Raw genomic sequence first — 71458 nt, 5'->3', positions numbered from 1 at the left:
TGTGTTTCTTTGTTAGAACAGTGTCTTTAGTTACTTACCCTTGAGTAAGCTGATGCCCTAGAGAGAGGCACCAGGTTTATCCTCGGACTTTACCCAGCCCCCAACGCAGGCCCCACACCCTCCAGGAATAGGAAGTCCTCCTTAGCCTCAGCACCGCTTCCCCAGGCAAACCTGCCCTAAGTCTCCTCCCCCAAACTGAACTGGGGCCCATGCTCACTGAGCATTCAACACACACCTCTCGTTTCCAGAACCAACTGTCAATTCTCCCATCCTCTAAGATAGTGACTCAGTCCTTCCTTGAGTCATTAAGGCAGCTGCCATTAGGAGCTGTTAGTTCTAAAAGGCGCCAGACAGGGCAGGCAAGAGGCCAAGTGCAACCCTGAAAATTGACATGGCATCCCCAGGAAGGCGGAGGAGCGCCATGCCATGGAAGACACGTGCCCTTTCTCAGGGAAGAGCTGCTGAAGGTTTATCAACCAACTCCGGTTGTGGGGAGGGGAGCCCCAGTGGGTGATGTTTGCCAGTGTCAGTATTCCCACTGTGGCTGACTTGAAGCTACCAGTGTGATGGCACTGAAGGTGGAGGTGGATAGTGTTGGAACACAGTAGTCCACATATGGTATCCTACTGCCCGAAGTTCAGAGATGGAAATAACATCAAGAACATTGGTGATAGAGTAAAACCATTAGAAAGTACTGTGTTTTTAGTACTTATTAAATTTGTTTTTTAGTATGGTATATTTGCTCATGTTTATATAATTTACGATATCTGAATGGCAATGTTAAACAACCGGCTTGCAAAATTCCTAAAAATGTTATCAATCAGCGCTTGCGAGCCAGGGTGGACTACCTCCAGCACACCACTAAGCAATTGGATTTGTGTGGCACGGGTTAAGCAATGCTATCTCCCAAAATTAATGATTGTCTGGGGGAGAAATGCATATTGATAATTTAATAACTCTACTAGGTCATGGAACCCATGTGTTTGTGGCTTACGCTGACGGGGATGTGGAAAAGAAATCCAAAGGGAAGGATCCTTATCCACTGTTGCCTGTGGACTGCAGGGCTTGGAACTTCTCCTTCCTTGGTCCTGGCAGGTACCTGGGATTTGAGTGGCCCTAAGAGGGATTGGTGACGAGAGGCTGGCTGAATGGAACATACTCCAAAATGAAGGTCCCAGGGCAGGAGTATCAGAAGGATGGAAGTTAGGAACTTCAAATAGAGAGGGAAAGAGGACTCCCAAAGGAGTTGTGTAGAGATCTGAAGACCGGGACTTGCCAAAATATGGGAGAAACTCAGGGTTTGGTGAAGCAGGTCAGGTGTGAAGGGATGTCATCAGGGACCCCTGTTTGCAGTAGACTTAGTTTTAAGTATCTTCCTTTTAGAATTCAGAGGAAAGTTTAAATTAACAAGAAATAGGGGAAGAACACTTCAGAACCCATAATTGTTAGAACCCTTCAGTAGAGAATTCAGCTCATGCCTATTCAGCACGATGTGATTTTTTTTAGGAAGCCCAGTAAGACGGCGTAGCAAAAGAATCCTCATCTAGTCACTGGCCTCAGAGAAGAGGGACCAACCATTAGCTTCTAAAGTGTCCAGTGTGTGACTTGAGGTTTATGGAGGTAGACCCACGATACCAGGGGAGGCCCTGAAAGGACAGACAGATAACCCAACCTTCTGCTCATTCCTGTAGATGAGTGGACGCTGCCTTCAGAAGGAGGATGGGAGGGGCGTAGCTTTCCTGACTCTATCCAATGCACCGTCCACCACTGTTGCTTTCCTGGTCTGCTTCCCTCTTAGATCCTACAGTATTTGAAGGGAAGAGAGGATGTCATTCTGAGTACAGGCTTGGTATGTAGTAGGTCCCCAATACGTGTCTGAAGATATGAATGTGATGCCAGAGGAGGTGCCTTCAGCCTCCTTTTATGAGAAGAAAACCCAGAACAGCTGGACTGGAACCAGCTGTGAGGCAGGCAGCAGTGAGCAAGTGAGAGACGCTGGCCTGGGAGCTCAGAACCAAACTGGTCAATGAACAAATGTCACAGTAAGCCCCGAAGGAGCTCAAGGTCCTGAACTTGGTATTGGGAGAAGACAGAGGAGAGAGTCAATCCTGGCCTTCAGAGAGTTCCTTGAGGAAGTCCCGTGTACACCTGAGGGGATCACACCAGTCCAAGGTGAGTTCATGAGCATCTCTGGGAGGTTGGGTGACACCTAACGTCTCTGGAGCAGGACAAGGACTCTGCCCAGGTTTCTTGCTCTTTCACCAGTACTAGCTGCCCCCTTCTCTCTGGGCCAGGCTCCAGTGCTGAAGAGGGCTGGCAGGGTCCTCTCCAACTGAGGAGGCTTTTCAGACATGTGGGATTGTCACGGGACTCTCCAGGGGTGGCAGAGGTAGCTGGAGGGGAGAAAGGAGGAAAGGGGGAATGAAGCAGCTCAGGGGAAACTGGGGGTGGGAAAAGATAAGTCATACATGGGGCAAGGCACTGAGGGTCTGGGTGGTGCAGGGGGTTGGGTCGGGGGGCAAGGTGGCCAACGCTAGAGACAGCTTGGGGCTGGGTAGCCCAGAGCCTTGAGTGCCCCACTAATAATCTGGCACCTCCTAAACCAGTTTCTTCATACAGTTGGGGGGAGGAGGAAATGAACATTTATTTGTGTCATTTAATTAACGTCTGTCTCTCGCAGCATAGTGTGAGCCCTGTGGGGGTGGAGAGGGGGGCTGTGCCTGGAGGAGTGCCAGGTATGGAGCAGGCACTTAGTAAGTGTTCATCTAATAAATGATGGGAATTTCCATTTGTATTTCGTGTTCAATTTCGTGTTCAATTTCCAGCCCCTCAGGGGCTGGGCAGCCGCAACCAGGAAGCACCAAGTCTTACAGCAATTCTTTCTCTAGGCCTCAGTAGCTCTTCTGAAGCAAGATGACTAAAAATAAAATTTAAAAAAAAAAAAACAAACAAAAAAATAGAGTAAGTTTGACCCCCCAGTGGAGCAGTATCTCCTAAGACCCTCATGGCCCTGTCACTGTGGGCATCGCTAACGATCAGTATCCAGAGATCTGCTTGGGAAGGGGCCAGGCCATGCTTCTCTAGGTCCATCTGTCTCTCCTGCTGGTTGGACCAGGGCATTTGCCCACTTTGGCACCTTTCTCCAAGTTCAGCACCCAGTCCCCAAACAGGGTCTCCCCTCTCCTGCTGCTTGAGGCCCCTGCTCTGCCCCTCCAGACCCAATGGGCTCACCCACTCAGGCCAGCGGATGCCCTGCCACTGCTGGAAGGTCAGCCCCTGCCATGCCAGCTCCCTCCAGCTCCCTGCATTTTCTAGATCTAGACTCCAAGTGGCCAAGTGAGTTGAAAATAAAAAAGCATATATCCTCCCTCCATGCCCAGACTCTTCACACTTGAGCTGGGGAAGTGCCAACAAAAATAGCATGATGTCATCCCCCCCCACCCCCTCCCACACCACTGATCCTGTTAATCCCTCTTCTGCCAAATACCATTGGTTTTTATTTAAAACTGACTTTACTGTCAGAAGCTGGTTAGAAGCCTCTGAGGGCTGTGCTGGGAAACTTGGTAGTGTCTTTGATGTGTAGAGTGCTGCAGAGACCTCGGCCCCCTGAGTCCCAACAAGGAAAGAAATGGGATTTGCAGAAGGCTGGGGAGCCAGAGAAATGCTCTGTCACACAGGATGCTTCACCAAAGGCACCTGGTTTTGCATTTTGTGAGGGGCCTGTAAGGAACACCACAGCCCCTCTCTGGACCACCCCTTTTCCTGCCCCCTGCATCACGAAGGAGCAGTCTCCCCTGTGCTGGGGTGCCCTGCCCCCACTCACACTCCCATCACCAGGTATCCAAATCCCAACCTGTTGTACAAGAGCTGCCTTCAAGAGGCGAGGTAGACTTGGGCCAGGAGGCACAGGTTTGAGGCTCAGCTTTGGGCAACTCTGGAAAAGCCATTTTGCCTCTTTGGGCTTAGTACCTCATCTGTATGACAAAAATATGAATCCCTGCCCTACACCGTACAGGACCACCTAGATGTCCAAATGAAATCATGTAGCTTCCAGAGCTCTACAGACTGTGAGGAGCCTTGTAGTAAGGCCAGGCATCATGGCAAGTTGGGGAAAGTGCCAAACAGGGCTGGAGCAGCAAGGGAGCTGGGGGTGTGTGAAAGGGCGTGATTCCAGTGAAGGACCATGGAATTTGGGGCAGAGGGAAAGGGAAATGAGGCCAGGAGGACCCGGATGGGTAGTGAGAAAGGGCCCGGTAGGTCTGGGTTCATGATGAGGACAAAGAGTTGTAGGAAAGCTTGAGGAAGCCCGAAGGACAGGAAATGATAGTCAGAGAGTGAGAAGCTGGGTTTGGGATCTGGGAGGTTATGCCCTTTCAGTGTTGGGAAGGGAGTGGGCAGCTGAGCTATGAAAGTGTTCTTGGCAACGAGATCCAGATTGGGATCCTAGCAAAATCATCCTCAGGGATGACGAAGGTCCAGGAATGATGAGGGAGTTGGGGTGCAAAGGGCATCTAGGAACCCAGGAGCCAAGGTAGTTGGTGACTGGGTGGGTTGACCAGGAGACCTGGAGACCATCAGGGGAGGGGAAGGAGCTGAATTATGTGCATCTAAGGGAGCAGGGGCGTTCACAAGATGAAGGGGAGTATAGGAGTGGCTTGGCGAGTCAGGAAGATTTCAGACTGACGCCCCTCCCTGACTCTGAGGGAGGTATAGGGTAATAGCAGCCCCCACCTAAGAGGACAACAGGCTTAGAAAAGAGAATTTTCCAGGAAAAGCAAAGGGTACAGAGGATTTGCTGTCATGGAACAGTGAAAAGATGAGGGGGAATAAGACAGGGGCCCAAGCCAGTGAGAAGATGAATGGATTAATATGGGGATGGAGTCTGGGAGCCAGTGGATACAGGATGACCCCTGGGCTCCTGGCTGAGGCTAAAGAGAATGGGGTTGGATAAGATGGATGTCATCCCCATGGTCACAGTGCTATGAGGACTTAAGCTGGGGGCATCCCACAGTGGCTTGGCCATAGCATGGGTCTGGGCAGACCAGTCTTGAGCTAGTGGTTATCCAAAGGGCCGCTTCCCCAGACTTTGCATGCTGGGTGGTGGCTCTTCAGACAACGGCTCCAGCGGGGCTCGTGAGAAGGGACGACGGCCCCACAGGCTGGAGGGGTGGCCCAACCAGGGACGAGATGAGTTCTGAGGTGCAGCCTGCCTCTGCCACTCTGTGACTCATGCTTCACAGTTGTCCCAGGGAGAGGCCCCAACTCTGAACTTGAAGCTGTTGTCGTTGCTCAGTTTCTAATTTGAGCTAGCTATAACAGGCATGCAAGTGCCTTGACCACAAAATACTGAGAGAGGAAATGGGTATCCCCGGCCTTCCCCAGAGGTCTGAGCACAGCTGCCCAAAGCCCACCCCAGAGGGAATCAGGAGGGGTCTGGACTGACGGAGAGAAGGGAATATACAGAAGTCCCAGGTTCTGCTCACAGCAGGCTATGGAATCAGAGATCTTTAAGCTAGAGGCAATACTGCTATTTCTGAGGCAAATAATGGCCACTACTATGTATTGGGTGCTTTCTGTGTGCTAGGCCTCTTACGTGGCCCAGCTCATTTATTCTTCATACCAGCCTAAGGAGGAGGTATTCTTATCTTTGCTATTACGGATGAGAAAATTGACATCCACAGAGATGAGGAACTAGCTAAGTGGCGGGGACTTAACTCCCACACCACATTGACCTGACTGCTAAAGACTTTCTTATCCGGGGATAAGAAAATTGCATCTCCATCATGGGACATGGCTCAGCCGAGGACACTGAGGTCAGGGGCAGAGCAGAACTGACACTCAGGCTTCCTGACCGCCATTCCACTGTTCTCTACAGCCCACCATGCAGAGACCTGTTAGGGAACCCATCTCTTTCCCTATCCAAAAGACATTCCACCACGCACGAGTACTCTTACTTGAGCGGAGATGAGTGGTATCCAGCCTCTAGGAGACTTCACAAAGAATCTCACATTTAGTTATTCACCCTGTGTGTGTAGTCTCTCCCTGCCTACTGGGCAGCTAATAGGATGCTATAGAAATGACAGTGTGCTTTCTCTAAGAGAAGCCAGCTGCCATGTTGGGGGGGCACCCTCAAGCAACCTATGGAAAGCTCCATACGGGGCAGAAGTGAAGCCACGTGTCAACAACCAGCTCTGACTTGGTAGCCATGTGAACAAGCCACCTGGAAACCACATCCTCCAGCCCCAGTCAAGCCCCAACATCTTGACCTTGTGGAAGACCCTAAGCCATGACCCATGTGTGATATTTTCACTGTAAGCATCTTCGCGCCAAGTGTGTTTGCCACGTAACTAATTCGCCATAAGGCAATTTTAACATCAAAGATAAAAGCACAAAAAAAAAAAAAAAAAGAGACGTTCATTAAAAAGGACATAATGAAACGTGAAAAGTGAGTAACAAGATTTTAAAACTTCAGTGTGAAATGCAAAATATTTGAAGTCATTTAAAGTGTGTATAGGGGCACCTGGGTGACTCAGTGGGTTAAAGCCTCTGCCTTCAGCTCAGGTCATGGTCTCAGGGTCCTGGGATCGAGCCCCGCATGGGGCTGTCTGCTCAGCAGGGAGCCTGCTTCCCATCCTCTCTCTGCCTGCCTCTCTGCCTACTTGTGATCTCTCTCTGTCAAAATAAATAAATGGAATTTTAAAAATAAATTAATTAATTAAATAAAATGTGTATAGATTCACAGCAATTCTGTACCCAAAAAAGGTTTTATATTGTAGATTTTATCTAAGCATTTGTCTTCTTTATTTTTCATTTATAATATCAAAAATACATTTTGTTTGCTTGTTGTTTCATCTCTTTGTTCAGGACACACTTTTTCTTTTTTTTTTTTTTTTTTTTTTGCTAAAATTTCTGTCTTCATTAAGAGAGGTATGGGTTTGCAAATACTAGGATGTATATTTGTTCCTGAACTTTGAACTGCTCGTGAAAGCCTTCTACTCTGGTGAACTTGTCTGTTCAGGCCTGTCCCATGTCCACAGAAAGACATCCTGGGGGCGCCTGGGTGGCTCAGTGGGTTAAAGCCTCTGCCTTCAGCTCAGGTCGTGATCCCAGGGTCTTGAGATTGAGCCCCACATCAGGCTCTCTATTCAGCAGGGAGCCTGCTTCCTCCTCTCTCTGCCTGCCTCTCTGCCTATTTGTAATCTCTGTCTGTCAAATAAATAAATAAAATCTTTGGGCGCCTGGGTGGCTCAGTGGGTTAAGCCGCTGCCTTCGGCTCAGGTCATGATCCCAGCGTCCTGGGATCGAGTCCCACATCGGGCTCTCTGCTCAGCGGGGAGCCTGCTTCCTCCTCTCTCTCTGCCTGCCTCTCTGTCTACTTGTGATTTCTGTCTGTCAAATAAATAAAATCTTTAAAAAAAAAAAAAAAAAAAAAGACATCCTGAAGTTCCATGGGAAATGTAGATTCAAAATTCTGGGTCACTGTATAAACCATGATGAGGTCTGAGATTTACATAATATAAAACAGAAGTACTGTCGTCACTGGGGAAATGAAACCAAACTGTCCACTGGTGATGAAACCAACCAACTGTCAAAACAAACTGTCAACCAGTTTTTGTTTTTTTTTCTTTTACAGCAAAGTTGCCTTACCACCAAGAAGTTTTAAAGCGAAAATGCTGTGGCTTACAGTGAAACAGCCTAGAACAGCCCACAGAACCAAACGAAGCCATTCCTACATTCCTGCCCTACAGAAACTGTGAGAGATAATAACTGTTTACTGCTTTGAGGCATCACATTTTGGGGTAATTGTTAAACAGCAACAGGTAGCTAACAGGGGAGGGCAGACCTGAATTGGCTCATGAGTCAGGATTTGGTGAGATTCTCCTTGACATTTCTACTCTCTGTGTTGGAAGGTCCTTTGCTTTGAGGGAGGTGGACAGCAGCCCTGGTGCCTCCCTCCCCTCTGTAGAGGTGGGAACAGGGACTAGACAACCACAGCTGCTTCTCTGGCCCTCAGCTCTGCTAACCAGCAACGCTTTGGCCATCTCTACTAGAATTCAGCAAAGCATTCTTTGGAAGGCCAGAGAGAAAGTATTTTAGACCTTGCAGGCCACAGAAGATGTTTGCTACAACTCCTCAACTCTGCCATTATAGCACAGAAGCAGCACTAGACAATACACAAAGAATCAGGCATTTACTAATAAAGCTTTATGTATAAAATAGTGATCCAAGGGCCATAGTGTGCCAATCGCTGATTTCCACAGAGGGAAAACACAATACATGGAGGTCTTTGGTCAGACAGACTTAAGGGGCCAGAAGGACACTACCCATAGAGGGAAGGCTATTCCTCAACTGCCTTACCCTGAGACCCACGAATGCCTCACCCTTGTCCCAGGAGGCCAAAATATTTGCCATCTCTTACAAACACAGCTACATATGAAAAACAGATAAGGGAGCTCTAGGTTTGCTGAGACTGTCATGGCTATTACTGAGAAAGTGTCCATACTTGCTGGAAGGTCCCTCTCAGCCCCAGTAAACACCATGTGCTATCATTGGTTATTGCTTTCATACATATTACCTCCTTTCTTTTTCACCTCTAATTATTATTGTGTAGCAAATTACTCCAAAACTCAATGGCTCACTCATGTGGCGAGCATGAGGCTGCTTGAGTGTCCTCACAACATGGCAGCTGTCTTACCCCACTGTCCCCTATCTCAGAGACCAAGGAAGAAGCCACAGTGCCTCTGTGACCAAGCTCTGGAAGTCACATGTTGTCCTATCTACTGTATTCTCTTGTTCCCACGGGTCAGCCCTGATTCAATGTGGGAGAGACTATAAACAAGTAAGGATACCAGGAAGCAAGGATCATTAGGGGCCATCTTGGAGGCCGGGTAGACCGAGTGGGTCCTGAGGTTACCACCACCCTGGGCCTGGTCACGACGAAAGCCACCCACTTACATTTGGTTGCTGTGTGAGTGGGGGGCAAACAGAAGGGACATGAATATGTGTAAGTATGTATAAATATGTGTAATATGTGTATGTGTATGTATACGTGCATGTATAAGTGACTTGTATTTTTAGGCCCTGTCTTGAGGCACCGAGGCTCAGGTACCAATGGTTGTGGGTTTTAGCTACATTGGACTGCACATTTTCCTTGGGGTTCCAAAACCACCATCCTGGATGTGCCATTTGTAGGGGTGTGCAGTAAATGTTTATCTTTCTGTTTTGGATTCTTGGCATCCAGTTACAGCAGTCTGAGCAAGAGTCTGACTCCTCTCCTCTGCCCCCTGCCCCAAGTCCTGGCAATTGGCTGGAACCACCTAGGCTGGCTATGTGGGCGCCAAAGATAAATGGGCAATTATAGGGCCAGGGAATCATCCTAACGTGGCTAGAACATCCCAGGCAACTCTATGGGACCCCTCCTCTGCCCTCCAAAGCATTAATTTGACACTTAGGACATACATTTACTACATTGACAGCTGACTAGCACCCCATTATCTTTCCCCAACTAGAGTACAAGTTGCTGGGAACAGAGAGCCTTCTTCCTTTCTTCCTGTCCCCTGCACACCTGGCATGGTGCCTGGGGATGAATCAGAGCTTAGAAATGTATCAGTGGCTGCTGCACTGAGGGCATAGAGTTCAGGCTGCAGACCTTGCCTCCCTTGGCCCAAAAGAATAAATATTGGGTGAGTGGGGCGATGGGAGGCCAAGGCCTCTCTCGGGACAAGTCAGCCAATAGATAGCAACTAGCCAGTCCAACGCAGCCTATGCGTTTTTCCAGGTGACAGAGAGAGGACATGTCCTGTGCCTGACCCGCAGGCCACGACCATCCCCAAAACAGAGCTGAGACACCAGCAAATCTGCTGCTCAGAAAGCTGGTGCTAGCCCCCCTGGGATTTCAGGCCTGCTGGAGTGAGGTCTCAGGTTACACCTCCCACTCCAGCTCCTCAGCTTTGGATGGGAGCTGCCTAAGGACGGGGCCATCACCACCACCCCATTAGTGCAGGAAATATTTGCCAGAGAACGTCACCATCCAGGAGGAGAATGACAACTGAAGATCTACATTTCATTTGTTCCAGGACTGTCTTAGCTTAGATAGATTCCTTAATCCTCCCTCCTTCCCACGCGGCTCAAAGACCTGCAGACTTTCCATACTCTCCATGTCCCTTTTGAGATGAGAAACTGACCTGACAGTAATGCCTCCTTGCAGTATCCTTACAAAGCACGGGCCCTTGGAGGCACTGCTGGGTGTGTCTGCGTGCCAGGACTGGGAGACAGGGCACAGAGATGGTTTAAGATTAAGAGTGGGAACAGCTACAACAGCTAAACATTTGACAAATACCATAAGTAAGTCTCAGAACAGCCATATGAAGTGGGAATGCCACTTATCCCCATTTTCGGATGAGTAAACTGAGGTTTAGGGGATTAAGAAACTTCTGAAGTCACCCAGCTGGGAAGTGGTGAGACCAGGATTCAAATTCAAGAGTGTCTGGCACCAAAGCATGAGCCCTTGACACTCACAGTGCACTTCCACCCCCACGCCTGTGATAAGTCGGGGGCTGTGCTACACGCAGGAGACATAGGGACAATTAAGATGTCAATGTGATCCCCAAGTTTTCAGCCTAGCCAGGGAAACAAATATTAGCATATTAGCATATTCTTAAATTCTTTATTACAATGTGATATTTGTAATTATACAGGAGTAGTTCAAAGGCTGGTAACTAATCCTGTCTATATGGAAAGAGGAGAGATCAGGGAAAGCTTCACCAAAGGACATTCCAAAAAATGGAACTTTCATTATGGGGGGTGGGCAAGCTTTGAGCAGTGGATGCCTAGATAAGAGTAAAGGCCAATGAATTTCCTATATTCCTCCTCTCTGATATGAACACATCAGATTCAAGTGGTAAAGTATCTTCTCCTGATAGTGTTGAGTGTCTATTTCTTCTGTGTTCTAATGTGTGGTTCTGAAGACACTCAAAAGTTAATGCAGTATTCACAAGAGTTACACATGATGGCTAGAGAGTATTTTGCAATAGTGAATAAATCGTACTTTAAATTTGTGTATTTGCAGGCCTACCCATAACATACAGAAAGCATGATACTAATTCCTTATGCTGAACACAGGCAGACACTGAAAGATAAAATTATAAAGAGTTTTATTTTTATAAAAATATGTTTAAAGATTTAACTACATTTTCAAAAGGTTACATAACAATTTTTATCTAAATGTTGAGTTTTTAAGTTGACTTGAATTTAGTATCAATTATACCCTGTCTTTTAATTTCAATAGATTATTTTGCATATTTATTTGCATAAATATTTAGTCACTTGAAAACATTAGATGGGTTCACTCCCCATTCCAGCCACACTCTCTTATCTCCCATGGGGCCCTTCCTGGACCAGCAAACAGTGAGTTGGCCAGTGGTCTCACCATCAGCCCTGGTTCAGCAGGAAGCATGTTAAAGGTTCCCTGACTAAGGCAGGAGAGGCTTCATTTGCAAGCTAGTTTGGTTGCTGCTGTATATACTACTCAGTCTCTCACTCTGTCTTGCTTTGACCTTGACCTTATAACTGTCTCCTGGTACCTAATTATTCACCTGGCTTCCTTGTCTACCTCTATCAATGGCTTCAGCCACTGTCCTCCTGAGCCAAGTCCTCATCTATCTGCTTTGGTCATCACAGTCCCAGCTCCCTGACATACACTGGCCTGACCTGATACAGTTCACTAATACAAATACGTGCTTTAAAGATAAGGCCTCTTCCTGCCCCCGAGAATTTAGGAGAATGGGCTTCTTCATCACTCACTTCATGTAAATCATTTTACAAACAATCCTGATTCTTGTCTCACTTTGCCCCTCTTTCAGGGTGAGTCATATAAATCACTGAACCTAAAAAGGAGAGCAGCCAGTTCATCATACTCTTTTTATAATTGGGGAAACTGAGGCACAAAGGAAAGAAATGCCTTGCCCCATGATCACACAGCAGGAAACTGAAACTAAAGGCCATTCTCCAGTCTCTGATCCTGACAAGCATTCTCTTGTTCCACACCACCTTTTTGGACAAGTCTGTGGCATTCCAACAGCACACCACCCTACCCCAATAAATCTCCCACATGACATCCCAAAGGACAATTATTGTGAATTGTGGGAGCCAGGAATTTGATGGTGAGTGCACAGAGGAAAACCAAGAGAGGTCATTTCGTAAATGACATAATGGCAGTCTCCAGAGTTGAGTTGCAGGGATTCTGACACCCTGAGAGTCAGCATGCCTGCCTGGAGACTAAACATTTTCACAGTTCCTTTGGCTCATGGGTTATTTTCTTGTTGGAAAAAATGGAAAATCCTCCTTACAGATGGCAAGAAAAATAACTTCAGCTGAACTAATCCAGAGACAAAGATTCTTCTGAAACTGGAGAAGGATAGGGGAGTGAGGGGAAGCAAATATTTACTTTAACTATATACAGAATGTTTCCTCTGGGTTTCTTTTTATTTGCTCATGCCCAAGAACCCCTAACTAGCTCATTAGAGACAGGCTGGGTCGTGTAGGTCACCGGAGGAGCTAGGCGGTCATAAGCCTGCAGGAGCCCAGGCTCACAGGGGTCCTTTGGCTGGCCGAGACTGTTTGGAGCTGTGCCACCTAGATTGTGGCTGAGAGGAAGTCTATCTTCCAAGGGAAACCTCCCTCCACCCAGATGAGCCCCTCCCTGAAGATGGGATTGTCACCAGTCTAAGACTCCATTTGTTACTTATCTTCAAAATGTACTTCTTCTTTATTAAAAAACTGCCTTTGACACTGAAATTTCAGTTGCTACAAGGTATTTCTTGATATCAGAATAATTTATGTCCATCTCATTGACTTCATGAACTATTAATTTTTTTGTCTGATTTTTTCTGTTATTTAGCTATAGAAAAACTAGTTTCTTTAAGGAAAAAAATCCTGGTCTTAGTATCTATATTTTAAATATCCCATCAATGAGACAAACCTGAAAAGAAAAAAATGTAGCTCTTGGGAAACACTGAAAATATCAATAACCTCAGGTATCATGGAAGAGAGATTTCTCCTGTGAGACAGAGGAAATCAGCTAGACCTGGCACCTATTCTGGGAGCCCTTAATGCTCTTACAGCCTGTATGTAGCTGTACTCTCATGGTGATTGCGAACATAGTTGGGAGGGGGTGACCATCTTCTAGAATTTGTGTCACAGAGATGGTTTTCACTTGCCAAAATGTTTAGAATTGACCTGGAAGTGCCCGTGCAAGTCAGCCTAAGTGTTACTTGCTTCACAGTAAATCCTCCCTGTCAGCCAGAAAAGGGGGTTGGCCCAGCCTCTAAAGGGTCATTTCACCTCTGCTTCAAAATACCTACCTCACAGCCCATGTGTATGTGCAGAGTCTGGTAAAGGATGTCACATCCTGATGGTGTATGTGACCGGGGAAGAGCAACAGATTCAGGACCGCATCCCATCTGATTGAATGATACTTTATAAATCTAAAATAAAAGTGTATTAATAATACTATCAATACTTCTACAAAATAGTATTAATAATACTAGCCTTACCTACCTCTCAGTGGTAAGGATCAAATTGTATAAGATCTGGAAAAGTACTTTATAAACTACAAAGCACTTCCTGAAAGCAATGTATATTGTTCATGCAATCATGTGCTCACTAAATGTTTATTGAGTACCGCCTATATGCTTTTTTTTTTTAAGATTATTTATTTATTTGACAGACAGAGATCACAAGTAGGCAGAGAGGAGGGCAGAGAGGGAGGGGGGGGAAGCAGGCTCCCCGCTGAGCAGAAAGCCTGATGTGGGGCTCGATCCCAGGACCCTGGGATCATGACCTGAGCTGAAGACAGAGGCTTTAACCCACTGAGCCACCCAGGTGCCCTGAGTACTTCCTGTATGCTTAGGCACTACTCCAGTACCAGAGATAAAGCATTAAACTACATACTATTATCTTTTTAATATAAAATTGATTCTTGTTCTGGTCTTTAAGCTGAATGGTTCTTTGATGTGATGATCATTCTCCAAGATGGCCCCCAAAGATGCTCACCTCTGTTATGGGATGTTGTCCCTACCACATTGAATCTGACCTATGCGACCAATGGAATATGGTAGAAGGGACAGTCTGTGACTTCCAAGGTGAGGTTATAAAATACATTACTGCTTCCTCCTTGCTCTCTTAGATGACTTGCTCTGGAGGAAGCCAGCCACCATGTTATGGGGACATTTGTGAAGCCATGGAGAGGCTTGTGGGAATAAATGTGGTGTTCTCTCAGAATCTAGCACCAAATTGCCAGGTGTGCCCTACTTTGGAAGTAAATCCTTTAGTACCAGAGAAACGTTCAGATAACTGCAGTCCCATTGACATCTTAACTATAAGTTGATGAGAATCTCCAAGCCATAGTTGCCCAGCTAGACCACTTCTTAATATCTGAGCCTTAGAAACTGTGACAGATAAGTATTTATTCTTGTTTTAAGCCATTATATTTTGAGGTAGTTTGTTATGAGCAATATCTAACTAATATTCATCAAATAATTCTTCCAAAAGGTTAAATGAAGCTGATTCCACATTTGACCTCGTATCACTACAAACTGATATCTTTTGCCTCTCAATTGTCACTCGTTTGAGAAACTTGTTCCCATAGCACTAACCATGTAGCCTGAGCCTGTGTCCCATAAAGAATTATTTGTTGGCTGCTGAATTATAAGCTGTGGTTTGTAGGGCAGGGATGGGTCACACAAGAGAGATGACTGGCCAAGGCAGACCCACCAAAGGAGGGAAGATGTTCAAGGATGGTCTCAGTGACAAGTAATCCTGGAAGTCCAGAGAGGTGGGCTGGCCTCAGGGTAGTCTGAGAGTAACCAATGGACATCCCAGTAACCCGTCAGATCAAAACATTCAGGCAGATCGAGGCTGGAGGGTCTGGATGAGAGGGAGGAAAGTATTGGACACGTATAATTTGAAGGAAGAGCAAAAAGACCTCGGACCAAGATTTTGAGGTGGAATATTGGGGGGGGGGCTAGATAGAGGAACTCAGTCTCAGAGACTTAGGGAATCAAGATAGAAAGAGTAAGAAAGTCAGAAGCCCAAACCTGGAGCTCAGGCCCAAGTAGAGCTAACGGGTACAGCAAGGTTATGAGAGGAACAGCTACGAAGCTGACGCAGTAGCTCTCCACAGAGCTGCAGCTCCAGATCTCTGCCATTCTCCCTAAGATCTGTCTTGATCCCCAAGCCCGGAACATAGTACAGTGTTCAGAGGAGACCGTTACAGATGCTCCTGTCAGGTGAAGTGAAGAGAGAAGCGTGGGCAGACATCAGATTCATCTGCTGTTTGAGAGAGGACTCTGGCTGGTGTGTATTTCTAGATCTCTTTCCTCAGAGTAGAGACAACCAAGGAGACATAAAGCAAGCCATGAGCTGAAATGCTTGTTTCAACCTCTGGTCCTCTGTCAAAACTGGTTGTTTTTGTTGTTATTGTTGTTACTGGTCGGTGGCCAAGTGGCCTTTGTGCTTTCTCTGTGCTTCCTTCTCCCTGGTCTCTTTGGGATGGAGGGTCAGGTAGACAGATGGATCCAAACACTTAAGCTGGCTCAGAAAAGCACATAGGCATGAAGCTGAGTTCCATAGATTCTCAAGGGACTAGAGGGGATGTTCAGCTTCTGGCCCCTGAGGATCAGCACTCTCCTCTGGGGAACGAACCAGCTACTGAGTGTCATGGGCGCACTAGCACACCATCTCCCTTCACAGATCTCGTCCCGACTTCAACCTAGCTTCCTCCCCTACATCCCCCTCACCTGTCTCATTTTGTATTTAACACCTGTTATGGTACTCTTGGTTTTGGCTTTGACTTCCTCCCACTGTAATTCTTCATCCTCAACCTGACAAAATATCCTTGAGCTGCTTCCTCTAAACAACACCCTTCCCCCATCACCTGCCACTTGGACCTTCTTAGCCAGACCATCTTGCCCTCTCGCTAGTAGAGCTCCCACCATATTCACTTTGCTTATTTTATCCTCTGATTCCCCCATCAAAACTGGCTCCTAAGTCTGAATTCACCTTGATTTGGGATGGGGGGTATAATACAGTCCTTCCATATCAAAATCAAAGGGGAAGCTGTCTCTCTTTAACTATACCTTCACGGTTTTTTCCCTTTCATAGGCCCTGGACTTCTGGAGCAATAGACAATGTCCCCCAAAACAATGAAAATCTAGTGGTGACACCAGATTGTGAGACTCTGGCGGGGAACCAAGGCAGGAAACTTCACTGATAAAAGAAGGACTTAGTCCAGGAGCTCTGGAGATAACAAATGGAAACAAAATACAGAGTAGACATAGTAAGGCCGTCACTTCCCAAAATATCCTTGCTTTCTCCTAAAGCTGGAAACTAACCACAGAAGTGTAACATAATGTGGGATGACAAACCCAAATCCAAAATCCCTCCTAACACCTTGGAGACTACCTGTGGTTTTGTAGCATACCCTTGTTTTTCAAATATGTCAAAGACACAAACTTTCCAGGCATTCATCCCAAGTAGTAAGGTTTTCAAAAAAAGCTTTGTCACCCAAAGATTATGCAGATTGATGTTGAGCTCTTCCATGTCAACCTCTGCCCTCCCCCATCCCCAACTCACAGTGTTCAGGCCCAGGAGAGTTTTCAATAGCAATTTCTCTACACAACGTTCACCACTTAGCTTAACTGACATGAATTTTGTTCCTTGCTTGAGCTGTAAGAATTGTTACTATTGAAGTGTTTCTGAATTCAATCAAATCAGGCTCCAATTCCTGAATAAACCCACCTCAGTGCAAAGTCCCATGTTGGTCATATTTTGTGGCTCCCTTGCCGCTTCCCCAGGGTTTTCTTGACCCATGAGAAAATAGAAGCAAGTTCTCTAGTTGTAGCCTATCATGGTCAGTTAGGATCCCTGGTCCAAGCCTGTAGGATCCATTCAAAGGAGGGCTGCTGCTCCATAAAAATATCCATGACCATCATACCCAACTCCACCATGGGACAGAAGCCAGAGCTCCATAGACATGGTGTTTGGGCCATGGTCCTTAAGCATCTACCAGCCCATTCCTGCCACGCTCCGGAATGGAGGTCTCCCATCCTCTTCCCCACCCAAGCCCCAAACCTGATCCCTTCTCCTCTAGGACGATCATGCCTTCATCCTAGCTGGGCCTAAACCTTCCAAAAAAGCCCTGATGCTTGATGCTTTTCCTCTTGATCTTTCAATCACACCCACAAAAGGCTGGCCATTACCAGCCCTCCACCCCATACCTCAGGGCAAGTTGTACATGACTTAAGAACAGAAAGGCTGGTGCCCTACACAGTGAGACTCAAGGGTTGGTGGCAGGCGGTGGTGTTGGGGGGGGGGAGTTAATTCTGTTCTTCTGCCAATGCACCTGTAGCAGCAGAAAGGACAAGACTCTAATTTTTCAGTAACTTGATGGTTAATTTATCATCACCTAAACACATTTTATGTTCGTGATTCTAAAATAATCTCTTTCTTTAGAGCAGAAGATTCAGTGTAATAGGACTCACTCATGGCCAGGCACACAACAGAGGGCTCAGTGCAGCTTTACCTATGAGGACTGAAAGATTGTGTGAAACCCACCTTGCCTTTTTCAGCTCACGGAGACCAGGCTTGTTCTGATTTCAGGAACTAAGGTAAGACTCCAAAACAAACCAACCAACCAACCTAGGGACTGGCTTGTGCTATATGTAAATATACCTCACTAAGAATTTGTCTATTTTGTTTGTTGAAACAACTTGTTGTGTGTTTGTCAGGCATTGTGGAAGATTAAAAGAAGATGACATGGTCCCGACCCCAAACACTGCCATTTTCTAACTGGGAAAGTAGGCACCCATGAGAAGGATGAAACTTAGTAACTGTATAAAGTAACAATGAAAGTAAGGTCACAAGACAAATGGACCAATCCCATTGGTTTCCTGCAGCAATCCTGAGTGTCATGACACCCCATTTTGTAGATGGGAAACGGAGACTCAGAAAAGGAATCCTGTCCTCTCATAAACCAGGCTTCTGGCGGTGGAAACTAACATGGGACCAGACAAGCTGTTACAGCCCCCACCAAGCCCACTACTCGCCACCTTGCTCCCCATCCGCCTGCCCTGACTTGCAAATTTCCCGGCACATACACACACACAACCTGCCTCTATTGTATGGTGCAATTGACTCTGCAGCAGTCTATAAAAGTTTTATTGTTCCTTCTTTTAGAAAGTGGCTGGATCTCCCCAGCCCCTGTAAATAATACAGCACTGCACCCCTGCTCCCACCCCGTCTCTAACTGCAGACACACCAGGGAAGCTGAAGAAACATGGTCAGGGGCTTGTGAGATCCCAGACCTCCCCCTGTAGGTTGACGACACACTCTCCCACCTGCTCCCTCCTGTCAAAGAGAATATTCCACTATTTCTCTCCCTCCCCAGGCTCGAGCTCATGCCCTTCCCTCCCGGAGTCCCCTTCCTTCAAATTATGCTTATCCAGGACTGCCCACTGGCAAGAACTCAGTCTAGATATTACCGTCTCCTTCAATCCTTCCTCAGTTTCCTCCATCTGTATATGAGCTCACCAGTTGCTAAAACACCAGAGTTTCACTGGGGTCATTTGCAGGCGTGCTTCAGCATCTGCTGCTTCTTATACTCTACTCATTTGTGGATCTGCCGTAGGGGATCAAAGTCAGAGCTCTGAATCTGCATCCTACCTATGCCACATATGACCTGTGCAAAATTGGGAAACTGAGCCAGAAGAAGTTCATCTGTAAAATTGGGTTTCTTGAGGAGGAACTGCAACGATCAGGAAGAAAGCATTTTGTAAACAATAATAGGCTTTACTGGTGTTATGCTTAACCACTCTCTGCCCCAGCTTGCACATTCATAAAAATGAGGAGTAGGAATTGTGTCTCCCTCTTGGATTTGCAGCAAGGATTAGATGGGCTCACATCTGCAAAGCACACTGAGCACAGTTCCCTGCCTCCCCGTCTGTTCCACACATGATATGAGCGGAGCTGGAACCCCAGACCCAGCTTTATGCTCTTCACTCTGACCACGAGGTTAGGCAGGATTCAGGATGCCTTTGCTAGCTCTCCTCCACATGGGTGACTTTTGGCATCTGGGCAGGAATTCCAATGCTCTGCAATCATCATCATCATCATAAACAGTTGGTGGTCTCTCCGTCTAGGATATTAGTTTTTAGGGGCCAGTTCTGGCTGTGATAGAACACGCCTCCCTTTACCCACCCCCACCCTGCCCCAAACCATGGAGAGACTGGGGAGCATGTGTGTCTGTAAAACCACAGCTGATCCTCAGAGCAAGATGAAAGGGCCACCATCCTGAGGGGCTGGCCGCTGTGTCAGAGCCAGAAAGTCTCCCTCAAATGGGAGTTTGGAGATCTGTATATGAGAAGGACAAGAGATCATAGACTGTCAGAGCTGGAAGGAGCCAGTTTGGACCAGGGTCCTTGCTGAGAACCTCAAAGTCAAGAACCTCCCCCTTCCTCAGCAGCACTCGCTCCTCTGGGGGGTGGGGGAGGGGCAGTTCACAGCTATTTAGCACCCCCCATCCCTAACCCTTTAGCCACAGTTGACATGACCAGGAGTGGGCCAGGTCAAGCCAGTCAGATACTCATCCTGGAATCCTGGAGTTGAAAATCAGACACACTGTAGGTTTCCGTTGAGACCTTTACCAAGGAAGACTCATTTCCACCGATAGAACACAGAGTGGAAACCAGACAAGAGAGCAGAGTAGGGAGAACTTGAAACTCATTCTAGAGAGAAACAGCTCAGAGAGGTGGCCCTTTGGGAGGAGGATTGCAAAAATCACTCGCCAAAGACACCAAGCTGCTTTTGCCTCATGGCTTTAGTTAATTAACACGGCATCTTGCATGTAGTTGCTGCTGTATAAAAGCTTGTTGACCCTTGAACTAATCATCAAAAACAGGTGGAAACCTAATCACAGTATAGACTGGGGGGAGAAACAGGCACTGAGCTGCTCAAAATCAGCAGCCAGATTTATATGAAGTTCAAAGCCAGGGTACAACTCATCAGGATAGTGGTTATCCTCAGAGACAGTGGTATAGGGAAGGAGCACAGGGGCTTCTGGAATATTCTGATTCCCAGTCTGGGTGCTGGTTACACAGGTCTGTTGGGTTTGTGAGAACTCAGGGAGCTGTATGTTTATGATATATGTACATCTCGATATGTATGTTACATTTCATTAAAAAATTTAAAAATAAAACAAATAAGGGTCAGGTCTTGACTTGCTCCCAGAAACTACCTGATACAGTTCTGCCAGGCCTTCAAGGATCCACCTCCCTAGCCTTTCATCCAAGTGGTATCTGGTTAAAGTGACTAACTTAAGTGGTCTGGAAGAGCATAGGAATCAGAAGGCCAAGTCATGGAAGGGCAGCCTTTCTCTGAGAAGAGTTTGGGGTGGAGAAGAGCTCGTTGCTAAGAAGTCAACCCCAGATGGTATAATAACTGTGTTTGGGGTAATGCTTTATACACAGACCAAGAAACACATAGGTGTGTGAGCATATATGTTCACAGTTTTGGACATGTTGATAAATTCAAAATAATTATAAAAGTAGTACTTATTGAATCTTTCTACATGGCAGGCATCTGTGGTTTACATTTGTTAATTAGCTCGATTATCACAACACTCCAATGAAGTGAGTATCATTATTTATTCTCATTTCTCAGATGAGGAGACTGAGGCACAGAGAGGTTTTAGTGACTTAATTAACGTCAAAAGCTAATAAATGGCATAATCAGGTTAGTCTTAATTCCAAAACCTGTATTTTTAAGAGAATAATTCCCAGCTCCTAAAAAGTATAAACAGAGGTTTGTGTGCTTGACTCCGCCATGTAAATATAAGAAATACTCAGTTTTGCAGGTGCCTGGGTGGCTCAGTAGGTTAAGCGTCTGCCCTGGGCCTGGGTTGTGGTCCTGGGGTCCTGGGATGGAGCCCGGCATCATGCTGGGAGCCTGCTTCTCCCTCTCCCTCTGCCTGCCCCTCCCCTTTGCCACTCCCCTTTGCTGCTCCCCATGCTTTCCCCCTTTCTCTCTCTATCACATAAATAAAATAAAATAATATACTCAGTTTCCTTCATCAATGGTTTATACTGAAGGCACATCTGATAGCAAGACCAGTGGGCTTTTCTCACATGGTAAATTTCAACGGGTAAATAAGACATCATTAATTGGCTGGTCATTCTTCCATACGTGAAAGTTGGAAGGCAAACAACAAAGACAGTAGTTCTGTTCTCACACTTACTCCTCCTGACAATTTATGAGATGGGTATTTTTGCCTCTGGTTTGCAGGAGAAACTGAGGCTGGAAGAGATTAAGGACCTTCATCCCTATTCAGACTCTTACCTGGGTGACTCCAAAGCCCAAGAAGGTGTTTTTTTCCCCAAACATGGCAGTCTACATCCTTGAGTGTTGACCTCTTAACTGGACTGTCCAGGCTGTTGGGTTGGACAGGACGCCTTGTGTCTGGCCTAGCCTTGCACTAAATCAGGTACGCTCAGTGACTGGGTTTTTCTCGGCTTCTATTTGTCTCCAGCAAAACCAGGGTTCCTAGACCCACTGGCTCAGCAAGCACCCAGAAGGAATGATCACTCCAAGGAACAAACCCACCATGGAATGGCTTCCCTGGAATGGAGGGACCCAGAGAGCTACCACCAGCACTCATGCCTTGGAAGAATTTGGTAGATGACTGAGAAGGGAAAGACACGGGTAACAGCTTCCCTCCTAACCACTCACCTGGGAGAAGCATATCGTTCCCAGCCATGAGCTCAACACCCTCACTCAGATGTCAAAGCGGACAGTGAGCGGAGGTGAAAACAAACTACGGTGAGCTTCACTTTCTCTCTTCTCTTAGCTGACAGGATACTGGCTCTGGGCTTTCCTGTTGCTTGCTCTTCATGATGTGTAACCCCAAGATCTTGGGACTGCACTTTTTTAACGCACACGTGGAACATTCGTTCACTTGATAAACATAAGAAAAATATGCGTTGTGGGCCTATTTCTGGTAAACATGAGGAGGCGTGACGCCGGCTAGCAGTCGAGGAAGGGAATTCTGGGGCCTGTCTGAAATGGGTTCGAGTCCTAGCCTTGTTCAGACCTGGTCTAGGGGGAGTCTGCTGCTAAAATTACTCATCTTATTACTCAGTGGAAGTCCTAAGCTGGGTGGCCGGTGGGGAGAGGGATAGTACTGAAGGCGTTCCTGCTAGGAGAGGCATTAAGACAAGTACACAAATAGCCCACGATTGTGAAATAGGAAACATGCAGACCATGAGGAGTAACCTAATAGGCTACTTAGCATCATAAGCACTCTCTTTGAAAACTGTTCCTTGGGGAGGCCATATATTTACATATAAAACACTGTTGCAGATGATTAAAGGAACTTTTTCACATTTATTGATTTATCATTATTATAAGAATAAAACACATTTTTTCCTTTTTTTTTTTTTTTTTTAAAGTAATCTCTACCTCAATGTGGGGTTTGACTTCACAACCCGGATTTCGAGTCCCATGCTCTACCGACTGAGCCAGGCTGGTGTCCCCAAATGCATTTTTTAAACTTTAGAAAGTATGTGAAGTATTTCAGAAATGACTCATAATCCCATCATCCAAGAAACTATAGTCAATAGTGTGCATATGTTCTTTTATTTGCATCATTTCCAGAAGTATTCCTGAGCTCCACGTTCGGCGCCTCTGTCCCCTTAGACTCTGTAGCACATTCTTCCGACTTTGCCTAGTGAGACCCTGATCCTTTGTAGGGAGGCTGCATTTCTCGAACATTCGTAAGTCATCAGAAACCAGGTGCGGCAAATTTGATGTGATCAAGCCAAGGGCACATTGCTTTGGATCCAAACACAAAATGATAGAGTCATGAAACTAATTTTATTACGGGCCTTGTAAAATAATACTAACAAGAGTTTCAGTAAAAAGCTTGAAATTTGAACTGGCCACAAGGAGCAACTTAAAAATAAGAGATCTCAAGAAAGGTCACAATGCTGGGTTGTTCATTTTTAATTTCCGGTGCCCAGTGTTACCCCTGACAAATAACAGGCACTTAAAACAGTTGGGTACCCTGATGGAGATGGGCCCCTTTATTTTTTAATTGATTTTTAATTGCTGTGTGGCTTTGGCTACCAGTCCTTCCTCTAAGAGTCTCAGGCAATTATAAACCCTCCAGAAGTTTCCATAATATAGTCACAAATATATATATTTTGAAAGAACGGTAAAGGGAAAATAAGAGATTGTTAACACATTAATTATGTAAGTCATAAAAATATTCCACTTATAAAAATGGAACATTAAATACATGGCTATATTTTTGACCACCATTTTCAATCCTATCCACCCCCCAGCTCCTCAGAGGAAATGAATTCAGCTAAGAGATTGATAGGTGACTTTCCAATTATTCTGTGTTTGTGTGTTTATATATGATCTTAAGTATACCTATCATTTTTTACTAAATTGTAGCACTCTCTGTATGATTCACTGCTTACATTTTTCAGCCAAGTAAATTAAAACTGACCACTTTACAAGGGACAAAACCCATTTAAATATTTAAGTTCTGGTTCACTTCCTTTGGAAATAAGCTCCTGACTTCATAACCAGGCCCTCCACAGCATTTGGGAGAATTTAGAGGAGGCCAAGACGTCAGCAGATGCACGTAAGAATTTCCTCATGGGCTAGCCCTAGAATTTATCAGCACAGCCCTGCACACGTGACAGGCCCTGAGGAATGTGGTAGATAACATGGGCTGACGTCAGACTCCAGGATTAGAGACCTCCTAAGACTCTCTCATTGTCCCTCATGACCCATGAAGCATCTGTCCTCCACAAATGTATCAGACTCCTTGAGAACATATTTCTATTTCCGGCTTGCACCCTTTTTAGGAGATAACGAATTCAACGAGTTCTATCTGCAGTGAGAAAGATGTTTGCATCCCCATGATCATTGTTGATCTAGAGCATTGACTGGACTTTGTCTCTCCTCTTCACACATTTTCATGGATATCAAATGAGGGTTTTACTTCAGGGAAATATGTGTTGAGAGCCTCTTCTTGTGTCTGTCTGGCATAAACGGTAGAGAGAAAAACTGAAGATGGGAGCCAAGAGTAGAATCATTATAACTAAACTAGCTGCCATCAAGGTTGACAGATCCAGTGGTTTTCTCCAACCCCTTCCCAAGGCAGAAGCCACACATCTCAGCCAGGATCTGCAACAGCCCCACAGTTTGGGGGAGGGACAAGAAGAGGAAGAGAGCTAGAAATGATCTGGCTCTTGTAAGAAAAGCCTCCCTTGGGTGGTATTTTAGGACATTAGCTCAGGCTGCCTTGTCCTCAGTCATCTCAACTAGCATTTAAGTAGCCCCTTGGGTTACAGATCACAGCAGGTGCTGGGAAGGAAAGAAGGCCATGTTAAAAATAACCAGCCTCTTCTGGAACCCTGCCTCCAGCTGGGAACTCCATCCTCAAGCAGCAGCACCTCAGAAAAAGAACAGAGTCTCCTCCACCTAGAGAAGTCAGAAAGGTCTGGCTCTTTCCTCCACTGAAGTTATTGAGGTGGAAATGGTCCTCCGGAGAACACACACTCAAGGAAGCATTTCTACTGAAGAATAGGGATTTCTGTTTAGTCAAGGAAACGGGCTCTCTTAAGGAGAAGCCAGAGTCCCAGCAGAAAGTGCTTGGGGAGAAGGGTTTTGCTAGTCAGCCAAGAAATGGTCTTTACAAAAACACCAAAGTCCACTGCTTCTTTTCAGGCATCTGGGCTTACCCATAGGCCTCTAAACCAAATAATCTCAACTGAAAATTAAGCTGTTGGCCGTGGCTATGGCAGAGTCGCAAGAACAAAAATTTTGGAAATCCCAAGTTGGAGCCCACCTAACGCAGCAGCCCTCCGAGAGCCTGGGCGAGCAGTAGCTAGATGTCAGCTAGAGCTAGGGGCTCCGGCGTCCCCACCTCCACGGTCCCTTTTGCATCCAATTTCATAGTCTACAGAGCGAGAGTGGAGTTCTGCCCGCCAGAAAAGGTCACTCTCACATATGTTCCTGTTAAGGACATCAGTGGAAATTTGAGAACCAAGTATAAAAATATAAAAATGAACAGGTGGCATCCAATACGAAAAGAATGCGGGCTTTGCTGGGAAGTGATGATTAAAACCATTCCAAAGCTGGAACATGGCCCCCTGAGGCTGGCTTGAGTCTCTGGACTGCAGAGTCTGTGGACGCTTTCATTTGGCACAGCTGGAGTCTTGAAGAGCCATTAGCTGCTATGCTGACCACATATTATGTCTTTGTTTCCCCCGCAAACGCACTACCTGGATTGACTGGTGGCTCTTCCATTCCCAACCCATAGGTTTTGAGAGAAGCAGGTGTAGATTTTTAGCAATTACTTTGAACTCTCCCTTGAAAGTACTAGGAACAAAATTAATGCACCTGCCTTTCTTCATGAAGATGTCCTTCCTGTCCCATCTTGAGCCATCTATGAGAGAGGAGGGAAAGGTCTCCTTGGCCCAGGTTCTCCCAACAGCTGAGGGCGGGATCTAGGAGCCCAGGGTTGCAGTACAGAACTGGGCCCATACAAGATAACACACACTTTCAGTCCCAGCCTCACTACTGTCAACCACATTCGTATGTAGAAATGACCTCTGGTGGCCCTCTGTTCTCTCTTCTTCACCTTGTCATGTGTTGCTTTTAAATATGAGATCAAATATTAATATAAACACAGTCTGGGGCAGGGTTAGTGGAAAGAGCACCATTGCTGGAAGCTGGGACACCCACGTTCATGTCCCTGCACTGCGACCTCCCAGCTTGGTGACCTCCACTGCCCTTGATATTCCAATCTATAGAGTGGGAATAATAGTTCTCATCCTGATGCTGTCATAACCAGCAAGGAGGAGATAATAAACAAGAATAAACTGCACATATATATGGAATATTGCCGTTCTTGAGACTGCTAAATCCTGCAAGTCAGTCTTGATCAATCCTTTACACAGTTGGTGCTGCTGTAAGAAGAGAAGATATAGGGCAGGAAAAGCCCTTTTTTTTGGTCTTCTTTGTACTGGGAGAACCACATTGCCTATGTGAACCATCTAGGTAGTGCCCGCACTCGGGGGCCTCTCCGCGGAGTCGGGGCCAGCCACGGGGCCTGAAGACTTTTCTCAGAGCTCTGAACTCTTCCTGGAAGCAGAGCCTATTATCCTTGGGTCCTTTGTGGTGGTGGCATCCTAAGCCCATGAGAAAGAAAACTCCCTGTGGATGAAGAGAACATGCCATATCTTGTTCCGTGAGACAATGAGCCATGAGCATAATAACACTCTGCATTCCAAAACCCAGTAGAAGAAGCAATTGTCTCTCGATTTAATTATAGATTCTTCACTTTCCCTCAATTGCTTGAGTCAGCACTGTTGACTCTGGGACAGTCCCCGTACACAAAGCCATTGCTGTGAAAGAAGGTGTAACTACCAGGTAATGAGGTTTTGTTTTTGTTTTATGTTTTTAGACAAACAACCCCTCATGGACATATTCAAGTAAGTGTTCCTATTAATGGTGTTCTGGTAACAAGCTTTGCTCATGTTAACTCTCTTTTCTAACCAAATATTGGGAAATGTTGTATGGCATGTATGGGTGCTCTTATGGGGGTAAAGGGACAGTATATTTAATATTAAAGCTTTCCAAGAAAACCTGAGATATGTGATCCTCATAGCTAGAGGGGGCCCAGACAGCATTTGGGACAATGGTCATAACACTGTGGGAAATGCACATTAAATGACCCCCAGAGAGAGGGTTTCATCAGCAACATACATATTTTCCTGGAGGAAAAGATTCATGTTTCTTATCCATCTGCTTTAGCCTCACAAACTCTAGTTAAACCCCTTGCACACCAAAGGTGTGCAAAATATTTGAGGGACGTTTGTGCTACCCTAGCACAATACTTACATTTATTCTTCAGAAAATAAACCATGGAGTCCTTATTTTCAATGGAGATGAAACTTTTGCATCTCACTTTGTTATCTTTCTTTCCAGGTATTGTTTCTCCTACTTACTCGTATGACTAATAGCCAATAAACCGTCATTCAACAAACATTTATTGAGAAATGACTGATACCAAGACCTGGAGTAATCTGGAAATTCCACAGACGCTTTTAGTGTCCACACAGAAGCTCGGGGCCAAGTGTGTTGTGCAGGCTTCTCCACCAGCATGATTTGGTTGGCTTTTTACTTTCAAAGAACACAGACTCTCTCATGTTACCCCAGGAAAGAAAGAGAGTTATTATAAGGACCTTTGGAACTGAAATATGATCAGATTCTCCCAATCTCTTTCTCTCCATGGTCTTTGTGTTTATCTTGGTAAGTCTGTTCCATTCTTTCTCCATAACCGAATTTCTCTACTTCCTCATAACTTGGAGGATACACGGCCTATTCTAGTGTATTAGTCAAGAGAAGTAACCCCTAATCTCAGTGGCCTAAAATAGCCAAAGTTTATATCTCACTCTGGCTACATGTCCACCAAGATTTAGTTGGGGGAGAAGGTTAATTCCTCTTATCATAGCTACTTGGGAACCCCAAATGACAGAGCAGCGACTGTCTAGTAAAAGAAACAGGAGGAGGCATGTGCTCTTAACGTGTCCACCATATGTCACTTCTGCTCACATTTCCTGAGCCAAAACAAGTCATTGACCACAACTAACTTAGCTGGGTGGGGATGAGCAATCCTACCAAGACCGTGATTGGAGAGAAAGCCCAAATATGCATGAATGGCCTTAATTACCCTCATTCAAGACATCTCAGCCCAAGACTGCAAACCCCTTTTGTTTCAGCAGCCACGGCTAATGATTCATGTTTTCCATGTTCCTTCATTCAAAGTGCAGTGAGAGAGAAGCTGAGTAGCCCAGTCCTTCTGTCTGAGAGGCTGCAACCTAGGTCCCTGCTTAGCCTATAGTCTGTCCCCGAGTCATGGCCAGTCTGCTGGGAACAGGGATAGACACTGTAGCATGATGCTGTCCAGCCCAGCCCTCTTGATCCTCTCCAACCACCAGAAGACTTGTCCCATATGGAAGAAATTGTTTGAGTTAAGTCATGATGTTTGCTTGTCCTGGCTCTGCATGACAAGTCACGGATGTGCAGTCCATCAAGCTGGGTGGGGTTTGGCTGTCAGGCTATTTATGGAGGAAACTCTCAACAGGGGTGAAATGGAAATTATGGAGTCCAGGGACCTGCTAAGTTAACCCATCAGTCTATCGGTCAATGACACGGTAGTATAGGATTTTTTTAAAATTGGCTCTATGCAGCTCTATTTCCATACTTGGACACCACGGTTTTCCTCTTCCGAACACAGACTTAGGTGGGAGGTGAAGGAAGGGGAACAGAAGTGGATGGCTTCAACCCACACAAGAAGAGCTGAACATGTGAACTTTGAGATTCAAGTCCCATATGCCCCCCCAATGATCTTTCCAGTCTCATGTCCCAGTTCACCCCCCAAATAAACCTACTGTCCAGCCACCATCAAACATTCCTTGTTTTTCTCTTGGCTCATACAATACTCTTCTCCCTAACTGCTACCCTTCCTCTAAAATCAGTTAAAAAAATTTTTATTTATTTGAGAGAGAGAGAGAGAGCAAGAAAGCACAAGCAGGGGGAGCAGCAAACGGAGAGGGAGAAGCTCCCTGTTGAGCAGGTCCTGGATCTCAGGACCCTGAGATCATGACCTGAAGCCAAAGGCAGATGCTTAACAAGCTGAGCCACCCATGTGCCCCTCTAAAATGGGTTTAAAAATCACCACTTTTCAGAAGTTTTTTTTCTGTCTGCTATGACCCCTGGTGATTTCTAGGTCTTCTTCCTCTGAATTCTTCTACCCCTGTTCATGCTGAACACCTGGAGAGCATGAACATGTCTTACTCACTTTGGATTCCCAGAGCTTAGTGCCTGCCTAGTACATAGAAGGCACTCACCAACAGTGTGTTCGATGAATTATCTGTAGCACCAGACATTTAAGGAAACTTTAACGAGTTTCTCTGCTCTATTAGGCACAATGGGGGAAAGTCAGTAATATATATGATCTCTCCAGGAGTTTCTCTAGTTCAGCTGTCTAGTTTCATAGATGAGAAAATTGAGTCCCAGAGAGGAGAAATGCTGTCTGCCACCCGAAGAGCCACTATCAATGGAGCACTTTGCTATGTGCTAGACAAATGCTTTTCACTCTTGGTCTCATTTTCATCCTTGTGACAACCCTAAGGAGGAAGACTTTTAAACACCTACTTTTACAGAAGAGAAAACAGGGGCTTAAAGAGCCCCTTTGCATTGCAAGGAGGTAGCCAGGCCAGCTTTGGAATCTGTAGTCTATCTCCTGAGTCCCTACTCTTGCCCTCTCTGCTGAGCTCCAAGCTAGGGAGTCAGCTCCCTGTGGTCCATTCATCTGTCTACTGCCCAGAGGCCTTGAACCTTTTCTGTGCTCCAGTCACTGGGCGGACATATGGTGATTAAAGGGTCCTGGTGAATTTCTGTGCCAGGCAGCTCCTATGCACACAGGTCTAATGTTCTGACCGTTAGGTCAGGGTATTTTTTTCCTGCCTGGGCAGTTGGGTTAGTGGAAGAAACCTGATAAAATCCTGGAGAGGAACTTGATCATTCTCTGAAGGACTTACAAGTTGTTTGGCCTGCCTAATCCACTCAGACACCGTCTGGGGAATATTCAGTATCCATGTAGTACAGGTTGTGAATTACTCTGTAGGGACTGTTAACAAGACCCTCACCAACTCTGTGTCAGCCAGTGTCAGACAGGGTCCTAGGGAAGCCTCCTATCTTCCCCTCCCGCCAAAGCTCTAAAAAGAATGGGCTTTTCCCCCTTGGGAAAGAGTGAGAGATGGAGGGGAACTCCTCCTGCCTCCAAGCAGAGCTCACTATACACAGCTGGACCTGATCCCTCCTCAGGGCTATGGCTGTGGATACAATGACTTAGCTGGGATAACGCTTGGCCAGCATTGCGGCAACCTAGTATCTGAGCATCTAAACATGGAAAAAGTCTGACTCCCTAAAATCAGTGCAGGAATAATGACAAAGTTAGATCTGGAAGCACCTCAGGGATCATCCACCCCCTGGATTTAAAAAGATACTGAACCTAAGTTACTTGTCAAGGTCACACAGCTGCTGGTGATAAGAGACTGAAGACCAGGGTGCCTAAGTCTAAACTCAAAGTTCTTTCCCCTTAAACTCCCACCCACCCACCTACACACAGACACACACAGCCTACCCTTTGCTCTACCACCCCACAGGCACATGAACATGCACCTAAGCCAACTGGGTCCCCTGTCCCTAAAGTCTTTGACTGTCCTTCCTCTGGGGAGAACAGCGCACAGAAGAGAGATTCCCAGACATCCTACCCTCACCAGCAGGAAAGTCTCAGGAGGCCTTCCCCCAGGTCTTCCTCTCCACTCTCCCTTCCCTCCACTAGAGAGGGATCTCACAGATGACACCTGGCAAGCTGAGAGCCACGTAGGGGGTAAGCTGGGGGCTGGTGCGGGGAAAACGCAGGCCGGGGGCCGGGCGCGGCGGCCGCTGGGAGGCCCCCTGGGCGGGATGCTGAGAGCGCCGGGGTCCGGCGACCCCCCCCCAGGGCGAAGCGCACCCACTACCTGCTCCACTCCCCCGGCCTCCCGGGGCGGAGGGGGGTGCTCGGGAAGGCCCGGCTGGGGACCCCGATGGCGGGGCGTGGGCCCCGGGAGGAAGGGGCGCGGAGGGCACATGGCAGAGGTCAGCGCCTCGGCCCCGCTCAGCCCCAGCGAGGCCTCGGCAACCTCTCCCTGGCGCGCAGGTTTGGAAACAAGGCGGCCTCGCCCGGCGGCCGCCTCGGCGGCTCCGGTCCCCATATATAGTCATATCCACCGTCAACTGGGAGGCCGGCAGGCGGCAGCGAATGGGCGCGCGGCCCCCGCGGGAAGGAGCGGGGAGGGGGCAGGGGGCGGAGGGAGGAGAGGGGGGAAGGGGGCAGGAGAAAAAAGCTTTTCCAAAAAAGTATTGGCTGTCTCGAGGAATGCGGTCGCCCCCTTGGGAAAGTACATATCTGGGAGCAGCAGGCGGCTCCGCGCTCGCACTCCGGCTCGGCCGCCCCACCGTGCACTCGCCTCGCCGCTCCCGCCGCAGCCCCAGGGCCCCTCGCCGCCGCCACCATGGACGCCATCAAGAAAAAGATGCAGATGCTCAAGCTCGACAAGGAGAACGCCTTGGATCGAGCCGAGCAAGCCGAAGCCGATAAGAAGGCAGCGGAGGACAGGAGCAAGCAGGTTTGCGCGTCCCCAGTCCTGCGCCCGCCCGGGTGCCCCCGAGCCCTGGGCGCCTGGCACCCCTTCCGGGCCGCTCACCTCGAGGACGGGGGGAGCCACCCCCCTACTCCTGGGCGGCCAGGGGCGCGCAGCTGAGAAGGGGGAGGGGAAGAGCAAGACTCGGGCTAATTCTAACTTTTTGGTCTCGTCTGGGGACATTTATTTCCCTCCTCTGCTTTCCAGAGCCCGCGAAGTCATCTTAAGTCCTAGAGGCACTTGATTCTCAGGGTTGGGGATCAATGTTGGATTGGGGGGGGGGGGTTGAGGGAAATCGAGTCCAGAAGGTGTTAGACATTATTCTGGACTTTTGACTGGAAAGAATGAAAGCTTCAACAGGGATAGAGACTGGGCGGGGGGCGGGGGTGGGGGGAGTCATGAAGTTTTTTCTTAGGAACAAAGATGGGACAGAATAGAGAGTACGGCCCGAAGGCCAGGGACGCAGGGGCGTTTTTCTGCACCCCACTTGTCGACTTGAGCCCGCTGAGACGTCGGCGGGAGACTCGTCCCGCGGGGAGGTGGGGGTGCAGGGTGGGCCACGGTGCGGTTCCAGCTTCAGGAGAGAAGAGATTACCTAGAGCCCCTTGAACTCCAAGTCGGCGGCGCCCCAAGCCAGGGGCCCCAGCCAACCAGGCGCCCGTGTGTTGTGTGTGTCTAACACCCGGTCCGTGCCGGCCACCCGCGCCCGCCCGCCGCTGCCCCCCAGCTCGAGGAGGACATCGCGGCGAAGGAGAAGCTGCTGCGGGCGTCGGAGGACGAGCGGGACCGGGTGCTGGAGGAGCTGCACAAGGCGGAGGACAGCCTCCTGGCCGCGGATGAGGCCGCCGCCAAGGTACCGAGGGCGCGCGGCGTGGCGCGGAGCACGAATGGCTAACTCTCTCTCTCTCTCTTTCTCTCTCCCTCCCTGTCCTTCCCTCTCTCTCCCGCTGTCCCTGTCCTTCTGGTTCTGTGCACCCACACCCCTCCCCTGCGGGATCACGCTGCCTGCTGCACCCCACCCCCACCCCTCCCCGTCCCCCACGGCCAACTCCCAGCTGGAAGATGAGCTGGTGTCGCTGCAAAAGAAACTCAAGGCCACTGAAGATGAACTGGACAAATACTCCGAGGCTCTTAAAGATGCCCAGGAGAAGTTGGAGCTGGCAGAAAAAAAGGCCACGGACGTAAGTGCATGCACACACTACCTCCCTCCCCTCCTGCCTAGTGGCTACCCTATGGTCACCACAGTAGCCAAAGAGCAATGGAAGAGGGTCACCTCCTCCTGCTGGACACCCGCAAACAGCCCTGACATGGCTCAGAGCACTGGATGCTGCCTCAGACTTCTGTTGCACACATTCATTTATATTTCATCCACTCCTCTTTTTCTCCTTCTTTCCCACTCCTGGGGGTGGAGGTGGGTGGGTGACAGGCTGGGCAGTGGAGTGGCTGAAATTGGATGCTGGAGGTGAACCTTGCCTCCCCCGTGGCAGAAAACCTCTGAGGTGTCATCACCAAGGTTGGTGCAAACAGAATGCCTGGTTTTCTTTGCCTTCTTTCCTTTGCTGTATCTGGTGGGTGGGAATGCCTGGTTTTCCATGGTGAGTCTAGTCAGGATACAGAGAGCCTGGCTCTAAAGGGAAGGAATGGCATGGTGCTACTTTGACTTAGAAGGCTGAGCTCGATGTTGGGGTGCAGTGGCCCTTGAGTCCTCCTTTCTTACTAGGGAAGCCTTAATCCAGCCCTTAAGATCTGCCTGGGAAGATGATACTTGCTTGGGTCTGCAGTCTGACAGCGCTCGATCCTGAAAGTACCCCGAGAGTTATATATAGCTCAGTGCTTTATATGGTATAGTGAGCTAACTGCCCCCTGCCCCTCCTGCTTGCCCCACCCCCACCTGTCAGCCTTCTGACAACCACCACATAGTTTCAGCGATGATACACACACTGCAAAAACTACCAGCTCTTTGCCCACTGCGCTTTGGAATCTTTTTTCGCTGAAGAGCCTCCCTCTTCTGCCCCATAAGTCAAGCCAAGCATTAGACTTCCAAAGGAAAGACTTCTTTTCACACTGTTGGATTCCATTGTAGAAGCTCATTAAGGCTGGAGGCCCAATTAGGAAAGAATTCCTTGGGAAGTTAGTAACAATTCCAAGAATGTATGAGCACCAGGGAAAGCTGTGCCCAGAAGCTGAACTACCAAGCACAATGGCAGAATTTCTTGTATGAGTGTGAAATGCAAATTGCTGGAGGGTCTTGGGTCTTGAAACCAGTAACAGCTTTTTGTGGCTTGAAAGGCTTAAAGTGTGATCTCCAAGCATGCTTTGTAAATGAGAAATCCAGACATAAAACCTTGAGAATCGACAAATCAATGACCATCAAGATTACTGAAAAGGGGGTTCACAGAAGCACCGACTTAGCTAAAACATTAAAGTTACAAACTACCTGGCTTCAGAAACCGAGCCAAAAAATACACATAACTCTGTGCCTGCTCTGTATAATATAGATCAGATGTCTGCTCCGTATAAGGTTAAATGGAGGATGTCTGTCTCCCCCAAATTCTCCAGCAGGACGTTTATTTAGCTTTTTTCAAAAGAGCCGCTGATAGATCAAGGAGAGATATTCCTTATAAGGAAAAGAATGCAGAGAATTTGAAAATAGCCCAGTAAGACTGAAGGCAAGAGAAAGAGAAAAAAGCTACAACTCTTAAAGGGAAAAAAAGATCATAATTATTTTAACTATGTGGTGCTATCATGTCTTTATGGAAAAGTCTTGTTTCAGGGAATGCTGGAATGAGGTGGGGCTGCAGTGAAAATGAGGGTATTTAAAGCCACCTGGGGAGGCGTGGTTAGCAGGGGAGGGACATTTCTGAAACAGTTTTGGTTCCTTTTTTTTTCCTACCGGAAAACTATCCCTAATATGGTACTTTTCTTTCTTTCTTTCTTTTGGTAATATATTGATTGTCTTCCCTTTTAAGACATTTTAGGTTGTCTGGAACCTGTAGGGATGTTGAAGGACATTTGCGAAGAAAAGCTATGTATTTTTTTCATAAAGATTTTATTTACTTGACAGGCAGAGATTACAAGTAGGCAGAGAGGCAGGCAGAGAGAGAGAGGAGGGAGCAGGCTCCCAGCTGAGCAGAGAGCCCGACGCGGGGCTCGATCCCAGGACCCTGGGATCATGACCTGAGCCTAAAGCAAAGGCTTTAACCCACTGAGCCACCCAGGCACCCGAGAAAAGCTATATTTAAAGTGATTCCTAACTAGTAAAAATAGGCAAGACTTCAGGAGGAAGAGACTGATAACACTGGAGAAAGAGGGAGGTAGCAGGTCAGCTTCCTGAGGTAGAATCATACTACATTTGGAATTGGGATACTTCACTGTCATTACTCACCAGTGTAAAAACATTTTCATTTTTTTCCTGCTATTAAAAATATTTTTCTGCTTATTTACCAACATACTTTTCAAATCTTATTCCACAAGGAGGGGGCTTCCTGGCATAAACAGTTGTAATTCACAAGGTAGCTTTTGGTGTGAAATTTTTGGTGTTCCGCCTAAATGAGCCTAAAGGGGATCCAGGACTCCATTTTCTCACCAGCCCCTCAACCCTTCCCCAATAATTGTGATGTATATAATATTTGCAGTATGTGAGTCTTTATTCCCTGTAGGTTTTTGCTTCCTAAATCAGTAATTCTCAACCTTATGTAAACAGAATTTTCCTAGGGTGGTTTTAAAACCCCGAATCCAGGTTGCATCCCAGGTCAATTAAATCAGAATCTCTGGGAGTGGAACCCACGCATTAGTATTTTTTAAATGTGCAGCCAAGGTTGAGAACTGTCCTAAACTCTTGTATAATGACATCAGCATGAAAATGAACTCACCTGAAACTGTCTTTCCCAGGTGTTTGAAAAGCAGGACATTAAGTCATTAGTTGGCTGCCAAGAGCACTTGCAAATGTCCAGCAGTTTCCCTGGCTTCTCCTGGAGGCCCCAGACACCCCCTTCCTCCACCTTCAAAGTTGGAGGCCCACTCACGGTCTGGTACTCCTCTAGGGGAGGAGTTGTAACTCCTGCCTGACCAGATGAACTGTATGGAAACAAAGCGAGAGGCTCCACCTACAGGACGTGAGGGCACATGCTGAGGTTTGTGAGAGTCTCCAGGGAGACTGTGACAGAGTCCGAAGAAAATAGGGGGGGGGGGGTGTGGAGCAAAAGAGGAGGGTCGTTGTTAGGGCTTTGAGGGGGGATTGTATTTTTTTTTTCTTCATTATTCCCACACTTAATCAGAAACTGACATGAAGGACCTCCTGTGAGAAAGGTGAGGAAGAAAGCCGTGAGATCTAAAAGGCATCTAAAAATGCACCCCAGAGGGAGGATTGGCAGAGGACCGTTCCCAGAGATTGGGTTTTCATCCAGCTGTAGTCAGAGGCTCTCATAGGGTTCTGTAGCCTTCACGGCTGTGCCTTTTAAAGGCATCCCAGTCCAACCCAGAATTGGTCAGATTCCAAAAGATCTGAGGCTGAACTCAAACCAAAGACGTTCGGAAGTGTAAGAGACCCTCCAGATGATTGTCTTTATGGAAAGGAAAGTGAGTCCCCAAGAGGCTCGGGGCTCTGAGAACACAGCTGGTTATGCGCCCCTGCCTGAACCTTAAGACAGTGCCTGCATCTTTATCACGAAAGCGATCGTTTATGCACAATGTGTGGTGCTGAGTGCTTTGTATGATTTCATAATCCTCGCCACAGCCCAGTGAGGAAAGTACTACTATTAACCCCACTTTTATAGATGAAGCCTAGAAAAGTCAAGTTATTTGGCCCAAGTCAATAGCCTGGAGAGGTCTAGGAGCCGGATTCGAACCTAGAAAGGATGTATTTAGAAGAAGATTTAATCACAATGCAGTATGTTAGTGGCTTTCACTTCGCAAGTTTGGTGAGGGAGGAAGGTTGTTGTGGTTAGGATCTTGCGTGCTGGGGTTTTCTGCAACGAGGAATTGTCCCTCTGGGGACACATTCAGGCCCCAAACCCTTCTCTCAGCTTCTCTCCCTCTTGGCTTGGGAATCTGTAACTCCCGAGTGCGATGCTCCCGCCGCCAGTAGGCGGCACCGTCGCCCTTAGCAGCCAGGTCCGTTACCGCGGGTCACCGGGGAACCAAGGAAGGCCGCTGGGAGTCCAAGTAAAATTCCTGGCACGCTGGCCGCCGGGCGGTGCTCTGCTCTCCAGGTGTCCCCCAGCGTGCCCACCGCCTCTGCCCGCCCGGCTGCCGCGAGCATGCGCAGTATCTCCCGAGGTTTGCAAATTCCCGGGGTCCGTGGCGCGTGCCCCGCCCCGGCCGCTGTGCCCGCCCCCGGCGCTCGCGCACCCGCCTGCGGTTCGCCTGCGCCGCCCGGGAGACCGCGACTTCCGGGCTGGTCCTGGGCCGCTGGGGGCGCCGCCGTTGCGCGGCGCGGCCTGGGCGGGGCGGCCGGGCGCTCAGGAGTGCGGCAGCGGCGGCTGGAGCGCAGCAGCCGGCCTCTCGCACCGCAGCCTGCCCGCCAGCCCGCCGCCGCCGCCCGGAGTGATGGCCGGGAGCAGCTCGCTGGAGGCGGTGCGGAGGAAAATCCGGAGCTTGCAGGAGCAGGCGGACGCCGCGGAGGAGCGCGCGGGCAGTCTGCAGCGCGAGCTGGACTACGAGAGGAAGCTGAGGGAGACCGTAAGGGACCCACCCATCGCCCACCCACCCCGACCCAGAGGGCCTCCCCCGCAGTCGGGCCCACTGCGAGGTGCAGGGCCCTCCATAGTCTACCTGCCCCTGCCCTCAACGCCTCCGGGAATGCACCTGGCGCACCTGGGGCAGCTGGCGCCTGGTTCTAGGGAGCGGCCTTGCCTGTTCTTCTCAGCCCTTTTTTTCCATCTTCGCTGGTTTAAAGTAAAAGCCCGGAGGGGGAGCAGGAGTGGTGTTGAGAAGGTTCTGGAAGCACCAGTTTCCCAGAAAGGGCTCTATTTTGGGGTTATTTGCTTTCGGTCCGGGTGTCTTGGGTCCCCCGGGATGTGCACTTTGCGCTGTTAGCCGTATTTACTCGAAGGGTGGGGAGGGAAGAGGGAAATCCTTTTGGAAATCCGTTCCTTTGGAAAGGGACGCTGACAGGGCAAGTCTGGGGTACTGCCAGACTTTAGGGCCTGGGGATGCTAAACTCCACCATCCCCGTTGATCATCGGTTTTCTGGAAGCCTATTTCTTTGTGGTGGTTGAGACATTGACAGCGCCAAATTCTGACTTACACAGTATAAGACCTGTTCACATATCCCTTTGTATTAACCATCTCTCCTTACTAGCGGTCTTATACAGCCATTCCTTTGTTACCGAGTATTGAAAAAAGTTGGCCAAATGCCAACAATTATTGGGTGTATTCTCTTGCCGGCTTCCCCCTCCCCCATGCTGAGTGTAATACCTGGTGGCTTCCTTCCTTTCTTCTAAGGCAAATAAATGTATCCAACAGACAGGAACAGAGGTAGTCCAGGCATTTGCTATTTGTTGGTTTTTGAGTGTGTGTTTCAAATCAGCATACTCAAACACCTTGGGAATATTATGGCAAGCATAATATGGTGTCCAGCTGTGCTTAATATGGACCCATTCTGAGTTGAGCAAATCCTATTGGTTAGGTGTTGGTAATGGCAATATGGCTGCGGGAACTTCAAGACCTGTTTTGCATGAAATACATAGAAGCAAATGGGTTCACTTAGGAAGCCCTAACTAGAGGAAATTTCAGATAAAATGCAGACAGGAGTCAGGAAGTTAATAAGGAAAAGATAATTTTCTTGAGACCGAGTCAGCAGGGATTGCATAGACGTGTCTGAATTTGACAGGGCAATAAACTGATTGCAGTTTCCTCTCTTATTGGCTAACTGCTGTCCTTTAACCTTTAAAACTAATAGAACATGATGGATAAGAATGAGAACTCGACCCAGACTGGCAGAATTTGAATTCTGGTTTCTGCTACTTACTACCTGTGAGACACTGGGCAAATAAACTTTTCAGTCTCTCAGATCCCTAACTTTACAATGTGCATAATCCTAGTAGTTCTTGCCTGTTGAGGTGGCGAAGGGATTTAGTTTACGTAAAGAAGTCACAGTGCTGTTGGGCACAGCAGAGTAAGTGCTAAGTGTCAGCTGGTGTTAAAACTGCACAGCACTTGGCTTTGCTCGTTGCCGCTTTGCCTTTGGTTCACCACCTATCAGAGGGTCTTTAAAAATGGCCTGCTCGTTTCACTACATCTGAAAACACTCCATATACATGCTTTTAATCAATAATTTTTTTTCTTTTGGAACTTGGAGAGAGGACATGGGCAGACTGGGGAAGATGTTTGGTTGAAATGGTATCATTGGTGGAAGTCGGTAGAACTCCCTCCCCTCACCCTCCTAAGAAAGGGAATGTGTGGCCCTATCCAGCAGCGCCTTATATCGACTCCTACCCCAGCGACTGATGTTCGAAGCAGATTAACTTCATGAGGGGCACGTTGTTACTCTTCCATGCATCTTCTCTTTTGTGCATCGTTTTCGTAACAGTAGTCTTCCTACTTTTGCCCATTGGCTAAAGATGCTTTTGTTCTTTTCAGAGTTTTGTATTTAAAGTGTTTTTTTTTTTAAGATTTTATTTATTTATGTGATAGAGAGAGATCAAGGGAGTGAGCACAAGCAGGGAGAACCGCAGGCAGAGGCAGAAGCAGGCACCCTGCTGAGCAAGGAGCCCAATGTGAGACTGTATCCCAGGACCCTGGGATCATGACCTGAGCCCAAGGCAGGCGCTTAACCAACTGAGCCACCCAGGTGTCCCTTAAGTGGTTTAATTGGTTCTGTTTTTTGTAAGTAATTTGGAAAACACTCTATCCAGGCGACTGGACACAGAACCTTTAAAGGTAGCGATTTGAGGGCTGAATCCGACCATTGAAGAGACCATTTCAGATTGAGAGTTGCTCCTGACTTCTGCATCTGGAACCTAAGAGGTAGCTTATTGACGGCAGTCTCTTGGTAGTGGTCAGAGCTGTGAGTTAAGCTTGGTCATTTTCTCTTGGCAGCAAAGATACAGGGTTAGTGACAGAATCATGAGCCACTGCAAAAAATGTTTTCAGAGTTGGCCCTAAATTCTGATTCTCGAGAATTCGGACATGCTGTAGTTAATTGGCCCTATTATGCCAGCACTTACCTTGGAAAAATTGGCTATCGCTTATTTCCTACTGGTTTGTTTTTCCAAGGTGTGTGGGCCCTTCAAAGTGTTGGAATGAGGATACTTTGCTTGATATAATGATTGACTCTGGATCTTGTGACCCACTAGGGTTTTGTATGTTTTTTTTGTCATTATCAAAGGAAAAAGTAGCAGGAAGGAGCCAGTCTTTCCTCCTTTCTGGTATCCAGCAAACAAGGAGACTTAAAGTTGTAGCCTGTAGGTTCTTAACTGGTCATTTTATTAAATCGTGGGAAGTAGCCAATTTACAGAAATCTCCTGCCATCTCTCACTTTTGAGTTGGTAAATATCTCTGAGACCAGGAGGCTCGAGGGTGTGCTTCGTGCTCACATTGGCACCCCCAGTTACTGGCAGTAACTGGAATATACACTCATGATTTCTGTTTTCATATGTAGGCAAGGCAAGGGCACTACAATGCCCTGTTCATGTCCGTTCTCCCTCATTATACAAATATGCCTCATAAATTACAGGCTTTGGCACAGATAGAGGAGGTTGTGTTTATCTGTTATCCATGGGAGTGCCCCTTAATGTCATCAGTGGTTTTTTTTTCCCCTCTGCTTACCATATAAGGGCAGAAGTTTAACTTGGCCGTAGTCACTTGGTCTTACACAGCAAGTTGAGTGAAACCTTCTCTGTATAACTACAGTTTGCGTGAAATAAAAATGCCTGACCTTTGATCATCTCATGTTCCACTCTGGTTCAGGCAGGACTTTGAAGATGTATTCTGGAGGATCACTTTTTAGGATATCGTGTTATTTTCCTACAGATATTTTTTTTCTTAATAATCTTAACTATAATACTTTTTTTTAAATGTAAAAATCATTACTTTGGGGGTTTTTTTGTGGGGTTTTTTTGGTTGTTTTTTGTTGTTGTTTTGGCTAAAACATCTGGATTTCACGAAAATCTAGGCCTTGTAAAAGTTTTCTTTCAAATCTGATTTGGAGTAATATTTTGCTGTATTGAGGGGGCCATACTGTTGATTTCCATGTGGTACTGTGTTGGGTCAGGGGAGTGGTGTGCCTGCCCTTGGTTTCTGTGTAGGTAGCTCGTACCTTTGGGTTGGGTGAGGGGACAGGGCAGGCATAACTGCAAAGTGTCTGGTGGTTAACAACAGATCTTGCAGGAAGATAATTGGTAGCCTTTGCTAATATAGCAGTCTCTTTTCTGAGGAGCTCATTACATATTGAGACACAATAGCACTTTTGAAATAAAAGAAACCAGCATCCCAAACTGAAAGACTCCACCAGCAGTGGGAAAAACATGGGCCCGTTGTTAGAAGAAGCTAACCCAGCACAATCAGGGTGACTTCCATGTCTGGAAATAATCTGCTTCGGGGGTCTTGCCCCTTCCCAAACGCCTTGTTATTTGTATGTGCTTTTAAAGTAGCAGATACTCATGTGGCTATGGGCTTGGACTGGCAAATGTAATCTCAGGTTAGATCTTAAGTAGACTGCCCAGTTTCTGTGATGAGTGGAGCCTTAGAGAATACCTCAATAAACCTCAGAATTTAGAAAACACCAGAAATAAAAGCTAGTGAAGGTGAGAGATAGGGGCCTTTTAACACAAGGCATAACCCCAAATACACACATACACGTGTGCATGCACGCACACAGACAATGCACGTGCAAGTAAAAATAAGAGAAGGAAGTGTTCTTAATTCATTTGTGGAATTAAACTTAATTTGAATTCTGGGGACCCAGACAGCACTGTAATCATACCAGTATGGTAGAACCTGAGAAGCCAGTGAGAATCCAGGTTTTTCCCAGGGAAAGCTTTCGTGGGGATAGACTTACCCCAGACACTGCTCTCAGGTCCCAGTGGTAGCCTACAAGCACCTGTGCCTATCCTGGGACACCTCAGGGGCAGCAGGCATTGGCTTCCTGGCTTGAGAGCAAATGCTCTGTGTCCATAAGGGAGGTGTCACGCATGGGTGCTGTGTGTTGAAGTTTTTTAATGTAATACCATATACCTTATTTCAGAAAGGACTGAGAAGACTTGTTTAGTGGATGGTATTCAATACAGAACTCTCTAGTCCTGGCTGGCCTCTGTCACAGAAGCCTTTCTTCTAAAGGGGAGTTGTGGTAGGGGAAGCTGTGGAGGACCTCCCACTCTGATATAGGAAGAGAGAAAGTGCCAGGAGTGAGAACGTCTAGTTCCAGGGCTGCTGTGACATCCCTGGAGACCATGAGAAGTGACAGAGCCCACACATGAGGACCCAGGCCACTGGGGTTTTAGTCTTGTCTCGCCGTGATGGCCCTAGCATAGTCATCCCTCTGAATCAAAGATCCCTCTCCTCTCTATTGAACAGAGACCTCAGAGAGTGGTTTGCACAGGATTAGCCAGCTTCTGTGGGTGGTGGGATGGAGAAGGTGCAGGAATGGAACTGGTTGCTTATTTATATTGCAAAGCCTGCCCTCCCCTTTGATCTGCTGAATCAGAATCTCTAGGAATGGGGCCTGGAACTTTGCATTATTAATGCACACCTCCTGTGGATTCTGACACTCAGCCAGCTGTGGGAACTGCTGAATGATGCCTAGGGACTCTCTCAGCTAATCAGTTGAGACCCCATTTTGTGAGCCACCCACAGGTGTGTTCTCTGTGTGCGTACAGTCCTAGCTCCGAGAACGGACTTCCATTCCCAATTGTTGCTTGGGTGCCCTATGTGAAGCTATATGGGCTGGTTGGTGTTCCTATAGGACACAACTCATAATGTCAAGAAGTCTTAAGTTTTTACAACATTCTCCCATGGAAAGAGTTAGTGACATTTATAAAACTGGGTCCAGAACTAAAGGAGGGAATGTTAGAGTGGGAGGCAATAAGGGGGAAGATACAAATTGTTGGGGGGACTTCTCAGGGAGATCTTGCGTACAGAGGCAGGAACGAGCATGGGATATGGTTTCCTTATTCTCTTGTGCCTCAGCCACATGAGGAGCTGAGGACCTAGATTGCCCTGTCACCCAGAAGGTCCTTTCCCTAGAGCAGAAATAGTCGTCTTTTTCTGTGACTACAAAAGTTCTCAAGTTTGGGGCCCAGATGAAACACAAAGCAGAAACTTAGCAGGTAGTGGCTACAAGAAAACATTTGGAAAATGTTGCTGACATTTCTCTGGCCCCAGCACCTGTAACAAAGATACTTGCCTTCATATTAAAAGAAATAATAATGAAAGAAGGTGGGGGAGAGAAATACTTTTGAATACCTGACGTAGACATTGTACTACAGTATTTTTGTTTTTGTTCTTCATTTTTGTTTTCAACTTTGCAACTTGCTTGCTTATCTCCCCCCTCCCCCACCTTCATAAAGGGATTAGAATTTTACTAGGAATGGAAATGCAGAAAAGTGAACAAAGCAGACCTGACCCAAAGTATACCCTTCATGTATACTTCCTTCCAGTTTTTTAAGAAAATAGAGCTAAAAGACAGTTTCTTGTAAATAAGAAATTGTCCCTATTGCCCTCACCCATCCTTTAGAAAAAACCATACTCACCAGCTGGTCAGACTTAGCAGAACCCAGTAAGGATTTACCTTGTAGCCAGTCTGTCCTCAGATTCTGTTTCCCTTTTGCCCTACTCCCTGTCTCCATTAGCTGATTTTTACTACATAGTTAATTTCTAACGAGATGAAAGTGTATCTCAATGTTTTATGGAGCGAGTCCTTCACCACAGTTGGTGAAGACAAAACTTGGTATTTAAAATTTTATAAATCCTGATGAGCAAAGAGCTGGATGTTCTCACATTCATTTCATTCAAGGCCATAATCACAGCCTCTCTCTAACTACATGTGCCTTTCAGATCGTGTACATCATGGGTCCATGAGCTAAGAAAGTTGGTTTTGTTTAAATTAGGTTGATTTTTCTTGTTTTATTCAGTAGACATTCACTGAGCCTGTATCCTGTGCAGAAAGCTGTGACTCCCTACATGTAAGAAGCTTCCTGTTGAGTAAAGAAGATAGGAATGTAGATAGAACTCGCATGGGTGCCTAAGTATGTATTGTAATCTTTAGAAAACTCTCAAGTGTCCTGAAAACCTTGTCACCCCGTGATAAGCACATAAAAGTGGATGCAAACAAGAAAGTGGTACCTGATTGGTAAGTGCTGGCTTTGACTTCCATGTGTGGTATTTAAACAGACCCCAATGCCAGTGTGTATGAGGGACCGTCACAGCCTTCCAAGTGTTCTGAGGCTCCCAGTAGCAAGCGCCTGCAATAGTAGGTAATCGTTGCATCCCCAAAAAAGAAACTGCTTAATTCAGATACAGATACCAATAAAAATTGTCTCTATACTGCTTTTCTTTTAAGGAGTTTGAAACTTTTCTTGTAGCAGCCTCGTAAGAAATGCCAGTATGCTTATCTCAGAAACACATGGGAAATTTGTCTTGGCCCTGTTCCATCTGACCCAGTCCTGCAGGGGTTACTGAGAAGAGGGTGGGGGAGGGGCAGTTACTGGATTTTGTGGCATCTTTATGGTGTATATTTTAGAACGGCTGAATTCTCAAACATTTTAGTTCCTTTATGAGAACCCTTGGAGCAAGTGGTCAGGAGAAAGGAGAATGCAGACCCCTGAATCTGGTTTCTGACTGTCCTCCTCTTATGGTGTGTAGCTGAGCCTGCCCTCGGGCCCCCATGAGTGAGGTGGCGGTCAGGTAGGGCCAGTGTGGAGTTCTGTGGAGGGAACCCAGCAAGAGCTGGCCCAGTCCCTGTGATGGTGCGTCTGTAAACACACCAGTGTGTGTGTTCACGGTATTGGATCAACGCGGCCCCACCTCCTCGAGCTCCAGAGTGGCCCCGGGCACCGGCTGCACTTGAAGGTAGCTCCCCACAGGGCCAGGCTTCCCATCTGAGACAGGTGTTTCGGGCTCTGTCACTTCCTGAAGGCACCGCGCTTGCCTTCTCTCCGGGTCTGAGAGGCCTTTCCCTCTCTCTGCCTAGGCTGAAGCCGATGTAGCTTCTCTGAACAGACGCATCCAGCTGGTTGAGGAAGAGTTGGATCGTGCCCAAGAGCGACTGGCAACAGCTTTGCAGAAGCTGGAGGAGGCTGAGAAGGCAGCAGACGAGAGCGAGAGGTGAGCGCGCCTCTCCCAGCCCACCTTTCCCAGCTGTGACAGGAGGGCTTCCCCGACAGGGCTTAAGACTTTTACAGTCCCCTGGTGGGATCGTTTCCTCAGTCAATGCCAGGTATAATTTTACTGGGTTTGTTTGTTTAATGTTAGTGGGGCGCCTGTGTGCCAAGTACTGTTTTAAACCCTGAGGTTACAAGGAAGAAAAAGACCCTATTCCTGCCCTCCTAGAGCTCACTGTCCAGTGAGGGACATGGACATTTAAATGAGATATTCCAGGGATGCCTGCTGGTTCTTTCATTCCTGCTGACCGCAGAGAAGTTAGGCATTTTTGAAAAGATACACTTTATTTTTATTTTATTTTATTTTTTTTTTATTTGACAGAGAGAGATCACAAGTAGGCAGAGAGGCAGGCAGAGAGAGAGAGGAGAAAGCAGGCTCCCCGAAGAGCAGAGAGCCCAATGTGGGGCTCGATCCCAGGACCCTGGGATCATGACCTGAGCCGAAGGCAGAGGCTCTAACCCACTGAGCCACCCAGGCGCCCCAATACACTTTATTTTTAAATACTCAAAAGAGACTGTGCCTGGATAAATGAACCGGGGACTCTCAGTGGTCAACTAACCCAACAGATAAGTAGAAGAGGAAGCACCAATAAAACAGAAATATGATCAGCGACAGTAAATTATTTTGGACTTAGTAATGCTGGTAAGGCACTCGTGCACACGTAGACAGTCAGCTACCTGTGGATTCTGAGCCTGCTCCCTGTAACCTGGTTCTGCCTGACTGCTCCAAGATTCAGCTTGGGGGTAGGAAAGGAGAACCATAGAGACCATAGAGCCATAGAGACCAGCACAGCTCCGTGCATGCTAAAAAGCATTTTTCTCCTCCGCTCAGCTGCTCAGGCTCATGTATTCATGTTGCCCAGAAGCAGTCCCAGCACAGCTCCATGAGATGAGAGAGAGTTCTCCCAGCTAGAGGGACACGAGAGTAGTGTGGTAGCTCAGAACCCTGGGCGAGTGGCTCTGTGCTGGGATCTGGGCAGGTGAAGCACTCAGCCATTCTTTGCATTTCTCTTCTCTCTTCGATAAAAGTGAGTTTCTCCTCCCTGCTGCCAGAGATAAGGAGTGATTTCAGACTTCAAGATTCAAGAAGCTTTTGAGTTGAAGTTCCCAGCTCATTATTCACTGCTGCTTATTGTTTCTTCCCAGACCAAGAGTTTTGGAATTCCTTAGGATGACTCATCATCTCTTACAGTGCACACATCCTAGTGGTTCTGTGGCCGATTCTTCCTGAAATATACTTCTTAGTGAACCTAAAAGGCAATCTGGCAATGTTAGACTTTTTAGTAAAAAGGAATTTAGGGGTTGTTTACCCCAGCCCCCTCATTTTATAAATGAGAAACAAGGGCTTAGCAGTTGATACAGCCTTCCCAAATCTGACAGTGAATTTATGGCCAAGCCAAGGCTTGAATCTCAGTTTTCTAATATATACCGTAGTGCTTCATCAAAGAAATAGTGATTTATTTATCTGAACTCCCTGCTTAGATTTTGCTAAATGAATCCCATTTTAACATGACTTATTCCATAAAACTGTAGTATATCACAGAACAATTAACATTTTCCAAAACTTAACACTGTGGGATTCAAACTTACATATCAGCGTAGACATTGGTATCAGTTTGTTTCTCAACATGCCTATTATGAAAGAATTCTATTAAAGGGAAAATTCATAGTTTCTTACCTAAAATATAGGTTGACCCATATGAAATTGCCATTTTTACAGGTCTAACATCCTCAAGTATCACCAGTCTCATATGGTTCAATCTGATATTTACATTTGTAGCTAATGGGATGAGAACAGCTACTTTCTTTGTAGGAAGAAGTACATGAAGACAAGTATGTTTTTGTTATAACTTTGGTCCACTTTCAGGCTGAAGCTTCCCACCAGTAAAAGGAAGAAATCCCATTATTTATATAGCAAGTCAAGTATGTTGGCTTTTCCTGTTTCCATGCCTCCTAATTTCTAACAGGATCCTGACGTGGTACCTTTCATTTAGCATTAGATCCCTGGACAGTTTCACCAGTATTGAAAGTGAGGTTTCATTCACAATAAATAGAGAAGTGTATGGCTTTTTCTGCCTTCAGCTCTGGAAACTTTTGCCTCATGATTTGGAAAGTAAAAGTGGCTCTGTGCTCTGTTTTGGTCTGCCAGTTACACCAGGCCACACAAACCCATGCAGTGCAGTGTGGGTTTATGTTGGTCGTCTCTAAACCTTGGGTCTTCCTGCTTGTCTTCATTTTCAGAGGCATGAAAGTCATTGAAAGTCGAGCCCAAAAAGATGAGGAGAAAATGGAAATTCAGGAGATCCAACTGAAAGAGGCCAAGCACATCGCTGAAGATGCCGACCGCAAGTATGAAGAGGTCAGATCTTGGGGACCAAAGCCTCGTGGACTCCCTAGCAGTGGCCTCGGTGGGGGCCGGGAGCAGTGCTTACAGCCTTGTGCTCTTTAGGGAAACAGTCTGCTTTGTTGGTGGAAATGGATGGTTTTGAGAAGCAGAGTTCCTTTGTCTCCAGAAAACAGTTGTGATTTGATCCTCCTAGGGGATCCCAGGCTTTATCATGAAGCCAGTCCATAGCACTGAGAAGGACTGAGGCTTTCCTCATGATCCCCTACCTTTGCAACCCCCAGACTAGGACAAGAGAACTTTGGCCAGGAGAAGGGAGAGTTGGGCCTCTTGTCCTTGTGGAAAAAGCCTCTCGTGTTGTCACCATGGAGGCCGCTCTTCCTGGTGTGATTTGCCTAGCACCATCCCATTCAGGCAGCATAAAGACAAGTCCATGCACTGAAGGCCATGTAGATTCAAGAGGCCCTTTTCAATCTTTCCTCCCTTTTCAAGATGGTAGAATTCCACTGTCAAGAGAGGTTCACAGGTGGATCAGCTTCTGGTCATGTCTCCATGAGAACAACCTCCTGTGGTAACAAAACTAATATGACTTGTATTTGTTTTCCCTTAATGTATCATAGCTATCTTGAAATGGTACTGCATTCCTTTTTTTCCATTATAATTATTATTATTACGACCACCATTATTATTATTATTCCTACTACTTCCAGTAATATTATTATCACTGTATTATTATTAAGACCACTGTATTATTACGACCACCGTTATTATTATTATTACTGCTACTTCCAGAAATGCTTCAGAGGATCCGTTCTCTCAGTTTCTTTCCTCCACTGAACACCAAGTTGACTTCATTAGTCATCTTACCAGCTCATCTCTTGTTAGCTTCTGATGCTCTTCTGTTGTCATTTTTAACCTCCTCCACAAAGAGGAGGTTGAGGTACAGAGCTCTAAATTGATAGGGTTTTCAGAATTATTTTCAGTGTTTTTTGTCAGTCCCTACCTTGACGGCATCAAACGCATCCTGTCTCATCATGCAGCTATTTTTGAGATGGTGGCTTTTCTCTCTCCCTCCTTCCACACTTTGGCTGGCTGCTGTGTAATTATATGGACTTCACCTGGGTCAGACTTAAAATGACACTGCCTACTCAAAACCAACCATTCTGGATCTTTGTGGGCAGAAGCCTCTGGTCTACCCTCCATTGGTTCTTCTGGTAGAGGGTGGCTTCTCTCCAGTCCAGGGGAAAGAGGGTCATCTTATTGGTCTGTAGGAACATCTAGGGTCTGGGGGATCCAGGACCCGCTTCCGTGGCCTGCCCTCTTCCTCAGAGCTTGTCAGCCCCATGGTGTGTATATGTGCATGTTGTGTCTCTCGTGCTGCAGGTGGCCCGTAAGCTGGTCATCATTGAGAGTGACCTGGAACGCGCAGAGGAGCGGGCCGAACTCTCAGAAAGGTAAGCGGGCCCGGTGCCAGCCTGCTGTACGTGGCGTACTCCGGAGCGGTGACTAAACGGCATGACCTGCTGGCAGCTGCACATTGCCCTGTTCCGGCTCCCGGCTCCTCTGGCACTCATCTGCCGGGGATGCCAGTACGGAACACAGAGGACTCGCGTGGGGCGTCTGTGTGAATGCGTGTGTCACTGCATGCCTTACCTGCACACTGATGTTGAGAATGGCCTTGTGCATTTCCTGTGTCCACTAACAGCCAAGTCCGACAGCTGGAAGAACAATTAAGAATAATGGATCAGACCTTGAAAGCATTAATGGCTGCAGAGGATAAGGTACTGATGGCTCATGTGTGGTTTTAGGTTTAACTGCAACCCAGACGTCTTTCAGCTTCCAGTGTCTCCTGGTTCCTTTGGTATAACGACACCCGCTGCTGTCTTCTGTCCTGCTTTAAGTGCTTTCTTTGGGCCCTTTATACTTCTTTGTTTTTCCTTCATAAATGCTCTTCGGTGCAGCCAAAAAAGAAGCCAAATTATCACCCTTCAGAGTTGTTGGATTTTGTCACCCTGCCTTTGTACTGTTGCGAGGTTGGGGACAGTGTCCTTGGCAAAATGGAGTGTTTTAATACCTGACGATTTGGCTACTTTAAGGCAGCCCTTTGTTCTCTAGGACTCAGTTCTCACTTTTTCCCATCCCTCTCCTTTTTCTCTCCTCCCTCCTTGGGCTTGTCTCCCACCCTTTCTGCCTCTGATCGAAAACGTTAGCAAATGTGCCGAGCTTGAAGAAGAATTGAAAACTGTGACGAACAACCTGAAGTCACTGGAGGCTCAGGCTGAGAAGGTAGGCCAGGAGCACGGTGTGGGGGAAAGGCGTCTCCTCAGAGCTGCTCAGCACAGGCTCGCTCTTCCTCATCTGAGGCCTCGCCGATGAAAGCATCTGTCCCTTAGGCATTTTCCTTAGCAAATGGCATCATTTTGAGGTGATTTCCTGATGGGTATTGGATAACAGTCTTTTTTTTTTTCTTTAGTAGAGAACGTATTTTATGTTGAGCATGTGAGTCGTCTGTAACAATTTAATTTAAACCAAGCGCCACATGGCCGAGTTATCTCATTCTTACCCCATGTAAAACAATAGGCAAGAAAACAGAGTATGTATTGTAGCGTGCCATTTGATACCCGAGGCTCCATTACCTCCTAAGAGATCCTCAACATCTGTTGGCTGGGCTGGCACTTTCTTTGTATTAGAAGACCAGAGTCTAGAGTGAACGGGGGCCTGACATCTGGAATGCTCTTTCTAATTACAGTACTCGCAGAAGGAAGACAAATATGAGGAAGAGATCAAGGTCCTTTCTGACAAGCTGAAGGAGGTAATACTATGAGTGTTTCAGATGACGCCAAATGGATTTTAACTGAGTCCCATTTTTAATGGATCTGGTCAGGGGTCCTCCATCTCAAAAGTATGGTGAAGCCCAGTCAGGGATATTTAGAGGTGGTCCCAGGGTTAATGTGCTGTGCTCGTGACTGACTGACAGGCCGTTCCAGACCCGTTTCATGGGTGCTGTCCTTGATTTTCATTCTCTAGTTCTCCCTGTATGTGTAGCTACTAGCAATGTAAAACTTCCCAACTTTGACTGAAATAAATGAAATCATTACAGGCCGAGACTCGGGCTGAATTTGCAGAGAGGTCAGTAACTAAATTGGAGAAAAGCATTGATGACTTAGAAGGTAAGATCTTGAGTTTTAATTCCGTTCTTACAATTGATTACTGAACTCCCAAAGCAGTTTTCCAATCCAAGTGCACCCTCATTGATACACTTCCTTGCTTTTGCACATTCTTCCTGTCTGCCCTCTGGGATTTTCATTCTGTGGCTCTTAAACTCTTGGACCTGAGTCCTCTGCTCACCAGATGACTGCTAGCCAGCAGATGAGGTCCGTCCCTCTGTAATGGCAGCTGCCATCCAGCTTTGACTTCACACTCTGAGAAGTGTGGCAGGTTTATTTGTCACTGTGGGCAAGGTGATTGTAGGTGAGAGCAACTAGCTTATTTTCTGCTTAGTGATCCCTCCTATTTGTCAGAGCGGCATGGATTTGTTTTTAGACACAACTCGTCTTCCAAGTAAGAATCCAATGTAAGGGTGGGGTTTAAGTCCTTCATATCTTGGCAGATGCTTCACATTCTGGAAAGGGTGTGGGGATAATAGGACATTGTTTTTTGAGATTAAAGTCCTTTTACCCTAAGGTATGTAGGTTTTGTTTAACATCCACCTTTATCTCACAGAAATCCTGAATGTTGAACTCTGAGGCTTGTGGAGGGTCAACTGTGAGAAAGAATAGAAAGGGAAATATTTAAAATGGACAAGAAAGGCAGAAGGGGCTGGCAAAGGCACCAGATGTTGGTGCCGATGAGAACCATGCTGGTGGGGAAGAGAGGGTGACAGATGGTTGCAAAACAGCCTGCCAGAGTGCAGCAAAGAATGAAACCCTCATCATTACAGAGACTGCACTGCAGACTTGGCCCAGCACCACCCTCCAATGTGTGGCTCCCCTCGCTCCCCTGGACCGGGAGCTGGGTAGCTTAGCAAGACCCTCAGGAGCATATCTCAGGGTCCTCAGAAACCGATATTCACAGGAGTCTAGTTTGGTCAGGAAATCAGTGGTTGGAGGGTGGAGCCAGATCCGGATGACAGACCAGAGTCACAAATTGTTCTTCCAAAACACTGCCCTTGGATATTTTCCCCACTGTTTATAGTCACAGGTGGCTCCCTGCTCCAGCACCATGAAAACAGGGCTATAGATGGGAGAGGTGTCCGGTCACCCACCCAGCAGATAGCCTTCTGCGGTTTCATTTAGGGTTTAACCTGGTTTACTGCTAGACCAAACCATATTTGTGATGATTTTCATATTGGGTCTCTCTTGTTTTATTTTCTAATGGCTTTTGTTCTTTTTGTTTTTGTTTCAATTCATTTAAAACCAAAACGCACGCCTCCTGCATTGGCCACCTGCTGCGATACCACTTCCTTCATGCACTGCCCCTTTCTTGCTGCTGTGTCGGGATGGCCTCCACGCCACCCCCGCTCACCCTCCATCTCTTGATCACTCTCCATGCCCTTGCACCTCTGCCTTCCACTTCGTGGTCATAGACGAGCTGTACGCTCAGAAACTGAAGTACAAAGCCATCAGCGAGGAGCTGGACCACGCTCTCAACGATATGACTTCCATGTAAATGTTCATCCACCCTGCCTGCTCACATCCATGCCCTCATGCTAATATGATAAACTCACCACTGCTCCCTTCTCTACTTCCAGAAGCTCTGTCTTCATGCCTTTCTGTTTACTCTCTGCATCACCTAGGATAGTTGGTTTTTGCTTACATTCTACTAATAGAAAAGCCAAGCAGATTCAGTCTGTCTGTACAAATCATTTTCCTTTCAAAATCTGTTTCTTTTACAATCTCTGAGCTAGATGGTTCCCACCAAGCAGTGAACTAAAATAGGAGGGACTCGAGGGCTGCCATTTTAGGAAATTAAACTAGGCTCAAGTAAAATTAGAAGGCCATACGTATAATTGTGAGGAACTTCCCAGAGATATCAAAAAGGAACCCCAAAGTGTCCGGTTACTGATGAACTGAGAGGAAATTGATCTGGTACAGCCTAAGGAATGGTGCTGTGAGAGATCATCTCTTCCTCGATTTTAAGGATTCTGGAGAGAAATGGTTCATCTGCTGAATACCAGAGCCTTTAATTTTCCATGTTTAGATAAAAGGAATTGAAATATTCACAATGAGCACCACAGCTGGTGTCAAAGAATTGGGAAATAAAACCCTGATTGCCTGGTATGAGTTGGGAGTTCGTGACCCAACTTAACTGTGTGAGGTAGTGAGAGTTGAAGTAGATCCCGTGTTCTCATGAGAACTCTGAGCACACACAACTAATCCGCATATTGCTAACCAGACCCAAGCATCATACTTCTGCCTCTTTAAACTCTAACCTGGAGCTTTCCATAGAAGGTTCCCTTCATTCTAATAATATGGCACTGAATTCCATCTAACCTGGAAATTTCCAGACCCACCCATGCAGGAAAATGGTCGCCTGAAGGGTATGGCCCATGCCTGCCACCTTACAGGTTTTAGAACCTCCACATCACCATGAGGGAGATTAACTGTCTCTGTGGAAAGCAGAGAGAATTCCATCCTCCCTTCCCTCATTTATAAATGTGGGAGTGAGTCAGAACCTCTGTCTGTAAGGTCTCTTCCAATGCTAAAATGTGATTCTAGAGGGGAATCACGGCATATGATTAACTATTCTGAAAGGTGGGTTAGCTTAAAGCCTTAAACTCTGTTCTTGGGCCTTCTCGGCAATGGCCCCTGAAGTGGAGGGGCGCGTGCTGGCCTTGGGTCCTGACGCTGGTGGGTGAGGATGGACATCCTCCTGCAGGTGCGGCTGGAGCGGGTTTGCATGTCTGCTTCTGGCGTGTGTGTCAAGTGCTGCTTGCCTCTATTAGTTTGGTTTTCCTTTTACCATTGTGCCACTTGTTTTCTTTTTCTCCCACCTTTTCTCCTCATGCAGATAAGTTTCTTTGCTTCACTTCTCCCGAGACCCCTTCATCAAGCTGGCTGTCCCACCTCTCTGAGCTCTGCAGTCTGTCTCTTCTCCAGCTGACCTGGCTCGTTCCTTTAGCCTCCGGCCTAAGGGCCAGGCACACTGCTTTCCATTGTACAGAAGCTCCTCGTTTCAGTGTCAAATAAACACTGTGCAAGCTGTTTCTGTTTGCTCTTCTTTTTACTCCTTATTTATTGACATTTTTTCATTTCAACACTGAATGAAACTACAAGTCTACTTCACATATATGAGTATGTGAAGTGGCTGCTCCCTTTTTTTTTTTTTTCCCCCATGCTGAACATTAATATTAAGTTTCTAAAGTGGTAGTTCCTTACGGAACTTTTAAAAAATACTCCTGCGTGGGTCCCCCTGAGAGTTGTAGTTTGCAGGGGTTAGAGTGAGGCCTGGGCATCCGCGGGGTGGTGGTGGGGGAGTGTTTGTCCTGTGTTTTTGAGAAGGTGATGGTTCTGGTATGTAGTCCTCATTGAGAACGTCCACACGGGACGTTGCTTGCAGGAGTGAGAAGACGTGCCTTGAGCAGTGTCTCGTTCTGCCAGAGGTTTGGTGTGGGATGTGGTGAGCCCCTTGCGTGGATGCTGAGGTGGCCCTGCTTGCAGGGACATGGCTGACTAACTAGCAGCCCATGCTGCCAGGAATTCATGTACCAGCATCTCGGACAAGAACTTAGATCCAGGCAGTCGTAGTTGAGGTTATTGTTGATGTTCCTTTCACAGCCCAAAGAACGGTTAAAGTTCTGATCGATTACTCGGCCACCTTCATTTTGATCATGACATGGCTCCATAAGGGTTTTTTTTTGGTGTTTTTGTTTTTTAAGATTTTATTTATTTGCAAGAGCACGAGCTGTGGGGAGGGGCAGAGGGAGAAGCAGACTCCCCACTGAGCAGGGAGCCTGATGTAGGACTTGATCTCAGGACCCCAGGATCATGGCCTGAGCCAAAGGCAGACACTTAACTGACTGATCCACCCAGGTGCCCCTTAAGTTTTCTAAGTATGGTAAGATTTAAGTCAAGGTTCCTTTTTGTGCCCTCAAGGACATCGTGTATTTTTTTTTTAGGAGGGTTTGTATGTATATGATATTTGTGATAATGGCTGGGTTTTTTTCTTTCATTTGTAGACATTTTTGAAGTATAGCCATTAGAGTTGATTTTTTTTTCTAAAAGCGTTAGAAATTATTCAGAATACAGTTATATTTAAGCTTTACTAGTTCACTTCAAAAACAGCAGTGAAGTGATTTTCAAAGAGGAACACATTGCAAAATTAGAACTTTCAAATGGTGTGGACTTTTGTTTCTTAATTCCCAACATTTCTGCATCCTCAACAGTCTGGCTCTACTTCTCCTGTGTTTTAAATGTGGGTGATTTTCATGTGTTTTTGTTAGCCTAAGAGGGTTGCTATATACCACTATACTCAAATAAATTTAGACAAACTGAAGATAATGTCAATCACTCACCAAAGAATTTAGAGCAGAAGAAAAATACTCTTTAAGAGGACCACATATTAAGGCATTTTATTTATTTTTTTTTTTAAAGATTTTATTTATTTATTTGACAGAGAGAGATTACAAGTAGGCAGAGAGAGAGAGAGAGGGAAGCAGGCTCCCTGCCGAGCAGAGAGCCCGATGCGGGACTCGATCCCAGGACCCTGAGATCATGACCTGAGCCGAAGGCAGCGGCTTAACCCACTGAGCCACCCAGGCGCCCTATTAAGGCATTTTAATAGCGGTATAGTAGACGTCTAAAATTTAGAGTCTAGAGTCTTTGTCTGTCCCTTGGGAGAGCAGACTTCTACAATTTCATGGATTTTTTCCCAGGCCTCCTTGGGTCTGCTTTTGACTATGACTCCTGCCTTTTTTTCTTTTCTTTTTAACTCCTTGTGATAGAAGTGGGTCCTTCTCTGAGTGAACCCTGCTTCCTGCTTATAGACCAAATGAAGAGTCTTAAAGTTCTGCTGAGCAGATGTACTGTTAATTCTGGAGGCACGTCTTTTTTTTCTTTTTTCTTTTTTTCTTTGGAAACCCTTCCAGAGAGTTTCACACTGTCTGTGAGTACATTCTGCAAGGGGAAATGGGAAACTGATGGTTCAGGAAGGCAGCTCTACAATAGCCCACGAACGTACAGGTTCACAGGAGGCTAAGTAGCAACTTGATTCTGTCCAGAAATTGTCAGGGCCCAGGTTTCCAGTTCACAGGGCCAGACCATAGCTGCTGCTGCTGCAAGAGCCTGGTAGGACCAAACAGAAAGCATTGCTGACTCTGAGCACTAGAGGCTCCAGACATCTGGGAGGTAGGGCAGGAGGGGGAAACCCTTCCAAATGTGTAACTGTTTCTGGTCCCTGCCCTCAGCCCACCCGGCCAGACAGCTCCATGACAGCTGCAGTGGCACAGCTCCACAAGGGGATGTGGTAGGGACGGCTGTCATTTAAGCTGAGTTCTCATTGACTCTTGGGACTCTCTAGGGTTTCTCTAAAGTTCTTTCATTCCTGTTTGGCCAGACATGGGCTCAGCAAACTGAGATATCATATCTGCCTACCGGCATGTGTTCATGTGAATGTGCAGATGGGGTTTACATTTGCAACCTCAGAGCCACGTCCCTTACCCAAGACATTGTGGAAGGCAGTGGAGGTGTAAAGAGATGAGCCTGAAATGCTCTTTGGCCTGATGAGCTGGCCATTTTGCTGAAAGGCAGAGGAGTGAAGCATGTCTGAACTCCTAGATGGTGTACATTTGGAGCTACATGGAGAAGGTGATGTTTGACTAGGGTTTTGAATAGCCAGAGAGTGGGCATGAGCAAAGAGGACAGGGTAGCAGATACTTTAAGCTAGAAAGCCTAGTGCACAGGACCTCTTTCCCCATCTCCTACCACTTAGGAGAGGAAGCTGAAATAAGACTGGTTAATTTCCCAGCACAGCTGGGAGCCAGAGGCTGGATGGTTGCATTCTCCCAGGGGTAGGATTGTCAGCTTTTCAAGATCAGTAAGTAGAATTTCTGGGTCCAGGTTGTCACAGTCATTTGAACCAGTTGTGTATCCTCCAGCATTTCATGGTGAGTGCCAGGTTCTTGTCATTTTGGTGGCATCCCCTGGGTCATCATGCAGCCTGACAGCTGTGGTTGGCCTCTCTGCCGTGTGAGCAGATTATAGGCCCTTGTGTAAAATTGACCTTGCACTCCTCTCCCTGTGGGTGTTTGTCTCTGTGCCTCCATCCCGCACCACACATGAATGCCGTTCTCTTCAAGAAGTAAGCAAATGAATTTTAAGTCTGGCGTGGAGATGAGTGCTGGTTGGTTTTGTTATTTGAATAGGGTAGCACCCTGTATGGTGCTGACTGGGGGAGGGATAGGGAACTTCGCTCTGCATTTCAGAAACTGTGAATAATACAGCAGCCCCTGGGGCCCATCTTGGTACTTCCTGAAAGGAGAGCCAGCCCCAGGAGTGCAGGTGAAAGGGGTTCTGGGAAGAGGTGGGCAAAATGGTCCGGTTGAGGTTTCACTGTAAAATCTCCAATCTATCGCTCTGCTGTGGTTCCTCGGGCTGTTGCCAAGAGCTGCAGGTGGCTCGTTCACACAGTGGTTTTAATAAGGTGCAAGAGGAATATCTCCCCTCTCTCTCCCTCTCTCCCTCCCTCACCTCCTCACCCCTGTCGCTCCCTTTTCCTCCCTGGCCACCAAGTGAGAAATCCTGGCTCCTCCTCAATCTGCCAGGCCTTTACCGCCTCCCCTTCCTGGGCATGGGACAGATGACCACCGAGGAAGGGTGAGCTGCCTGGCCGGTGACCGAGGTATCTCTGTGTGCTGTCTGTTAACTTCTTCACCAAGTCTGGCTAACCTCTCTCTTCCTTCTGCCTCCTTCCTCTCTTCTGCTAACCTGCTTGCTGACCTGTACAGATCAACTCTACCAGCAACTTGAGCAAAACCGCCGCCTAACTAACCAACTAAAGCTGGCTCTGAATGAGGATTAGACTCTAAGTGGGAAGGAGCTTGGGCTGATTTCTAGGAATGGAGCCCATGGGCAGGAAATCTAAGACTGCCGTACCTTCTTCAACTGATAGGGATGACAACACTTGCTTTCTGCAGAATTGTACATGGAAGGAATTAGCTAAAAAGCTGGCTTCACCTGCATTTTCCTCTTCTATCTGGAATAACTAAGTTCTCTCTAAACCCCGAAACCGCTCGTCGTAAAATTATGTATATGGATTAAATATTTATAACAATTCAGGAATTGCCAGTCCTCTTGTTTGAACTGATATATAAAGAGGACCAAAAATTGTTTTCTGTTTCCTACAGAGAACTGAGTCCTGCTTTTAATTAGAAAGCCAAAGCAGAGGAGTAACTATACACACATATATATATATTATATATAAATTAGGGTACAATATATATAATATATATATAGCTATTACATACTCATATTCCTAATTTCGTAATATCTGGTATAGTGTTTGATTAAATGTACCTATGCTTGGGCAAAATAGCTTTTGAAAACAGGAGCTCATGTCAGAAGTCCCTGATTGTCTGAAAGGTATGCTTTTATTCCGTCTAATGGTGTTGTTGGAATCTGGTGAGAATGTCATGCTATTAATAAATAGAACACTATAAGAATAGTAAGAGAATGTTCTACTGAAGTGTGCATGAAATATGTTGATACTTTTTTTTTAATGAGCAAGAGAAATAAATCATTCTAAAAGTTGTCAGAAAACCCACTTACGTCATCCTTGTCTTCTGTGAGATTGTGTTACAACACAGCTCCCAGACCTTTAACTGCCTGTAACTCAGAAATGTCTGCTGTATTAACTTCAGCGCGGCAAGCACCCCTGCCCGGCCCCACGGTGCACGGCCGGTGGACCTCCGCCAAGCCCCACCTGCACTGTATTCTGAGTGGACCCTTGGCGAAGGTTCCCCTGTCCGCTCCGCTCTCTGAGAGCCTGCTGTGCCTGTGGTTCCTTTGGGTCAAAGCCGTCTTCCCCCTTTGTAGGTCCTTGTCTGGAATTGAGTAATATCTTACCAGCATGCCTTGTCCTAATCCTCTCATCTTTGTTTGTGACTGATGTTTGCCTGCGTAAACGAGCAAACCGCCGCTGTGTCCGAAGTGCAGCTATTCATGACTTAATTTTCTAATCCCACCGCAGAGAAAGTGGCTCATGCCAAAGAAGAAAACCTTAGTATGCATCAGATGCTGGATCAGACTTTACTGGAGTTAAACAACATGTGAAAACCTCCTTAGCTGCGACCACATTCTTAAATGTTGCTCTGTTGTTTTGTTTTGTTTTGTTTTGTTTTGTTTTGAAACACCATGCTTACCATGAAACCCCTTAAATGCATTTTTATTTACTTTTACACTGTCACAGTAAACATCCACGAAATACCAGCTAGATCAGGGGATGGGGAAAACACACACACACACACACACACACAGGCGAGCCCGTGGCAGGACCATAGTGACTTAAAAGTGCCATTTCCCAGGTTGCCATTGCCACACTTCATAGAGAGTTTTGCAACACAGGGTACTCAGCCAGCCCAGGAATCCTCACGAAAGCAGAAAGATTTCCACTCAAAAGTGCCAACGATGTATTCAACAGGCAGATTAATGTTGAAAACACAATCAGGTGTGGATTGGTGCTACTTTAAACAAAAAGCCCCACTGTGGTCTTTCGTTCAATATTGTACAATTTAGAATTCTGTCCAACACTAATTTATTTTGTCTTGAGTTTTACTACGAGGTGAGGCTGTGGGTCCTGTATGCCTGAATTCACTAAAGCCAGGGATGTGTAAGGCACGCTGCTCTTGTAAGACTTCTGTCTCCTCCTCATTGGCACACTTGCGGCTCATTACAACTTGCAGGATAGCATTCAATGTGGTTTTCCACTCTCCATTTCTCCATGTTAAAATGAAAGATTTAGGCACTACGTACAATTGGTAAAGGAAAAACATTTAAGAGTTTTAACTATATGTAAACATTGTATAATGGTATGGAATAAAATGCACACTGTAGGACATTTTCTAAACTTGGTGGTCCTGTCATTTGTACATTTTTCCTTGGTGAACTTCAGATGGTGTGGTTGACCTACCTTCACTCATGAATGGTTTCTTAGAACAGTAATTCCGAGATCGGGGGAAGCTACATTTTGTGTATCATCCTCCCCCAAGCACTCAAGGTAGCATCTCTTTGGTCTGATACAGTTATAACCCAGCAGGAAAGACCCCCTCCAAGAGCCTTTCTCCGTGTTACGGGTGCATGTCTGCACATACATAAAGACTTTTGCCATGGTCGTACGGTTTGGGGGATTTTTTCTCAAGTCTCAGTTAAGTCTTTAGCGGCAGCACACACACATCAGGTCGTGAATGAATGCACCAACGGAGCTCTCATCCCCCAACCATGGGACTCTACTTAAAAGTATCACACTAAGGGGTCTTTGTGATTTTCTGCTTTCTCACTCATGCTGAGTTCTAAATTCCAGTATATCTTCATTTTCTCCGACACGGAAACTGAAAATATCATAGGTCACTCTTGAAACTTCAGGCAAACGAAAGGAGATTACAAACAATATAATTTGGCCAAATTTGGGCTGCGGGGCAGAAAAGGATGTTCTCTTGAAAAGTGAACTCAGTAGAATGAAAATGAACGAAAACTCATTTGGATGACAGATCATGTTTTCACTGAAAAGTATTAAATAATTAATGATGTACTATATGGTGACTAACATAATAAAAAAAGAAAGAAAGAAAGAAAATATATCTGTAGCTATTCCTCTAAGCCCTTTGATCAGGTATTTTCTCTCCACAGAAAGGAAGGGCACATAAGGCAAAGAACCCAGCAAGAAGCCTGGAGGCTGGGCTGCGGGTTCCTCCTTCTTCAAAACTGTCCCCTTGCTCGAAGCAAGGAAATGCTCTGGGTCTTGCCTCGTCTTCACCACCCCTAGGCTCCCCGCTGCCCGTCCTCAGCTAGACCAGGAACGCTGCTCACTGTAGTCACAAGAGGCCTTTCCTGAACCCAGTACCCGTTCACTTTAGGAGCCAGGTCTGGCCTCTTTACTAGCTGCCTAGCTGGTCAAGTCCCTGAATCGGAGATTCTTCATCTGTGAAATGGGACAAGAGTAGCACGTAGCTCCCGGGGTATTTCTATGGGGACTGGAATGGAGCACCCTTGTCATAAAGTACACAGCACAGCACCTGGGATATGCTTGATAACCAGCACCTGCCTTTTCCTCCTCATGCCACATGTGCTCCAGCGACCACCCTGGAGGGGATTGACTACCTGACTTGGTCAAACTGGGACAACACTGACCTCACTCCACGTGACGATGGTTATCAATACTGTGCTCAGATATCATTGCCAGAACCTGTCAGAAGTACCTCACGAGGGTTCTTTCCGCTTCCCATCAGTCCCTGTTTCATTAACACAGACTCCAAGGCTCAGACAGTCCCTGAAACTACTCACAGTGTCACGGCTCCTGGGAAATGGGGTTGGGCTTCAGGTTTTAGGCCCATGTGACTCCAGAGACCTGTGCGGATCCTCTCACTTGTTTCAGGTGTTGTGCAGCACAAGAAAAGCCAATGCTGGACATAGCTAGAAACAGATGAAGCCAGAAACACAGTTGGGGGAGGAGACAGGGAAGATGTAGGTGGAGTCAGCTTCGGGGCTGCCATGACCACTAGTGAGTGCTTTACCGCCTAACTTCCAGGGGTCTGGTGAAATCACCAATTTATGAAGCACCAGGGCAATTCCAAGAATTCTTCCCTGATCTTTCTGATAGATAGGAGGGAACAGCCAGTCTCCGCACACACCTTGGTTCTGTTCCAATGTGATAATCTCTGAACAGGCTGCCCCTGTGAGGTCAGGAGGAAGATAAGGGCTCTTCAAGTGGGAGCACCAAGGCTGGAAGCTGATAACGGTCACCATTTAGAAAACCATGAAGTACAGAGAAATAGTTCAAGATTCATACCCTAAATTCCATTAGCAGGCCTGGATTTCAGGATGAGCACCTGGAGAAGTTGTCATGTTCAGAGTAAAACACTGTGGCTCTCTGCGGAGAAAGGGTACAAGTAAGAAATCAGCATCTCCCCAAAATGTTTATGATGATCTGTTGCTGAGGGAAAAAAAAAGCACTTTCTGGATACATTCTTAACTTTTTTAAGACTGGCATTGAGTAGAGCAGTTCCCCTCCTTATTGTTCCGGGAGAGGTCATTAGCAGAAAGAAAATCTAATTTTTGTGTATGCTGGTATGTATACTCCAGGGCATAATACTTTTGGCCTGATTTTTCCCCCCTCCGGGGGTGGGGGTGGGGAATGTCTTTTTGCTTGAACAAATATTTGAGTGTATGTTAACCATTTTTTCAACTTGTCAGCACTATTTGTGGATGTGATTTTGTTTTCAAATCTGCAGCCAAATGTACACAACAGAAAGAAAAAAAAAAATCTGAATTCTCTAATCAAAACAAAAAAGCTCTGGGGTGCTCAGGGAGCCATCATTTCCAGAATTGGAGACAGGGGTTTGGGAAAAAATCAGAAATGTTAGGCAGTGCAAGGAGTGTTCCGTTATATATACTTTTTGACATTGAGAGTGTTCAGAGCCACATTCCTCCAACAGATGTCATAAATTTTGTGTGTCAAACAATGAATGAAGCTGTGTTGAGGGTTCAGTAATATGAATGCAATTTTTGCCAAGTTTTTGACAAATGGGCATCGACCTAGAGGATAAGACTGGTTCCTGCTGCCTGTGAGAGCTTTATTTCCATCTGTTTCCAAGGCCATGGAGAACAAAGAGTCAAGTCAAAGCCTTATCAGAGCCTGCCAAGGCTGATGCCTTCACCGAAATGCTGATTCAGATCCCTGCTGGAAGGAGGCTTCTAATCCAGGCCTAGAGAGGTTCAGTGGCTTGCTCAAGGTCACTCTGCTGGTGAAGTTCAGCTCCCCTGGAAAGCAGAGCAGCAAGCTGGAAACCTGTCCACCATTCACTGTGTGACCTCGGTTCATGGTACCATTTTGAGCAGCAGTTCCTTCAGCCTTGAGGGACAGGGTTTGCCTCTTCGCATGTCCTGCGATTCTCACAAGCCCAGGATCTCAACAAAGTGCTGTGTGTTGATGCCCCCACCACCTCCAGGCCTTTTGCTGCTCCTCAGCCTGAGCCTTCTCCCCCGCTTCCTTAGGAATCCTTAGGGAGACTGATAGTCACTCTGTTCCTTTTGGAGTGACAGATCTTCAGAGCTGTTCCTGTGGAGGCCATTCGTCTCATGGCCTCCGTACCACACATAGTACGGTCGTCGATGGGACAAATGGCCCAGACACAAACACTCAAGTAACAATTCCGGAGTGGTACCAACAGCGCACTCAAATAACATTTCCGGAGTGGTACCAACAGCGCACAGAAGGTAAAGAATGTTTCGAAGCAATAGATTCAGATTTTCTTTTTTAAGGCAAAACACTGGCCTTTGGAAATAAGTTTTCTGTTGCTGGGTTCTCAAACTGCATTTGGACATGCTAGGGAGTGAAGAGGACAGTAGGAATGCATGAATATAGCCCAGGGGCCCTGAAGCAGGCAGCCCTGGTGCATTCTTGAGCAGCCACTGGGCAGGACCACTACAGAACCCACCCACATCTCCAGAGGAAAGATAGTGACAGCCAAACAAGCACTTTGTGTGTGGCCCAGGATTGCTCTGTCTCCCAGGGGGCCTCCTGGGAGGATGCCGAAGGACGGTGGGGAGGAGGGTGTAAGAGGGAAGCACACGTCCTGATGGTGAGTCCTGATCTGTTTTCAACTTTGGATCCTCAGGAACTGGAATTCTTGTTCCTTTGACTCACAGATGGGGTATTAAACTTCCAGGTACACGCAGTAGGATAGTGTAGCCTTTTGGCCTTCCAGTAAGCTAGGTTTTGATGGGCTGACCACAGTCTCCTCAGCATCCCCAACCCTCCATTCTGTCCCAAGCCAACTTCTTCTATGAAAACCATTTTTCACACTAAAACAGTTTGCCAAATAACTACTTGTATCATGCTGTGGTCAAGGACACCGTTCTCTGAAGCAAGCCCTGTCACTATCCCAAAAGGGTTTAGTACTGGTGCTAAAAGCTCAGACAGTATATTAGAAGTATGAGCCAGCCCCCTGGGCAATAGGGTTTTTCATTTTTGCTCTTAAGGGACTGCTACATATTACATCTCAGAACCCAGGCTGAAAGTGATGAATTGCTGATTTATTCAGCTTGAAGACAGCCATTCCCATGATTTGTCTTCTTCCTGTGTTCTCACAAAGTACTCCTTTCCAGAATACTCCAGGATTACCTGCCTTAGTACCTTGCCAAGAAATTAAAAAGGAACAAATCATGTAAGAATATTATATTCTTATGTTATAAGAATATAATAAATGTAAAGAAAATGTGCCTCCGTGAAGTGTTTCCAGACTCAAATCCTGGCAAAGCCCATCACATCTCTTCAGTTACTAATCCCATCCTTGAAAGCTCATGTCTGTTTCTGGCATGTGATCTCCCCTCTCCAGTTACCATTTTTTTTACTACTCTATCATCTCTTGTTCTGCTAACTTTTCCCCCCATGTTTATTTTAATAAATCTAATAAATTTAATTATTTAATTAAACATATAATGCATTACTTGTTTCAGATACTTGGTTCATCACTCTTACACAACTCACAGCACTCAGCACAACACTACCCTCCCCCATGCATCCCCCAGCCACCCCATCCTTCCCACCCTCCCCACCCCCCCAGCAACCCTCAGTCTGTTTCCTGACAGTAAGAGTCTCTTATTATGGTTTGTCTCCCTCTCTGGTTTTGTCTTGCTTCATTTTTCCCTCCCTTCCCCTATGATCCTCTGTCTTATTTCTCAAATTCTTCATATCAGGGAGATCATATGATAATTGTCTTTCTCCAATTGACTTATTTCGCTTAGTATAATACCGTCTAGTTCCATCCATGTTGTTGCAAATGGCAAGATTTCAGTTTTAGGATGGCTGCGTAATATTCCATTGTATATATATACCACATCTTCTTTATCTATTCATCTGTTGATGGACATTTAGACTCTTTCCATAGTTTGGCTATTGTGGACATTGTTACTATAAACATTGGGTGCATGTGCCCCTTTGGGTCGCTACATTTGTATCATTAGGGTAAATATGCAGTAGTGCTCACTTTCTCTTAAACACAGAAGGGACTCCTATATTGTCTTCTAGTAAATTAAGATTATACATGACTTGGCCTATGGGACTAAGAAATTCCACTTTCACTTAAGAAGCATACACATCATTTTAGGAACTATAGGTTAGGGGTTATAGGACAATATAGAAAAAGCATAAAATAGACTTCTTGCGCTCACAGTGTATAGAAGCAGTGCACACATGTTTACAAACAATAGGATGTGATTACATAGCAAATTGAGCGTAAATGATATAGGAGTGTGTTGAAATCAGGCATCATACCTCTTTCCTCCTGGAAGATTGTTAACCACCTAAAACCAGTGGAAGAGGCTTTCCTGGGCCTGCTGGATCATTTTCCTAGAAGTTCTCCCATCACAGGCAGTTCACGACTCACCATGACCTCTCAAACCTTAGAAACAAGACCTCTGCTCATTTACAAATACCTTGGTTTTACTCTTTACTCAGGCCACCAGGTGTTTTGTTCTTCACTATAGTTTTCTTCTACCAGACTCTAACTGAAAAATTCTACCTTCTTTCCCACCTTCCTGGTCTTCGTTTTATGCTATTTAACTTGTTTTAAATTAATCTTTGTTTTGGTCTTACCATACCTTTGCTTTTATCTGAGAGCATTTCTCAATCTTTAGAGCAAACAGTAGAGTATAAATAAATTATTACATAGACTTTTTAGAGACAACAAACTCAGCATTCTATGCCAGTAGGGACATTTGCAGGGATTTCTGGAAAACCAAATGGATGGGAGATGCCATGAACACTCCCTTCTGTGGAAAGATTCCACAGCACTCCTTTTGTAGCCCTTAGAGAAGACAATGACCTGATCTGCTGGTCTTCAACCTTCAGACTTTAACCTTCCTAATAGATTAGGGGCCCTGGGTGACTCCAGATAATTCATTTTCCAGCTTTCATGGAATGATGAAAAACAAGGTGGTGTGTGAGAGAAAATGGAGTTTCGCTACTGCATTAGTAGGAACTGCTGGGGTTTGGGGCGCTTTTTGTGCGTTTCTAGTTTTGGATCCTACTCAAAAAGGCAAGTGCTAGGGATCAATATGGCGTAATTAAATTTGGGTGACAAAGACTCTAGCCCAAAGAATTAATCCCAATTTGTTTAATAGCGGTGAACGTGTATTATGTATTTAAAGGAACATGTAAATTTCATGCAGTGATTTGCAAGTTCAACTGAAAAGCTCTGCCATATTTGGATACAAGGTTCTACAGTAAATAAGCCAGGATGTATACATAAGGTGCATGCCATCATATAATTATACACTTTGAGTGTTTCATTTGTCACATGTTATTAACACCATAGAGAAAATCAGTAAAGAAAAAGTCATTTATAACCTCACCACCACTTTTAAAAATAATTATTTTTGATGTTTTGCCTGTGTGTATATTTAAGTATTTTTATTCAAAACTTCATTATTTTTTATCCAAAAAATTTTGCATAGGTATCTACCTTCTGTGGTGCTACACTAGCCTTCCTGGTATTACTATATGCTCTTCCATCTGGTTAATGTGCCATAATTTGTTACTCTAGTTTTGATCATTTGGAATGTTTCTGATTTTTTTTTTTTTTACTTTTGTAACTAGAACTGATAAGGGATTCATTATAATTTGGATATTTCCTGACTGATGGGACATAAAAACATACAGTAAAAAAATAAAAAACATTAAAAAAAATCTTTTTCTTCTTAGGTACAGGCCTACCCTAAATATAACGCCCAAGCCAGAACTAAACAGCCCATTTGGGTTCCAGGCTTTGGGTTCTTAAAAAAGAAACAAAACAAACACTTCCCAAACTGGTTGAAATAGAGACTTTGAGAAATGTGATCTCGGTTTCTCCCCAATCTCCTCCTGCCAACAAAAACACAGAAACTTGAACTTTGAGCAATACTCTCACAGCAGTTCCCTGCTCTTACCCCATGTCTAGACCCAGAACTGATAAAAGTGAATAACGGTGTGTGGGCTCAGAGGTGCATCTTTGGCCATTCTTGCTTTAGCTTTAGGAAGCCCCTTCCTTAAGGATAATGAACAGTGATGGAGGGGAGCAGCAGCAATGAAAGTGAATTCAGAAGAGACAGCCTAGAACGGTGGTTACAATCCCAGGTGCGGAAGTTAGAGCAGAATTGGAAGGCCTCCTGTGGTTGGGTGACTTTGAGGAAGCTACTTAACTTTTCTCTCTATAAAACGGGGAGGTAACTAATAATACCTGCACTAAGGTCATGACTAAAGAAGATAGTGCCTGGGAAGTTGTTAGTACAGTACCTGATACAAAACTCCATGACAGACAACTTCTGTTGTGTTATCATCCCTGAAACACCCCTGAGTCTCGTCTCCTTGCAACCCACTCTTATAGCCATTCTCCCCAGGCTACAAAGGAAAGGCTGCCCTTGTCCCTTCCATACTCACCTGTGAGGCTGCCTCGAATGCCCATCGGGCCGGTACAGGACCAGAAAGTTCAGTGGGTTCTCCCCGCTGAAGTCACAAGGTGGCAAGGTTTCATGGTCCTTCAGGACTCAAATCCAGTGTTGGGAGCAGAACAGCCCCTCTGCAGTGGGGAGGAGAGGGGCCTGAGTAGACCCTCGGTGACCAGCGCTCAGGGAGTCCCCTCTTCCAGAAAAGCGTGCCTAGGTCCTGTGTCTCCACCAGAAATGATAGGGGTCTGCCTCCAGGGTTTGGTTTCCTGGGGACTTCTCAGTAACACTCAGAAAACCCAGCCCACCTGTTGTTGATCTTATTCTCAGACACTAGAAGGGCACTTGAAAGTTTTCTTCAGACAGTAAAATACCCTCATCCTCCTCTGGTGAAATCCTTCACGTCTAAGGCCCTGCTTCATGCCTTCCCCTCTTGGGACGCAGTTCCTGCCTTCTATATCTTTAGCCTTGAAAAAGGGGTTGGCCAGAGGAAGCAGGCTGTTCTCATTGGAGCGGTTCCTAGATATGTGGGAGGAGGCAGGGGTGCAAGCTTCTTAGCTGTGGCTTTTGTCTAGAGAGGTGTAGGGTGTGGGGCAGGGCACAGGGACCCAGCCAGCACCAGAAACTAACGCCAAGCACCTGCTCTGTGCTTTTGGGTCTGGTTGGCCCCGGTATCTGACACTTGGGAACATCTTTTCTTTCACACCCTATTGTCTGGGGCTTCAGTTACATTCTTGACTCAGAGCCCAGGAATGGGGAGAGCAGGCACTCCAGAAATCCTCAGAGCAGTGACTCACTCAGGTTTGCTGTGTCCCCACCTCTCTAACAAGGAGGCACGCCTCCGGTCTTCCAAGAGGAGGATGTCAGCACCACCTCCAGAAAAGCTGGGTGAGATGCTGGGTGAGCATCTCTCGGCCTCAGTGCTGCTGTTAAGATGGGGCCTACAGGGATGGGTCCTGAGTGCATCAGCAAAAGAAGAGCACCCAAAAGAAAAGGAGACCGAATTTAATATTTTATACCCCCCCCCAAAAAAGAGCACTGATAAAAGTCATCATCGGAAACATCTGTATATCTTCGATCTACTTCCACTTATTCTATAATGATGCTTTATTTCGAATTACAAATGTGTAAATGGTCTCATCGCCGTCCACCACAGAGAAGCTCTGCCAACTTCTCACTTCTCACTTGTGCCCTTGACTCTCCCAAGGACTCCATCCCGCCATCATCCAACGTATGCTCACACACACCCACACCTGAGCCGTCATCACTGCCACCACCACTACCCGCGTGGGACAAACGCCAACCATGGTTACATCTTAGGTGTTATGTTTCATGTGTTTTGTGAATCTGCACCACTGACAAAACCTGGTTCTGTCCCTGGTTCTTCCCAGCAAACAACTGGGGAACTTGAGGCAAGTTACTTGACCTCTCTGAATTTCAGTTTCTCCTCTGTGAAAGCCTGTCCTTTATGGTTATGTTAAAAAATAAAAGGTAAAATGTGTCCTGGCCGCATGACAGGCTGTCAATCATCGTAGGACCACTGATGCCCTTTCTTCACTCCTGGCCCATCCTGAAAGGTAGATAGAACAGGTCTCTTCTCTGAGAGGGCCACCACCCTCCCCCACCACCCCGTGTTAGCCCAAGGGACTTTATAGGGAAACGTCACCCTTTGAAATAGTTTCCTGAATCTCCTGCTTCCATCCCCCAAACTTTTAAAGGGGAGGAGCTTCCCTGGAGAGGGGCTTATTCAAAGGGTGATGCTGTCACCATTTTCTGAGGTCAGTGCCTATTTTTTTCTTTTGGCGTCAGCCATCAACTGGAGACCATAGGAGTGTGTCTAAGGAGCCCTGGGCCGAGGATTCTTCAGGTAGCAAGCCCATCTGGGAAAGGGAGGGCCAGCCCTGCACCTTCTAGACTTTCAGCAAATTATACATTTCCCATGAAGGCCCTTCCCCAGGCCCCTGTGGCTGTGAAGCCCGAGGGGACTCTGGTGGGACGGTGTGGGGAAAGTGTACATTAGCACTTCCCACATCTAAATGAGCACAGGAATCACCTGGAACCTAGTCCAAATGCAGATTCTGGCTGTGGTCTGAGGCAGGCTGGAGAGTCTGTATTTCTCACCAGCTCCAGACAATGCCAGTGCCGCTGGTCTGTGGACCACGGTTGGAAGAGCAGGGCTCTCAGGTGGGCCCTGGAACGTAACATCGGCATTACTCAGAGAGACTGTAGATGTCCTGCGGGTCGTGAGAAGAAACAGAAAATAACTCATTCAGCTCAGAAGTCACAGTCTAGACACGATGCCCACACTGTGCTCAGGGCCTCACATTAGCCTACGCTCTGGGCGTGAGGCCAACAAGGAGTTCCACAAGACTATACCATGAGAAAGAAGGAATTCCTCACCAGGAAGTTAGGGCATCTCAGGATGGGGATATGAACATGAGGTTCATCCAAGCCCATTCCAGCCCTTCCAGGACCACAGCTGGCCTTTGGCGAGCTAAGGCACCAGCCAGGACTAGCATGAGGCAAGTGAGGCACCAGGTGAAAAATTTAAGGAGGTGCTCACCCTCGAGGTCATGTAGTACTTGTGTGTGAGGCCTCCTTGACCTCTGTGCCCTTGAGGCTTCACTCACCTCACCCTAGTGCCAGCCCTGCTAAGGCCAGGACTAGTCGTGCTCTGGTTTCCCACTTTGACAGTCCATGTGAGACAGCCAGCTAGATCCTCTGTGCCTTTGGTTTTCCCTCAAAAAAATAAGATAAAAACTAAATGAAAGCAGGGAAGAAAGTCACTTACCATAAACTTCTTCAGAATTTACTTATCTTGGAAGGTGTGACACCTAACCCAGGACCTAGCATGAAGTTGGTGTTCTGTGAATGATTGGATACTGTTACTAAATGGAAAGGACCTCTGATGAGCAGTTGCCCCTGTCAAAAGGCAGGGGCTGTTTTCACATGGTCTTTGCACTTAGTGTATTCCTAGAAAATAACAGAGGTCAGTGAGAGTGTGACTTTGATAGAGGTGAAGCCCATTCTGTCTGAAGGTACAGTCAGTACTTGTTTTGCAAAGTGTGAAATGAGAGACCTCCAAAATATTTCTCTATTCTTCTTGAATTCCTGTATTAATAACGTATTCCTTTGACTTTCATTTTCCTTACCCACTTGTCTTATTTTAAAATACCAGAACCAGGGTGCCTGGGTGTTGCAGTTAGTTAGATGACTGATCTCTTGGTTTCACTTCAGGTCGTAATCTTGGGGTCAGGAGATCACGACGCGGCAGGCTCTGCACTCAGCAAGGAGTCTGCTTGAGATGCTTTCTCCCTCTGCACCTCCCCCACAATCCTCTTTCTCTAAAATAAATAAATAAATAAAATCTTTAAAATAAAATAAAATACTAGAACCAGGGGTGCCTGGGTGGCTCAGTTGGTTAAGGGTCCAACTCTTAATTTAGGCTCAGGTTGTGATCTCCAGGTCGTGAGATGGGGCCCCACTGGGCTCCACGCTCAGCAGGGAGTCGGTTTGAGATTCTCTTTCTACCTCTGCCCTTCCCCCCAACTGTGTGCTTGCGTGCGCATGTGTGCTCTCTCTCTCTAATAAATAAATAAATCTCATTTATAAATAAATAATAAAGTAAAATGAAATACCAGAACCACAAGGGAAGGATTACATTAACCAAAACCAAAACTTTACCTTTACGTGTCTTTGTCCTGGAAATTTTATATACTAGACAGACTATTATCTATGAGCCAAATTCAACCCACCACCTGTTTTTGTACAACCTGAGAGCTAAGCTTGGTTTTCAGTTTTTTTTAATGGCTGGAAAAAATTCAAAAGAAGAATTATAGTTGATGATATGTAAAAAGTATATGAGGCTCACACTTCATTGTTTATAAAGTTTTATTGGAACACTCACATCCATTCGTTTATGTGATGTCTAGGGCTGCTTTTGTGCTACAGCTACGGAGCTGAGTAGTCATAACAGAGACATATGGTCCAAACGTCTCAAATATTTACTGTCTGGCTTTTTACGGCTTTTTACTGGCTTTTTGCTGATTGTCTACTCTAAAGGGAGGCTCGTCTACTTACCCCATCAGCTTGTTCCAGTAGTTTTTACAAAATCACAAGATATAATCTAGTGAGGAAGTGACACTCATTTTAGATTCCCGGAAAGTAGTGTACAAATAGAAATCTTATGAATAAAACTATTTTTTTTAAAGATTTCATTTATTTATTTTAGAGAGAGAATAAGCAGGGGGAGGGGCAGAGGGAGAGGGAAAAGCAGACTCTCCACTGAGCAGGAAGCCTGATGGAGGCTCCATCCCAGGACCTGGGGATCATGACTTGAGCAGAAGGCAGACACTAGGTGCCCCTAGAATCATATTTGAGAATATTTCTTATATTGCTACTCAAAATAATTATTTTGGTTTAGAGAAATGAAAATGTTCTGAGTTTTGGCAGTCAGGTTTGTCTGAAGCAGGCACTGCGTTTTCCCAGAGGCACTCTCTCTTTATCTTATCTTTTCTCTGCTCCTAATTCTTGGAGCTCAGGCCATTGGTGCTGATGCACCCCATACTTCATCTCAGTCTCAGCTCACTGGAGGCAGACTGTCTGAATTGTGATTCAAGCAAGAGGGAGACCTTTCCCAGGGGTAGAAAAGGAAGTGATTTACTCCAGGTACTCCCAGCAATACGCCTGGGAAATCATGTCTGTGGCTAAATGGTTTCCATTCTGTAAGGAGAGAGAGTGTGTGTGTGTATGTGTTAGGAGGCTGGGATGGGGGGCAGGGAGCGAAATGTGGGGAGGACAGGACAGGAACAAAACAAGGACAGGAATTCCAGAATTAGT

General features: G+C 46.4%; 1 protein-coding gene and 1 long non-coding RNA gene across 29 annotated transcripts; one reads left to right on the top strand and one right to left on the bottom strand.

Moving 5' to 3' along the window:
- Nucleotides 1-30591: 30591 nt before the first annotated feature.
- TPM1 (tropomyosin 1) lies at nucleotides 30592-59048 on the top strand (the record flags this gene model as incomplete). Of its 28 annotated transcripts, none has more annotated exons than XM_082737224.1 (10): nucleotides 30980-31310; nucleotides 32381-32506; nucleotides 44455-44588; nucleotides 46886-47003; nucleotides 48372-48442; nucleotides 48694-48769; nucleotides 49738-49800; nucleotides 50089-50158; nucleotides 51574-51652; nucleotides 52998-53193. In XM_082737224.1, exons 1-10 carry the CDS (start codon nucleotides 31197-31199, stop codon nucleotides 52999-53001), a joined length of 855 nt encoding a protein of 284 aa, XP_082593350.1. In that variant the 5' UTR covers nucleotides 30980-31196. The 28 variants fall into 28 exon arrangements, with proteins under 28 accessions (XP_082593340.1, XP_082593349.1, XP_082593350.1 ...); XM_082737220.1 differs by lacking the exon at nucleotides 48694-48769 and adding an exon at nucleotides 49199-49274 and having other exon boundaries at nucleotides 30993-31310; XM_082737234.1 differs by lacking the exon at nucleotides 52998-53193 and adding an exon at nucleotides 32053-32178 and having other exon boundaries at nucleotides 31072-31310; nucleotides 51574-51656.
- LOC309867961 lies at nucleotides 58297-67225 on the bottom strand. Its single transcript, XR_014313422.1, has 3 exons — nucleotides 66615-67225; nucleotides 60987-61067; nucleotides 58297-60610 (listed from the first exon to the last, which is right to left on the bottom strand). It is a non-coding gene; the product is annotated as an uncharacterized lncRNA (long non-coding RNA).
- Nucleotides 67226-71458: the final 4233 nt, after the last annotated feature.

Source organism: Mustela nivalis (genome assembly GCF_964662115.1).
Source record: "Mustela nivalis genome assembly, chromosome: 6".
NCBI lineage: Eukaryota > Metazoa > Chordata > Mammalia > Carnivora > Mustelidae > Mustela > Mustela nivalis.
The sequence above is the reverse complement of the archived record's forward strand: the minus strand, read 5'-3'. Positions and strand labels throughout refer to the sequence as shown.